The sequence below is a fragment of the Megachile rotundata genome, chromosome 5, assembly GCF_050947335.1.
Source record: "Megachile rotundata isolate GNS110a chromosome 5, iyMegRotu1, whole genome shotgun sequence".
Taxonomy (NCBI): Eukaryota; Metazoa; Arthropoda; class Insecta; order Hymenoptera; family Megachilidae; genus Megachile; species Megachile rotundata.
In genome coordinates this window covers 2,179,642-2,251,730 of record NC_134987.1, presented here as the reverse complement: position 1 = coordinate 2,251,730, position 72,089 = coordinate 2,179,642, and the positions used below count along the sequence as shown (strand labels likewise).

The window sequence follows — 72,089 nt, the reverse complement described above, 5'->3', positions numbered from 1 at the left end:
TATTGCTCTAAACAAGGTATTCCTATAATTCCGTCTTCTATCAAAGGGAAATTATTTGGAACTATGTAAAACTTATGCGGTTTTCCGAAAATGATGATTTTAACATAACGATTTGTCGTATACTTGTCTTGGCCCATGTAGAACGTCCGAATTTCTGTATTAAATATTTCCGTGTCCGCTTTATCTTCTTTCATTAGATTTATCCCTACGCCAGTGTCGATTAAATGTACCCGTTCTCCTGCTGGTGGTCGAAATGCAACTGTGAGTAATCTTCCTATTGTTGTGTTGACTCGTGGTATCCCATCTCCTCGTTGTTTCCCTGTTCTTTGCTGGTCGTATACCGATCGCTGTCTTCCCTTTTCACCTGGTTTATTCGCGGAGGTGGTAGATTCCTTTGGCTTGGTAATTGAAAATTTTGGCATTGCGGAGCCACATGTCCCAATTTACCACATTTAAAACATTTGAGTTGTGCTTGTCCAGATGATCTTTCAAGTCGATTAGGATTATTTAGTCGTCCAGTATTCCGATTACTTTGATAATTATTCACAGCTGGACGTATTGGTCGATTATTATTATTGAAGCGCTTTGGTGGATTATACGCACGATTTACTTGCGGTCTTCTCCATTCACGTTGTTCCTCCAGCAAGTATCGTTCTATGTCAGCTGCTTTCTTCTCTGTTTCCGCTAGAGAAATCGGCTCATTGGCAAGCAAAATTCGCCCGATGTCATGACGTAGTCCCTTGAGGTATATTCTGTTAAACTTTTTCATGGTGGCTTCAAGCATTATTCTCTTGGTAAATGGTGCAGAATTTTCATTACCGACTGCATACGTGAGTTTATTCAAAATTCTTCGGAATCTGATATTAATACTTTGTATAGATTCATCGCGTCCCTGTTTCAAATCACGCAATTATTCACTATATTCGTCAGAAGTAACTTGATCCGCCACGTTGGAACGTAATGCTTCGAATAAGTCACTATAATTTTCTATAGACATATTGCGAATGCTCTGAGCCGCCCTGTCGACTATTTTGTCTACTTTGATCGCTTTCAAAAGTAAATCCCTTCCCAAACACCGAACTCTCTTTTCGCGAACTTCCTTTATAAAATCTTCCACCCCGACGTCATCTTCTCCGTTTAACGATGGAATATATCTTATCAAGTCTTTTGCCGATAACATTGTAAGTTGTTGTGGCGTTTCATCGAAATCTTCCTGATATCCGCGTATATTTTCGTTATCGTCTTCCTCGTCCGACGGAGGTGGTATTTGCGCCCGAGTAGTCTTGTCCTTTCGTTTCGTGTTAGTTTTAGCTTCCGAATGATTAATTGATTCGAAATCTTCCGTAACAAATGTTTCCTGACTCCCGAGTCCTAATTTCATTTCAGCTAACGTTTTTCCTAACATTTCGATTTCTTTCACGCGACGTTTATTTTCTTCATCTGACTGCTTAGTTAATATTTGAATTTGCCGTTGAACTTCAGCTACGTTTTTTGCATGTATTTCATTTTGTCGCTGTAATACGTCAAACACTTGTCTTAAAGTGACTACGTTTCCCATCTTAGATATGGAGGCCTTATCTTTTGACATTTTCCCGAAAATAGCTACTTCTTCAGAATCTTGGCTATCGAAATTTGAACGTTTAGTTCTATATCGAGTGAAAGAATCCAGTTTACCTTAATATCCGTAGAAATGGATGTCCGTAGAATATCCTTTATTAAAGTATCACAAAGATTCATGGATTGTGAGGTTTGTCGCCGAAGATGACCCGTAGTCCAAGGTTGATTCTTCACGTAGGTAGAATATCGCTTGTTTTCTTGACGAGCACTTTCACAATCCTGGCAGGATCGCCAAAATGTCACATAAAATTTACGAAGATAGAAAACTGACTCGTGTGATTTCTATTTGTAAAACTTTTATTATTTTGTAACGTTCAAATGGCTGGTTTCAGAGTCGGGAAAAAAACTGAGCTTCCAAAAATGGTTGAGGAACTTTTATGTCTTTTGGCTTGGTGGATGTGGTGGGATCAGGAATGAGTAATGGTTAACAAAGTATGATTATTGCAGTGTTTACAGGTTCAGGGTGTAAGGGACTTAGGTGACGCATGGATGGATGACGTGTTGTTTGGATGGGACTGTTTGTTACAATCTGTTGAACGACTGCGGCGTCGATTGACAGTCATCGTTTATTGTCGAAAGAAACGTGTCGAAATAAAATGTTGGTTTTAATCGAAAATTCTATTTTCTTGCTTTCAAGACAGTATAGATAAAATTATTTATGAATATTCGTTCACGTGTTTTCATTCGTCCCATTCACGTGTCAGACTCACAGTGAAAATTAGTGAAAATTAGTGAAAAGTGACAGAGAAAAATGATAATGAAAACTAATAATGAAAGATGACAGTGATAGGTGACAGTGAAGTTTCTTGAGAGTTTTTTGAAAGTTTCTGTATGATGATTTATTTATACTAACAGTAAGGATCGGTGAATCGTACCAGTGACAGAGATGCATTTTCATCGTGAGTATTTGCGGTTCAATGGGTGAGTTACATTTAAATTAGTTAATTATTCAACTCAAATTTTTATTTGTTGAATGGATAGGTTATTCAATTTTTTAAAAATGAGAATTTATTCTTTTTCATAATCACAATATCTAACGAGAATAATTTTCCATATTTCATCTATTATTTCTTTGCGATAACAAATAAACGTATCGAATAAATTCGACTTATTCTGATTACGTGAGTAAGGACTACTTTCTTCATTACTTATGCATTAATAAATGATAATTCAATAATAATTCAGACTTTTTCATTCCTTTTTCAATGTAACTTTCATCTAACAGCTTTCTATTACACCGATGCTATACCGACGTGGTATCGATATGCTTGTTCACGATCACGATAGATCGTCATTTTCGTAGCTGTCGCTCTCGCGTCTGAGCGCGCGAAATCCTCGTGCTTTGATTGGTCCATGTTTTTCGTTAATAATTCAAAAACGAAGCTTTAAACCTCATTTTTGTAAAGGAAAATCTTGTTCAGAATGACGGCCTCTACCACCCCTTTCAGAGAGTAACACTAGTTACGAGACACCCTGTATATGCTGTAATTCCAATATAACGATTACTGCCTGATCAAATGAAGTAATTTATAATTAATCGTTTGTGTCGTTTAAGAAAACTTACAACGTACTGTAAATCAGGTAGGATATACAGCAATAATATAGTTTTTAAAAAATTAATTTTATTATTTGCAAAGGATGAATGTTTATGCAACATCTATTACTTATTCCATGTTCTCGAATACTTAATTTGTAAAAACAGAAACTTTTAAGTGTCTAAAAGATGGTATAGAACAATACAAATGTATAACAAAATAAATGGATCTTAAAATCAGAATACAGATGCAGTAGAGGAAACAAAAATTGTGCAAACTATTTCTTACGCAATCCCTAAAGTTTCAGTTTACAGGTTATAATTCTCCAACAATCACGTACCTATCAAATTACTTAATTCTACAACTATCAATAAATTGCAAATTACTTAATTCTTGGCATGGAAGCTACAAAATGAAATTAACCATTTTCAATTTAGTAATTTGTAGAAGGTTTTGAAACATATTTTCTAACAATAGGGAAATTCCTCATTATGTCTGCACTCTGACAAAAATTAAACGTTGATCAAATAAGCAAAAAGGTAAAATGTTAAGCATAAAGGAAACGATAGCTCACTACGCATATTTTGGTATGGAAGAGCTATTATTAAATTTGTTACGATACAAAAGTGCATTTACAGGATTTATAGAAACATTAATGTTAGTTTTTAATATCGATGGCATTCCACCTTCAAAAAGTTCGTAAATATAATTTTAGACCACTTTGGACAAAAGTAGATTAAAAGATTGTGCAGTGAAATAATATTACTACTACTAAAATAATTTTATATATAAATTAAATAATATTTTTAAATTGTTAATCATTTCATAGTAAGACTTATTGTAAGTGTAATTCTTTATTACTGCTAATTAATTTTCAATAGCTATGACTTTTGATCAATTTATTACTCACTTTATTGATAGCCAAAGAATTTTTCTCGACGCAACTTTTCTCGACGCAACTTACAAATAACGTAAAGAAAGATAAAAAGAATAATCTCATTCTGTCAAACTATACCAAGCTGATCCTTCAGCTTTCAATGTTACAGTATCAAATTGAAAAGCTGAAAACGTAACACGGCTCTAGAAATACATTAACAATTCATAGGGGAATGAACGATTTCAAAATATCGAAGTTGGGACAAAGCCAAGTGCTAGGGAGTGGTTCCGAATGAAGGAAGATAAAAAATGTAAAATAATAAAAGGAAAACGGTTGGATCTCTTACGGGGAATGGTGCAAAGTATTTTGCCATTTATGGAGGTTGAAGTTCGTTACCGGCCGCGTCGCGGAAATGGCAAAACCTTGTCAGTCAGCAATCGCAGAAATACATCGTGAAACAAGAAAGATAAAAAGAGGAAGGGCGTCGGGCGGCCGAAACAGAGAGAGAAAGAACGAGCAAGAATGAAGGAAGCAGATTGTACTAACATACAACCCAGGTAGACTGCGTCGTGCGTCTGTGCAAGCGAATTAATTTAAGTCTAGCGAGGCTCTAGTAATTTGCGCAATTTTTCTAGCTTTCCTCAATTTTCTACCTTCTTCTTCTTCAGTTCGTCTCGCAAAAGACGAGATATCGGTTCGTACCTTTATCTATTTCAGCTTTATCTTCCTTGCTTCCTTTCGCCGTCGCCACAAAATTGATAGGATTAGGCGATTTCAACCAAATTAAGTTTGATGCATAATCAATACCTTTCAATTTTACGTTGAATAATAAAGGACGGACGCGCTTCTCAATATAAAAATAGATTATCATACATATTATCATTTGATAATATTTTCATATTTTATAAGCATAAATCATATAGATTGTGCTGAGATTAAAATAAAAGCACAAACAGCAAATCCGCATGTTTGAGGTCTGCGTACATACAAATATTCATAATAGAAAATTGATAAAGCGCATTGTAACTATCAGTGATATATACAGGGTGTCCCACGCAACTGATACAGGACGTTTCTTCTGAACGGCTGAGATAGAAAGAAATGTTATAAATCAAAATTAAATGGTATCAGGCTGTGCAAAATGTAACTTATGTTATGCACTCTTGTGCATCGGGGCGTCAGGAAAATGTAACTGCACTTATTTTCTCAATCGAAACCCATGTTTTTGATCGCACCAATCGATACAGTTTCTTGTGCTCATAAGTATGTTAACACTTATTCTGCAGATTTAAATTTATTAACTTTAAATCAAAGTAACATTTAAACTCTTGAACAGTAGAGTCATCTTAACCGACATGTACACTGAAATACTTGTAAAACCCGAGTTCGACAAGAATATATGTATTGTTCATTTTTGTACTTAATTACTGTCTCAAGTGATTACAACCGAAATCCAAAAACCCACCTGTAGGTGTAATTTAGCCGCTCAAGATATATCGTTAAATCTAGTTGCGATATACTAACATTTCCTGTGGCACCCGGCGTTAGTAATACGTTGGCATATCCCCACGTCTACTTCCTTTTGTCACTCGGGTTAATTAACAAAATCTGAGTTAGCCTAGTTACAACTATTATAATTATATGCAGCTCTCAGCTACGTGGCCGTACCCCTCCGGCCCGTAACATAACCAAACTGTTACAAAGTCTTGTAGCCGATGGACACGGTCACCGATACCGTTACATAATTGTAAGGGCATACGCCGAAGGGGTCCCACTACCTTACTCGAGATTAAAAGCGCAAACGCGCACTGATTTCCTTCTCTACTACTATTTTCACACTGACCGATGTGTGTGTCGAACCAACGATCAACACTATGTCAATAGGTTAATGAAGATGGCCAAAATTGGTTTAAGACCTTCATAAATTAAAAAAGAACACTTTACGATTCTTAGCAGGAATCGGGACCGAGTTCATGCGAGGCTTGGTCGTTCCCACACCCCGCCAACTGATATCTACTAGCTGGGGTGATATTTCAATTATATTTCAACACAAAATATTATCGTTCTGGAAATTAAAAAAAAATAAGATATTTTCAGAGTTATAAACGTGGTTTGTAACGTGAGTTTTTTTACAAACAAAAAATTTAAATTGTCATGAAGATATTCACATAAGTACTTTACACTTTACACAAGTACAATTTACGCGTTTAGATCTTTCGTATATCGAAAACTACTAACAGTATGCGCCCATAACGCGGAACAAACAAGATACAGAAATTAAAAATTCCAATTTATCCGTATTTTTCTTTGAACCCATAGTTTACGTATGTGAAAGGGTATAGCCGGATAAGGTGGTCAAATGTGCTCTTGAGTCAAATAAGAAACCCAATTCGTCAGTCGGTAGCATATCCAAAAAAAACATCTTACACCAAGTTTCAACCCCCTATCTTATCCGTGGGGGTAGTAAAAGGGAAAAAATGGAATTCCGGTTTTTGGCCCATTTTGCCTATTTAATTTCGTAAAAAAATTCTGCAAAAATTCTGAGACATTGAGGTCCTCGTAGCGCATATTACAGAATTTTTTCAGATTTTTCGGTGAGATTCGCCGTACTTAAAACAATAAAAAACTGACATATTCCTTTAAAACAGTACTTTCTGCTTTGAATTTGCGTGCTTTTTTTTGCCAGTATATGTATTAAGTAATTTTCAATAGACTACATTTACATTCATAATTACTACAAATAATACATTAGTTAAAGAAATAAAATTCATTTATTTGTAACACCGGTGGGCTCTCGGTGAGCCTGCGCTCGCCGGAATTCGCACAGTTGGCTGTCCGGGGTCGCACGCAGTACAAGTGTCGCAAGGAGGGCAGGAATGCTAGGAGAGTGGAGTTTCACCACTTTGCCGATTATAGGTCGGGCCGGCTGCAGATAACACACGCCGTCCTCCCCTGGCAGGAGACCGTGAGCCCAAAGACACGCTGCAGACAACACATTCGTGTCTTTTTGGCGGTCAGGAGTCCCCATTTCGAAATGTAGCCACGACGACAGGACAGGGAGATACAGAGGAACTCAGCAGACAGTAGGCTGCACACACACTTGTGGCGACACCTATTTCCGGTTTGAAAGCGCGGCGGAAAGTGCATATCCGCGCGTAGGAGAGTCTCATTCTCTCGTGGAACACATAGGCGAATGAATGCGTTATTAAGGAAATTCAGTGCTATTTAACTCTGCGACTTTTGTCTTAGTGCGCGAACACGTTGTATAGGCTTTTTAACCCGTACTTATTTTGTTATAAGTTATTGTTGTTAAATATATTCGTAAACTCTTGTTGTTGATTTAAACACAGTGCAAGTTATTTATCCCTTCATACGTCGGTAAGGTAGAGATTCTTGTTTCCCTAAGTAGAACTCTACACACTCCGTACTGTTTCCGCCCTCTGTCGGAGGAAAGAGGAATACAACCAAAAATAGTTGGAGAGCGGTTTGCACGGTGACGATTTCGCTCGCTACGATTCGGATACGGATTGGTGCGCTCGCTATAACGGTATCGGACGCTCTCCGCTGGTAGGGCCTCTCGCGCGGTATTATATCGCGACAGGTCGCGCAATTAGCTGCGAGAACCGCGGTTCGCGCCCTCTATCGGCGGCACGAATAGTTCGCGCCTCAGTTATCGCGTTATACAGGGTGTTACCTGTAACGCTACTCACGATTTTTCTCCTACTTGCAGCTACCTTACGAAAAAATGTTTAGGACAATATTTGCAGGGTGTGAAGTGCACAATAGATATTAGTAAAGCAAATTTTTAAAACAGTTTGTTCTCTTGGCAAAGTCGAGGTTACCTTGGGTTTTTTAAATAGGAACATACATTTTTTTTTATTCATAGCTTTAGAGGACATCGAGACGAATTCAAAACATATATTACATGATATTTTTACTAACATATTACTCGATTTACAGAAGTGGAAATGTGAAGTAAAAGACCGGAATATTACGCGATGGAAGACGGCATACATTTTGAACATGTAATTAAAGTGTATTTTTCTTACATTCTAGTCGCGTGTTTACATACAGTAATCTCTTTGGAACCAAATAATGGTTACACTACCAAAGTCAAAAGCTAAGTACTTAACATTTCCACTTCTGTAAATCGAGTAATATGTTAGTAAAAATATCATGTAATATATGTTTTGAATTCGTCTCGATCTCCTCTAAAGCTATGAATAAAAAAAAATGTATGTTCCTATTTAAAAAACCCAAAGTGACCTCGACTTTGCCAAGAGAACAAACTGTTTTAAAAATTTGCTTTACTAATATCTATTGTGCACTTCACACCCTGCAAATATTGTCCTAAACATTTTTTCGTAAGGTGGCTGCAAGTAGGAGAAAAATCGTGAGTAGCGTTACAGGTAACACCCTGTATATTAATTAATTTTACGTCGTAGACGGCCGTATTCCAGAACATAAGACGATCCTTCAACTGTAGATTTGGTTAAGCGATTAAGAGTCCTGCCTCGTAATCTCTGCATACTTTTTTGTCGTCAGTTCAAGTCCGCTGGACTTGGTTTTTTCCATGTTGTTTTTCATTTTCTTTTTCTTTTGCAATAATTTTAATATAGATTCAAAGTGTTCTTAAATAATTGTTAAACATTTCTATATTCACGGGATACAAAACATCTGCAACTAATAGTATACATGTACAATAGTATATAATGCATGTAATTATATATACAGGGTGTCCCGTAACTAGTGTTACTCCCTGAAAGGGGTGGTAGAGGACGTCATTCTGAACAAGATTTTCCTTTGCGAAAATGGGGTTTGAAGCTTCGTTTTTGAATTATTAAGGAAAAACACGGACCAATCAGAGCGCGAGGATTTCGCGCGTCGAGAAGCGGGAGCGACAGCTTAAAGTCCAGCGGCTGAACGCGAACGCGATCAAGAGTCTTTGCCTCGGAACAGTCTAAACATCCAACGCGAAGTCTTTACATCGAAACTCAGTTAAATAACGAACAGAATAATTAAAAGTATTGTTTATTTATTCATTCATCATGAGGGAGGAACGAAATTAATTATGCGTAATTAATGCAAGTTATGCAAATGAAATTTATTGAATATTGCCATTCGTTATCGATGAAGAATGTGAAATTAAATATTGAAAATTTTTTATTTTACTTCTAACAATAATATTAGTCAATGAATTTACTCATTTTAATGAAAAATAATTATTCAGTTCGCAAAAAAAGAGTTTCAATTTAATATCTAATAAATGTATTAACCGGTCTACCTTACATTCACAGGAAATTTATTAAAATAGCACTCACCCATTGTTTGAAAATAATCCTGTTTGAAAATAATCCTTCAATGAAAGCGTTGGGGGTCCTGAGTCGTCCCGCTGATCATGACCTGCCGTAACATCGGCACCGTATACCACAGCTGACAGCACTCAGAGGTCACTGCACTGACTTCAGTTCACAATACGATCATTTTCACTGTCATTTTTCAGCAAATCTTTTCAGCTGCTTTCTTCACGCCGCGGTTCGCGTTTGTAAAGCGAAAATTCACTCACGGTTCCCGAGTCAGTCTATCGAAACAACCCATTTTTTAATAAACGAGAAACATTATCCGCGTTATATCGCGTTTGGTCTCATTTTAATCGGGAAAACGTCACCAATATGTTTAAAAGATTTTAACGCGCTTCTGCCCAAACGGTAAAGCGGCACTACTTTTCGCGACCATTCTCGTACGGAACGCGAAACACAACTGCCGAACAGAATATGCAGCCGTTTTTCTAAAACAGTTGAACGTTCTTGACGCGGCGACGAGCCGTGCTATTGCGAACGTTTCTGGAAAAATACTACACAACTGAATATCTACGACACGATATTACCGATGTATTGTTATGGGTGTAGTATTTTTCCAGAAACGTTCGCAATAGCACGGCTCGTCGCCGCGTCAAGAACGTTCAACTGTTTTAGAAAAACGGCTGCATATTCTGTTCGGCAGTTGTGTTTCGCGTTCCGCACGAGAATGGTCGCGAAAAGTAGTGCCGCTTTACCGTTTGGGCAGAAGCGCGTTAAAATCTTTTAAACATATTGGTGACGTTTTCCCGATTAAAATGAGACCAAACGCGATATAACGCGGATAATGTTTCTCGTTTATTAAAAAATGGGTTGTTTCGATAGACTGACTCGGGAACCGTGAGTGAATTTTCGCTTTACAAACGCGAACCGCGGCGTGAAGAAAGCAGCTGAAAAGATTTGCTGAAAAATGACAGTGAAAATGATCGTATTGTGAACTGAAGTCAGTGCAGTGACCTCTGAGTGCTGTCAGCTGTGGTATACGGTGCCGATGTTACGGCAGGTCATGATCAGCGGGACGACTCAGGACCCCCAACGCTTTCATTGAAGGATTATTTTCAAACAGGATTATTTTCAAACAATGGGTGAGTGCTATTTTAATAAATTTCCTGTGAATGTAAGGTAGACCGGTTAATACATTTATCAGATATTAAATTGAAACTCTTTTTTTGCGAACTGAATAATTATTTTTCATTAAAATGAGTAAATTCATTGACTAATATTATTGTTAGAAGTAAAATAAAAAATTTCCAATATTTAATTTCACATTCTTCATCGATAACGAATGGCAATATTCAATAAATTTCATTTGCATAACTTGCATTAATTATGCATGATTAATTCCGTTCCTCCCTCATGTTGAATGAATAAATAAACAATACTTTTAATTATTCTGTTCGTTATTTAACTGAGTTTCGATGTAAAGACTTCGCGTTGGATGTTTAGACTGTTCCGAGGCAAAGACTCTTGATCGCGTTCGCGTTCAGCCGCTGGACTTTAAGCTGTCGCTCCCGCTTCTCGACGCGCGAAATCCTCGCGCTCTGATTGGTCCGTGTTTTTCCTTAATAATTCAAAAACGAAGCTTCAAACCCCATTTTCGCAAAGGAAAATCTTGTTCAGAATGACGTCCTCTACCACCCCTTTCAGGGAGTAACACTAGTTACGGGACACCCTGTATAAAGGGGTGGTAGAGGACGTCATTCTGAACAAGATTTTCCTTTGCAAAAATGGGGTTTAAAGCTTCGTTTTTGAATTATTAAGCAAAAACACGGACCAATCAGAGCGCGAGGATAACCTTTTTTTCTACGAGGGTAACCGGTATCATGGGTTTTTTCAATAGAGTGGCCGTTACTGAAGGTCTTTTTCCATTAACCGAGCGATTGTCTCTTGTTAACGACTAATTGTGCGTGCAAAATTATAGCGAGGCTATCGTATTTTTGCGCTCCCGCGGGAAACATTGGTGGAAAGCAGTGACACCCGAAGTCTTGTTCTTCTGTGTGTTTTGTGTGTTTATTTCTAAATATATTGTTAATTTTCTGTTAAAACATATCTGTGTTTCCTCCTTCACCCTCCTATTCTACAAAGGGTCTCGGCGCATAAGATACACTTTTTGGTCCCGGAAAAAAAAATTCAAAAAAACCATATGGATCGTGTAGCCTGCTTCGAGTAGACCACGCGTACCCATGTTTGGCGTTCCAAATCACAGGCGTCGCTCCAGAAGAGGAGGAAATGTCTCCCGAGCGGTCGCAGTACATCGGACATACGGCGATTTGAAATGCCCATATCTCACCCGCGTTTAGGGCTACAGAGCTAATCGAGTGTTCTTTGGAAAGCTGGAGAAACGTACTTTCTGATGCGCGTATCAAGTATTAAGAAAGTAGCGATGAAGATGCTACCGTGTGGAGGAACTGAAATTCATTGATTGTACACAAATGCATTCGACGGACCACTCTAGCTACACGCTCAATGTGTGCCCCCCTTCGAGGCGAACAAAATGCGATATCCCAATCGAAAATCCATTGTGGGCCCGATACTTTAATTTCGAAAAAACCGTAGATGGTCGCACCCGATTTTACACATTTCGCACACCTACTTCCATATAAGCATGAGAAAGCCGTTCTGGAAGCACTTAAGCCTCGCTGTCACTCCCTTCTGCTCCCGTTTCTTCTCCGGATGGTACGAAGAGCTCCGTTAACTGCGCAGCCGGGCGCAGGATCTGCGGGAGGTACCGAGCATGGGCCAAGTAGAAGATGGCAGCGGCCACATGTGAGTAGCAGCCTACTGTCCGGTTTCCATTCGGGCACTCACACCAATATCGCCGAATTCCTTCAACCTGGTCCATTTTCGGTTCGTAATGAATGTAGAGCCGGTAAGTTTTTGCGTTCATGTGTCGCGACTTGATTTCTATACGAACGATGTTCGGTGTTTCCTTTATGAACATCATGGAGACGCGCGGTAATGGTATGGGGTAGATCACGCGTGCAACATTGTTAGAGTAGATCACCGATCGATGGCGCGCGCGTTACTTAGAAAAAGACAGCAGATAAACTTCAAAAACCAAGTTATTATAAATTATCATTTAAATATTTATATTATATACAGGGTGTCCGCGCCAAAGTGTTACAGCGTGATATCTCATGAACTATTGATGTCACGAAAAAGTGCTTATACGGAAATTGCAGGGCAAAAGAGGCCCTATGTTTTAGCGGAAGCAAAATTTTTTTATTGTTATTAATGTAAAAGATATGATGGTGAAGTTTCGTTTTTTAAATGGAACTATATATTTTTTTTTCGATCAGGCGATAGTGCTTTTCAAGACGAATTCATCAAGGTTTTATGTACTCACCCGATTTTTATTAGTTTCCGAGATATAACGCTTAGAAATTTACTGATTTTCAGCACTGACGTCTCGGTTTGAGTAGTAAGTCATAAAATCGGTCTTATTGTTGCGGCAAGTGCCGCGGGTTTGACTCTGCCTGCCGAAACTGATAGTCGAGAGTCTACAGTCCCAACGGTAAGTCCGAAGAGTACGAAATGAAAAGAATTGTCCATCATCCTCGATGCGGAAAACTTAGAGCGTAATGGACAATTCTTTCTGTTTCGTACTCTTCGGACTCACCGTTGGGACTGTAGACTCTCAACTATCAGTTTCGGCAGGCAGAGTCAAACCCGCGGCACTTGCCGCAACAATAAGACCGATTTTATGACTTACTACTCAAACCGAGACGTCTTGTAAGTAAGAGCTTACAAGATTCTTAGTTTTGACTGGACAGCGGGTATCAGCCATTTGGATACTCGATCGTTGGGTAGTTCTATTAGCCAGCTAACGCAGGCTCCCCGTTCAAACGGTCTTATCTCTGAAACTCCGAAAGGAGAGTGCTATGCTCAGCCTCAGAAAGAACTAAGGCATCAAACAAGAGCTCTCCAGTCACTCACATATACAGTAAATATTCGATATGTGCACAAATGATCTGTACGATATGTGCACCAAAGTTATCCCCATCACTGGGGGGAGACCCCTTCAGACGCCAAGAAGCTCGATCGCCGAGAAATGTAACATGATCCGGGGTCGGGTATATCCGTGAAGCAATACATATACAAATATAAAACTTTTTTATTTTTGATTTTTCCGAGATCCAACTTTTACCAATAGATTCTTTACATTTTTCTGATTAAAAGAAGACTAAACACGACATAATTTGGGCTATATTTACTGGTTTAATTGACGATAAATGTTTCTCACGTCGAAGAGGATAGCGAGTGAAAAAGAAAGAGACGCTACGATCGTGGCAGTCGGCAAAGATCAAAATTCTGTTCGATTGTTTGCAATACTTGAGCATTGCTAATTTTTTTATTTTTCATCCATTTCTTTATATAACTTTCTCCATCATATTCGCGACATTTTCCTGATTAAAATGAGACCAAACACGACGTAATTTGAGTTATATTTACTTACAATATCTTATTGGAGTAAAGTCATCGATGTACCCGTAACATTTGAAATTACAAGCAAATATGTCCCGAAGTATATCGTGTTTGGTCTCATTTTAATGAGAAAAATATTACAAATATGATGGAAAAAATTAAAAAAAAAAAAAAATAAAAAATAAAAAAGTTTTATTCTTGCATTAGGAGTGTCCTTCTGGTAGGTCACTGTTTGTTTACATTCAGTCTCCTTCGCTCGAAATGTAGGAACTGTACGATATCTGCACCAGTTCGACGTTCGGCAAAACATCAATCAATGTAGGAACTGTACGATATTTGCACCAGTTCAGACCCGAGAATGGTGTATATATCGAATATTTACTGTATTTCTTATTTTTCAGAGTTACTAACTTGCCGTCAGATTCTCGGAGTTCGCTCTGGGTAGTTTAGTAGCCAGCTAACGCAGGCTCCCCATTATTGAGCGGCTTGGTCTCTGAAGCCCGTGTCTTTCGGGTGGCGTTTTAGTAACTTCAATAAATAATTAAAAGTCGAGTCATTTTTATTTGCAACCCTGTTGGTCACACGTCGGTCACTTAATTCTTGCATCGTTGGGTAACACTGTCCAACAGCCAATTGGCGTTTCTATTTTCATTCAGTGTTTCTTATAGCCTTTTTCGCGCTGATTACGAATCTGCAATCCGTTTTTCTCCAGCACGTACAGTTTTTGAGAAATTTGAGTTTGAAAAAAAAACACATTTTTTAAATTTGAACCAATTTTGTGAGGTAACTATGAAAGATACTAAGATTCTGTTCACATCACAAGATTCTATAGATTTTTTCGAATACAACGATACCTGCGTTCTATGCATTCTGAATGTTTAAACATGTTTAAATGGTCATTGAACGCCGGGAGACACGGATTTTGCACCAATTTTTGCGTATATTTTTCAATTTATCTTAAAAAGTAAGGGTCTAGTGGAAAATTGAACTATACCACGCGATAGAGCAGATTTTCACCTTTAAAATGCACCCCTAGAAAGTTGCAACGTCGTCTTTTTACGATGCCAGAAAGCAAAATAGCAACGCGCAACACGAGATGAGGCCAGTGGTGCCCCGCATCAGAGCGGCCGTTCCGTATCGCGTCTACATTAACGCGATTACGCTCTGGCGTGGAGCACCACCGCCCTTGTTTCGTCTCGCGCGTTGCTATTTTGCTTTTTGGCATCGTAAAAAAAACGACGTTGCAACTTTCTAGGGGTGCATTTTAAAGGTGAAAATGTGCTCTATCGCGTAGTATAATTCAATTTTCCACTAGACCCTTACTTTTTAAGATAAATTGAAAAATATACGCAAAAATTGGTGCAAAATTCGAGTCTCTCGGCGTTCAATGGCCATTTAAACATGTTTAAACATTCAGAATGCATAAAACGCAGGTATCGTTGTATTCGGGAAAGTCTATAGAATCTTTTAATGCAAACAGAATCTTAGTGTCTTTTATAGTTACCTCACAAAATTGGTTCAAATTTTAAAAATGTGTTTTTTTTTCAAACTCAAATTTCTCAAAAACTGTACGTGCTGGAGAAAAACGGATTGCAGATTCGTAATCAGCGCGAAAAAGGCTATAAGAATCACTGGACGAAATTAGAAACGTCGAAAAAAAGTCAAAATTTGTTGGACAGTGTAATTCTAGCAGCTAGCTGACGCAGGCTCCCCAATTAAGCGATCAGGTTTTGGGTGTCGATTTGTGCTCTGACAAAAAGGGACCATGAACTAATCAGTTTAGAGTCAAACAAGGAGATTCATCTAGATCCATTGTAAAATTGCGTTATATTTTTGCGTTGCGTATATCATTATAAAATCCGCGTAATTGAAGTAGTTAGCTACCGTTCTACGATTTGCGACAACAACAAGTCTATTATATTCCAATTTGCTTATAGAATTTAGTCATACATACATTTTTATATTCGCTAAAGAAATTGTTAATTATAATTCTCTTTCTCGTCATTACTTGAATAAACCTAATTAATGAAAGGTATTAACCTGCAGATTTCACTCTTTAACCACACGCCACCACGATCCCACATTCTTTTAGAATTAGTTATAGTAAAAACGAGTCGCTTAATAGGCAAAAGCCGCTCTTTGCTTCATAAGTGCTGTAAAATACCTGAGTCTAGTCGCAGGGACGTTACTCAAGCATGGATTGATTTCATTACACCGCTTGGCCAATTGATTCGTATGCAAAGTCAATAACTTTATTTCGTCTTGTAGGTGTCCGTATTCTATTCCGACTATTACTTTCCATGTATCATGATATAATTGTGCTTCTTTTATGTGTCCCAAGTAAATTGAATTTTTCATGCCTATTGGCATTATGGTTATTTCTTCCCTGTCAATCAGTCTCATCGGCGCTTTGTGCATTAATATGCTCAGAATCAGGAGGCTCAATAGCTGATTCGTTCTCATCTTGATCTCGTGTAATTTCTTGGTTCTCCTCTTCCGTTTCTGTAACATAGAAAGGTTTGAGGTCGGACAGGTGATATGTTACATCTCGGTTTCCTTCTCGGATGATAGCTGCTTGATTGTCTATTATTCCAATAATCTCGTACAGGCCTTCCCATGGTGAATCGAGCCTCTTGTCCTGTGGTTGTCTTCTTCTGACCATTACGTGTTGCCCTATTCTGTACTCTCTTTCTATTCTAGCTTCTGGTAGCCTCTGTTGCGTTTTTTCCTGTTGTTTTCTTATTCTTTCTTTTGCAATCTTTTGTGTTCTTCATCTCTTATTGCTTAGAGCTTCGTATGCCATTTTCTTTCCAAATTCCATTTCGCGTGCTTCTATCGGAATGTAAGGCTTCCAACCAAACACGAATTCAGAAGGTGATATTCCAGTGACTTTATTATGAGTGTTATTATATGATATAGTTGCGTCAGGCAGAAGTTTAACTCATTCATTCTTTTCTTCTATAAAATTTCTTAAATAATTGAATATTTCCTTATGAGTTCTTTCGTTCTTTCCGTTAGATTGTGGATGATATACTGCAGTTGTCGTGTGTTTGATTCTGACAATAAGTCACTTACAAGCAAGATCGGGTTAGAGTCCCCTTCGAGCAACATTAACAACCATACAGTACGTATAGTTTACTGTTAGGCATTTTTCTAAAGTACTCTCGGGTCCCCGTTTCGCTTGTTTTTCGTTAAAACTAGGCAGGATTAGATTCTCGCTTTGCTGGAGTCGAAACATTTTAAACTCACGTAAAATCAAATCAAGATCATTCTTGTAAAATCACCTTAACCGACAAATACACAGAAACATTTGTAATACCGGTTTTGGGAAAGAATATATTTTCAAACTTCTATTCTAAACTTAATTTTGCCTTTTGTCAATTATAACCAAAGTCCTAACAGACCCACCAGTCGGTATATCTTAGCCGCTCGAGGTATACTGGCATATCTTTGTTACGAGCACAAAATACTAACATATTCCTCTGACACCCGGCGTTAGCCATACGTCGGTTCGTTCACCATAGCCAACCTTCTGAGGCTCCCGGCGTTAGCCATACGTCGGTTCGTCCTCGCGTCTACTTTCCTTTGGCGCTCAGGTTGACTAACAAACCTGAGTTAGCCTAGTAACACTACCTTTACCAAAATACAGCCCCCAGCCACGCGGCTGCGATCCCTCCGGCTCGTAACAAAAGTTTCGTTGAGGTCTCTGTATATTGAGATTTGTACGATTTTGGACTTTTGCCGGGTTTGGTCTAAATAAATCGTGTCTTTGTTGCATTAACTCTGACATTCGAGCTGCATTTATTGCTTCTTGAATGGTTTGAGTATTAGATGTTTTTACTTCTAACCGCGTTTCTCTTTCTAATTCGTTTATAAAGTCTATTATTCCTTTTCGTTTTTCTTCTTCGAATAATAATTCGCGTTGTTCCGTCGGGAGAGGCCTGCTCAGTGCGGCGTTTAAGGCAGCATCGTGTATTCTCGTGAACCGCGATATCTACGAGTTTACCGGTTCTCTGAATATTCTGTCTACATTGCATTCTTTGTAATTGTAGCAAGGTCGAATCGATTGGAGAGCCATAATTCTGTCTTAATTGGGTTTTTAAATCTTCAAAGGTTCTTATTTCGGCACGTATCACGGTTCTGGCCTTTCCAACTATTTTTTGTGCTAATATGCTCCCTAGTAATAACTGAGATCTCTCTTTCTGTACGTTGTATTTGACTGTCTCTACTTGGCAAATAAATGTTTCGACTGGTAACGTTTCTTCGTCAAATTCAGACACAGTCCCTAATAACTTGTTCAATGTATATGGAGAGGGTTCGAGATCATCGTCATTTGTTAACATCGAATTAGAGGATTTAGCAAGGGGGTCCTCCCTCCGTAGGTTATCACCTCTCGTTTCTAATCTCTCCAGTCGACTCACGATTTCAGAAAGCATTTTAGTGATAGACTCTGTCTCTCTTCTTCCTCGTAGGATCGGAATCTGCTAGCCGCCTCCGCAGCTACCTATGTCGACTCAGCAACGATTTTCCGCGGATCCCACCGCTGCCACCAATTTATGTTACACAGGAGAAGGCTCCGTTTGGGTTTTAAAAAAACTTTATTCCTAGACCGCACTACTTTACAATGTAAATGCTTGTTGTCACAAAAGTACTGATAGAGAGATCTCGATATTCGACTCCGCAGCAACACGATCTGGCTCGTTAGTAATCTGAACTCTGAATTTGGCACGCGCCTGCCTGCTTCTGTTTTTATACTCTGCTTATCTCTGAATTGCGTTATTGTTTCGAGCTTATCTTATTTGCGTCTTCTAGACTGCGCGTTATCTTGTTTACGACTTCTGACCGGTGAGAATATACAGGGTGTCTCACAACTTGCGTAGGTCCGTGAAATGGGGGGTAGCTGACGTGATTCTAAGCAAGATTTCCTTTTGCAAAAATCGGGTTTGAATCGTCGTTTTTGAGTTATTAACGAAAAACACAGACCAATCAGATCGCCGGGATTACGCGCGCCGAGAAGCGGGAGCGAAAGCTTCGAGCCGGTCGCCGGAGTGCGAGCGCGATCAACTGAGTTTTCCTCGGAACTGTCTTAACGTCTAATAAGAAGTCTTTACATCGAAATTCAGTTAAATAACGAACAGAATAATTAAAAGTAATGTTCATTTATTCATTCCTCATGAAGGAGGATCGGAATTAGTTATGTGTAATTGACACAAAGTATGCAAATGGAATTTATTGAATACTGCAATTCGTTAACGACACGGAATGTGACATTAAATATCGAAATTTTTTTGTTTTATTTCCGACAATAATATTGGCCAACGAATTTACGTATTTTAATAGGAAATACTTATTCTGTTTGTGATAAAAAAGAGTTTCAATGTGAGATCTAACAAATGTATTAACGTTTCTACTAATTTACAGGAAATTTATTAAAATAAGACTCACCCACTCTTTGAAAATAATCCTGTTTGTTAATAATCCGAGAGTGAAAGTGATGGGGTAATTGCCACGGGGTCGTCCTGCCGATGTTGACCTGCCGCCGATATTGGCAACTTATAACACAGCTGGTGGCACTCACAGGTCACTGCGCTGTCTTTATTTCAAAACACTTTTGTTTTCACTTTCACTTTCTGGAGAATCCCTGGTAAAAGGTATTGTCCCTCCCGATGCCTCCGAGGGTGTCCGAAAGGGGTCGATTATTTTAATATTGTCCTGGACTGCTCCTGTGATTAAAAATAATCCCTCAAGATCCATGTTGAAAACTGCAGGTGCTGTGAAAAGTCCTCAGAATGTAAATTATGCGGCCATATAAACTTATACGGGTGCATCTCGTTCTCTTGAAGAATTCGATGTACCGCGGAGCGATGCATTTTGAAATAAAATACAGAAATGTATTAATAAATGAAGAAGGATACTTTAATATTAACGTTTAAATACTATTAACATTACTTACCCTAAACGGCGAGCGACGTCTCCTATGCTTAGCGTTCCATCTTCATGGAACTCTTCGACTACCTCGCGTTCCTTTTGCACACGACGTAAATATAAAAAATATAAAATTCTGCGTTAGTCCTTTGCAGAGACATTTCGATGGTTACTGTCCGGCAGCTCTCACGAAAATGCTCACGGGTCAAACATAGTTTTCTTTCCAAAACACACTCAGCCTTTCCCTACCCCATGGCTAGATATTTTAACAAAAGTGTACATATTGTTTGAACGACTTCCCCGAGTCTGATTGCCATTTTTGTACGTCCGCACGTGTTTTTCGAAACAATCAATTATACGACAGCCGATAACTGCGAGCCTCGAATTCACCTGGATTGCCCATTGTCACGTTTAGGCTTGACCGTGCAATAAATTGTACGAAGGCAAACTAACGAAAAGCTAATTACCCTAGATGACCCTTTTTAGCAGACATTAAAGGTATTGCACACGGTTTTCTGTCCACTGGTCACATACCCTTCGTCAATACCTGGCCAGATAGCACGAAAATACAAAGCAGTGGGTACGAGAAATGGACTGTTTTACGACTCCGAACGTTGTTTTGTGAAACGGCTGCTGGTACGTTCTATACCAGAATCTTTAATGTCTGCTAAAAAGGTCTGCTAATGTCTGCTATGGAACTCCATTGAGTGTAGTTTTACAAAATCATTGGTTTATAATATGGAACGTCGGCTAAGAGACATTATAGCAGCTAAAGGTGGTCCAACAAAATATTAATATTAAATAATTTAATAATAAATGTAGCATTCGATGTTGCTGGACAGATTTTGCACATCATATGGCTCTGACAAGAACCTCTTTTTGTGTGTATTTGTGTTTGGGTTTTTCACATACCGGAAATTAAAGATGAAGGTTTGGACTTCTTGCAGCTGTAAACAGTATCACCAAAAAATATGTGGCAAGTCCATGCATTTCGTCAAACTTTGTAATTTTTAATATTGCAAACATGACCTCACATTTACGGTGTTATTGTGGTAGGGATGCATCGAATCTAAAATCAAACTACATTAAAGCAGAGACCTCAAGCGTCAATTTAAAAAAAAGAGCATAACTTTGCGATGATTTTTCACGGAGTTATCATCAGTCAAATTTGGCCAATTTTTGCCTAAAATTTTTCTATGCCATATATATTTTGAGCAGTATACAGTGTTCGGCTACTAAAGCAACATTCGCATAAATGCACACTTTCCATTGTGAAACAGCTGTAAACACCTATATATATAAACAAATAAATGAGTAAATATGCTAATTATTTATTTTAACATACTAAATTTTCATACGAGTGAGAACACGGAAAAGAAATGTGACTCACCTATCGGATTACGAACCAATATACAGGGTGTTCGGCTACCGGTGGGCATAATTTTAGGGTGTGGTAGCTGGGGTGATTTTGAACAACTTTTTCCTTTACCAAAATGCTGGTTAAAGCTTAGTTTTTTAATTATTAATGAAAAACACTGACCAATCAGGGCGCGAGAATAGCGCGCGCTCAGATGCGAGAGCGACAGGTGCAAGCGTGACGCTTGACCCTGGTCGTGAACAAACAAATCGCGCGATATCGGTAACACAGTTACCATCATCGGTAAAATACGTCAGCCTGTAAATAGTTATAAAATTCACAGCTATTTATAAGTATAAATTTCTTAATGGAACTTATTTTATGGATGAAACGAAAATAAAGATGAAGATCAAGCGCAGTTTTTTTTAGATAATTAAAAAAGATGACTGTTTGTTTAACGACATAAAATTAAAGTGTGTGAATCGGTTGCCGGAAAATCATCTATTTTTGGTTAAACCGATGAACGCTATGCAGAGAAGGGTCCGGAGTCGCGAACGATGCACTCGTTGTGCGGTTAAGATGGGAGAAACAGGGTCACACACAAATAATTTGGGTGTTCGTGTTTTATTGACGTCTATGAGCTCGCTATAACAGCTGACAGAATCAAAATACCGCTCATTCCAGGAATTCGGCGCGTATATATGCAAAGCACAATGTTGATAGTTCTCGAAGTCGAAGGTTCTCGACGCATTGTTTACTATCAGTGTAACAGACCGCGAAGGTTCGCGTCGAGCGGGCCTTCGCAATCTTTCGCGTGCTAGCTAGTCTCGCTCTCCGCACCCCTCACCGCGTAGTACGCTTCAAAACAAAAGAGAGACACGCAAGAGGTGGGAGCGAGAGAGCAAGAGCGCGGTTTCGGTAGTTCGATGGTTCGGGATTTTTCCCAAACAAAAAAATACTCAGACGCTTACCTCATGAGTGAATTTGCGATGCGAGAATTCTGCACTAATTTTGAAGTACATCGTCGTATGACAAGAAACCTGTTTACTCGCTAAAATCCACAAGAGCATATCAATACGCGTTCTGTGGGATTGTCAAGTGAAAAGGGTGATTGTCATATTTGATGTTTTCCGTATAATAATGGTACAATTTTCGAAAGCCCCACTAAACAAACACACTATCACACAAGCACCACGATTGTCCACTCCTTAGTATCGAAATGTTAAAAATATCCACCTTTTTTCCACATCAATTCGTTTACGAAAGTTCCTCACCATGTACACACTACACATTATGCGCGATGAGTCATTCAAAGAAAAGAATCAGTTATTGCAAGATCTATTATTGCGATCGCACAACACGTCTTACTGATAAAATTATATAAATTGTTTAGACATAATTGAGCCTGAAAAATCATGGTAGTTTATTGGCTCGAATGATACGAATTAGGGAAAAAAGCCTTGCGGCATAAAAAACCCCTTACAAAAATATCTATTCGTTAACGATTCTACGATGAAAATGTGTACGAGTATGTATACGTTATGTGTATGGTTGAGTTGATTGTGGATTGATTTGAGGAGAACAGGGTCTCGCTCAATGTTGTTCGATTTGAGGAGAACAGGGTCTCGCTCAGTGTTGTTCGATTTGAGGAGAACAGGGTCTCGCTCAGTGTTGTTCGATTTGAGGAGAACAGGGTCTCGCTCAATGTAATTCGATTTGAGGAGAACAGGGTCTCGCTCAATGTTGTTCGGTTTGCGTGATAATTCACGTTGCGTGAGATTATTCACGATGATTGATTCGAGGAGTGTTGGACTCACTCGAATAATGTTGCAATGTACGATTTAACCACCACGTGGCCTGTTCGAGGGTGTAGGACTCACCCGAACAGTGTGCGATGTATGATTTAACTACCTTACCGTGGCCCATTCGAGGAGTGCAGGGTCCCACTCGAATGGTGTTGTGATTGATTTCCGAATCACCCTGCATTGGTTATGCTACGTTGCGTTACGCGGAACTTTCTAACTCACGATTCACTTTCTCGACTCTCGATCCGAACCGTGCAAGCTTCAACGTTCGACTGCCTTTTTCGTTGTACGAAAAATCGCCTAAATACCCTCGCGTTTCCGAAGGCGACAGTTAAGAAAGACTTTATGCTTTCGCCTGTTAAAACTGTTCAAAAAGAGAGGTACAGCTGTTAGCTCATTTATGGCACGCACGTGTTTACAGTAAGACTGCTTCGGACAAGATTTGAGGCACAAAAGCGTCCTCGGTGACCCGTATTTCGAGGTATGAACGGCTCACGGCGATCCGCGCGCCGAACCATTTGAACCCTGTTGTAAATTCCTTAATCGCGACAAAGGCTTCGGTTCGCGGCCGATCATACTTCCCCCGTTGCGAGTGCAACGAGCAATGTTTTTGTGTATGGGTGAGTAGTGCTTTGTATGTTGTACGCATGGATACTTAGTTATAAAACGGTACAATGATTCTAAGTAATTTCGATTAGCGCACATAATTGTAATATTGCGTTTGAAGATGCCGTTGGCGGTTTTAATTGTGACGACTCGGACTTCTCCGACGCCATCAGGATGTAATTCCGTTATTTTGCCCAGTCTCCATCGTATGCCTGGCTGACTTTCATCCAACAGGATGACGATTGCGTCGATCTTGGTCTGTCCGCTGGATTTGTGCCATTTCTGGCGCCTCGCAATTCGTTAAGTATTGATACCACCGGCTCCAGAAATTTTGTCGTGCCTTACTGATAACTTTGCAGGAAGTTAGACGATTTTCTGGAACTACGAAATGATTATATTTCGGCAGCATCGTGAGCGGATGAGCGACTAATATATGCGCAGGTGCTAACTTTTTCAAGTTAGTATGATTGCGATTATATAATTACAATTGTATGATTGCGATTTTTTGATTGCAATGGTATGATTGTGATTGTATGATTGTGATTGTATGATTGTGATTGTGTGATTGTGATAGTATGATTGGGATGGTATGGTTGTGACTGTTGGGTTGTGATTGTACGATTATGATTGCATGATTGTGATTGTATGATTGTGATTGTATGATTGTGATTGTATGATTGTGATTGTATGAATGTGATTGTATGATTATTATTGCATAATTGTGATTGTATGATTATGATTGTGTGATTGCGATTGTATGATAGTCATCTTATGATTGTAATAGTATGGTCTTGATTGTATGATTGTGATTGTGTGATTGTGATTGTATGAATGTGATTTTATGAATGTGATTGTATGATTGTGATTGTATGGTTGTGATTGCATGATTGTGATTTTATGATAGTGATTTTATGATTGTGTTTGTATGATTGTGATCGTGTGATTGTGATTGTATCGTGGTGACTGTAAGTTTTAGATTGAATGATTGTGATTGTATGATTGTGACTGTAAAATTGTGATTGCATGATTCTGATTGTATGATTGTGACCGTGTAACTGCATTGAATGATAGTGATCTTATGATTGTCATAGTATGTTTGTGATTGTACCATTGTGATTGTATTATTGTGATTGTGCAATTTTGACTGTATGGCTGTGATTGTATTGTTGTGATTGTATGTTTGTGATTTTATGATTGTGGTTGTATGATTGTGATTGTGTGATTGTGATTGTATCGTGGCGATTGTAAGATTGTGATTATATGATTGTGATTGTATGATTGTGACTGTAGGATTGTGACTGTAAAATTGTGATTGCATGATTATGATTTATGATTGTGATTGTATGATTGTGATTGTATGATTGTGATTGTATGATTGTGATTGTACGATTGTGATAGTACGATTGTGATTCTAGGATTCTGATTGCACGATTGTGATTGTGTGATTGTGATAGTATGATTGTGATTGAATTGTTATGATTGTATGGCTGTGATTGTATGATTGTGATTGAATGGTTGTGATTGTATGGTTGTGATTGCATGATTCTGATTTTATGATACTGATTTTATGATTGTGTTTGTACGATTGTAATCGTGTGATTGTGATTGTATCGTGGCGATTGTAAGATTGTGATTATATGATTGTGATTGTATGATTGTGACTGTAGGATTGTGACTGTAAAATTGTGATTGCATGATTATGTTTTTGAGTGTGATTGTATGATAGTAATTGTATGATTGTGATTGTATGATTGTGATTGTATGATCATGATAGTATGATTGTGATTGTATGATTGTGATTGTATGATTGGGATTGTATGATTGTGATTGTATTATTGTGATTGTATGATTGTGATTGTGTGATTGTGACTGTATGATTGTGATTGTATGATTGTGATTGTATGGCTGTGATTGTATGATTGTGATTGTATGATTGTGATTGTATGATTGCGATTGTATGGTTGTGATTGTATGATTGTGTTTGGGAGATTGCAATTGTATGATTGCGATTTTATGATTCAGACTGTGTGATTGTGATTGTATGATAGTAATTGTATGATTGTGATCGTATGATTGTGATTCTATGATTGCGATCGTATGATTGTGATCGTATGATTGTGATCGTATGATTGTGATCGTATGATAGTGATTATATGATAGTAATTGTATGATTGTGATCGTATGATTGTGATTGTATGATTGTGATTGCATGATTGTGATTCTATAGTTGTGGTTGTGTGATTGTGATTGTGTGACTGCGATTGTATGATAGTGATCGTATGATTGTTATAGTATGATATTGATTGCATGATTATGATCGTATGATTGTGGTTGTACAATTATCGTTGTATGATTGTGATTGTATGACTGTTCTTGTATGATTATGATCGTATGATTGTAATTGCATGATTGTGATCGTATGATTGTGGTTGTATGATTTTGATTGTATGATTGTGATTGTATGAATGTGATGTTATGATCGTAATAGTGTGATTGTGATTGTACGATTGTGAATGTATGATTGTATTGCCTGATTGTGACTTTATGATTGTGATTGTATGATTATGATTGTATGATCGTGATTGTATGATTGTTATTATACGATTGTGGTTGTATGATTGTGATTGTATGAATGTGATTGCATGATTGTGATTGCATGATTGTGATTGTATGTTTGTGATTGTATGATTATCATTGTACGATGATGATTGCATGAATGTGATTGTATAGTTGTGATTGTATGATTGTGAATGCATGATTGTAATTGTATAGTTGTGATTGTATAATTCTGATTGTATGCTTGTGATTGTATGATTGTGATTGTATGGTTGTGATTGTATGATTGTGATTGTATGATCGTGATTGTACGATTGTGATTGTATGGTTATGATTGTATGATTGTGATTGTATGGTTGTGATTGTATGAATGTGATTGTATGATTGTTTTTGTATGATTGTGATCGTATGATTGTGATCGTATGGTTGTGATCGCATGATTGTGATCGTATGATTGTGATCGTATGATTGTGATCGTATGATTGTGATTGTATGATTGTGATTGTATGATTGTGATCTTATGATTGTTATAGTATGATTGTGATTGTATTGTTGTGATTGTATGGTTGTGATTTTATGAACGTGATTGTATGATTGTGATTGTGTGATTATGACTGTATGATTCTGATTGAATGGCTATGATTTTATGGCTGTGATTGTATGATTGTGATTGTATGATTGTGATTGTATGATTGTGGTTCTATGATTGTGATTTTATGATTGTGATTGTGTGAATATGACAGTACGATTGTGATTAAATGGCTATGATTGTATGATTGTGATCGTATGATTGTGATCGTATGATTCTGATCGTATGATTGTGATCGTATGATTGTGATCGTATGATTGTGATTTTATGATTGTGATTGTATGATTGTGATTGTATGACTGTGATTGTATGATTTGTGATTGTATGATCATGATTGTATGATTGTGATCGTATGATTGTTATAGTATGATATTGATTGCATGATTATGATCGTATGATTGTGGTTGTACAATTATCGTTGTATGATTGTGATTGTATGATTGTGATTGTATGATAGTGATTGTATGATTGTGATTGTATGATTGTGATTGTATGATTGTGACTGTATGATTGTGATTTTATGATTGTGATTTTATGATTGTGATTGTATGATTGTGATTGTATGATTGTGATTGTATGATTGTGATTGTATGATTGTGATTGTATGATTGTGACTGTATGATTGCAATTGTATGATTGCGATTTTATGATTGTGATTTTATGATTGTGATTGTATGATAGTAATTGTATGATTGTGATCGTATGATTGTGATTGTATGATTGTGTTTGGGAGATTGCAATTGTATGATTGCGATTTTATGATTGTGACTGTATGATTGTGATTGTATGATAGTAATTGTATGATTGTGATCGTATGATTGTGATTCTATGATTGCGATCGTATGATTGTGATCGTATGATTGTGATCGTATGATAGTGATTGTATGATAGTAATTGTATGATTGTGATCGTATGATTGTGATTGTATGATTGTGATCGTATGTTTGTGGTTGTACAATTATGGCTGTATGATTGTGATGGTGTGATTGTTCTTGTATAATTATGATCGTATGATTGTAATTGCATGTTTGTGATCGTATGATTGTGATCGTATGGTTGTGATCGCATGATTGTGATCGTATGATTGAGATCGTATGATTGTGATCGTTTGATTGTGATTGTATGATTGTGATTGTATGATTGTGATAGTATGATTGTGATTGTATGATGGCGACTGTATTATTGTGATTGTATGATTGTGATTGTGTGATTGTGATTGTATGTTTGTGATTGTATGATTGTGATTTTATGATTGTGATTGTATGATTGTGATTGTATGATTGTGATTGTATGATTGTGATTGTATGATTGTGACTGTATGATTGTGATTGTATGACTGTGATTGTATGGCTGTGATTGTATGATTGTGATTGTATGATTGTGATTGTATGATTGCGATTGTATGGTTGTGATTGTATGATTGTGTTTGGGAGATTGCAATTGTATGATTGCGATTTTATGATTCTGACTGTGTGATTGTGATTGTATGATAGTAATTGTATGATTGTGATCGTATGATTGTGATTCTATGATTGCGATCGTATGATTGTGATCGTATGATTGTTATAGTATGATATTGATTGCATGATTATGATCGTATGATTGTGGTTGTACAATTATCGTTGTATGATTGTGATTGTATGACTGTTCTTGTATGATTATGATCGTATGATTGTAATTGCATGATTGTGATCGTATGATTGTGGTTGTATGATTTTGATTGTATGATTGTGATTGTATGAATGTGATGTTATGATCGTAATAGTGTGATTGTGATTGTACGATTGTGAATGTATGATTGTATTGCCTGATTGTGACTTCATGATTGTGATTGTATGATTATGATTGTATGATCGTGATTGTATGATTGTTATTATACGATTGTGATTGTATGATTGTGATTGTATGAATGTGATTGCATGATTGTGATTGCATGATTGTGATTGTATGTTTGTGATTGTATGATTATCATTGTACGATGATGATTGCATGAATGTGATTGTATAGTTGTGATTGTATGATTGTGAATGCATGATTGTAATTGTATAGTTGTGATTGTATAATTCTGATTGTATGCTTGTGATTGTATGATTGTGATTGTATGGTTGTGATTGTATGATTGTGATTGTATGATCGTGATTGTACGATTGTGATTGTATGCTTATGATTGTATGATTGTGATTGTATGGTTGTGATTGTATGAATGTGATTGTATGATTGTTTTTGTATGATTGTGATCGTATGATTGTGATCGTATGATTGTGATCGTATGGTTGTGATCGCATGATTGTGATCGTATGATTGTGATCGTATGATTGTGATCGTATGATTGTGATTGTATGATTGTGATTGTATGATTGTGATCTTATGATTGTTATAGTATGATTGTGATTGTATTGTTGTGATTGTATGGTTGTGATTTTATGAACGTGATTGTATGATTGTGATTGTGTGATTATGACTGTATGATTCTGATTGAATGGCTATGATTGTATGGCTGTGATTGTATGATTGTGATTGTATGATTGTGATTGTATGATTGTGATTGTATGATTGTGGTTCTATGATTGTGATTTTATGATTGTGATTGTGTGAATATGACAGTACGATTGTGATTAAATGGCTATGATTGTATGATTGTGATCGTATGATTGTGATCGTATGATTCTGATCGTATGATTGTGATCGTATGATTGTGATCGTATGATTGTGATCGTATGATTGTGATTGTATGATTGTGATTGTATGATTGTGATTGTATGACGGTGATCGTATGATTGTGATTGTTTGATTGCGATTGTATGATTGTGATCGTATGATTGTGATTGTTTGATTGCGATTGTACGATTGTGATTGTATGATAGTAATTGTATGATTGTGATTGTATGATTGTGATTTTATGATTGTGATTGTATGATCATGATAGTATGATTGTGATTGTAGGATTGTGATTGTATGATCATGATTGTACGATTGTGATTGTATGATTGTGAATGTATGATTGTGATTGCATGATAGTGAGTGTGGAGTTGTGATTGTGTGACTGGGATCGTATGATAGTGATCTTATGATTGTTAAAGTATGATCTTGATTGTATGATTGTGATTGTATGATTGTGATTTTATGATTGCGGTTTTATGATAGCGATTGTGTGATTGCGATAGTATGATTGTGATTGAATGGTTATGATTGTATGGCTGTGAATGTTTGATTGTGATTGTACGATTGTGATTGTATGATTGTGATTGTATGATTGTGATTGTATGATTGTGATTGCATGATTGTGATTCTATAGTTGTGGTTGTGTGATTGTGATTGTGTGACTGCGATTGTATGATAGTGATCGTATGATTGTGATAGTATGATATTGATTGCATGATTATGATCGTATGATTATGGTTGTACAATTATCGTTGTATGATTGTGATTGTATGACTGTTCTTGTATGATTATGATCGTATGATTGTAATTGCATGATTGTGATCGTATGATTGTGGTTGTATGATTTTGATTGTATGATTGTGATTGTATGAATGTGATTTTATGATCGTAATAGTGTGATTGTGATTGTACGATTGTGAATGTATGATTGTATTGCCTGATTGTGACTTTATGATTGTGATTGTATGATTATGATTGTATGATCGTGATTGTATGATTGTTATTATACGATTGTGATTGTATGATTGTGATTGTATGAATGTGATTGCATGATTGTGATTACATGATTGTGATTGTATGATTGTGATTGTATGATTGTGATTGTATGACTGTGATTGTATGATTGTGATTGTATGATTGTGACTGTGTGATTGTGATTGTATGATTGTGATTGTATGATTGTGATTGTATGATTGTGATTGTATGATTGCGATTGTATGGTTGTGATTGTATGATTGTGTTTGGGAGATTGCAATTGTATGATTGCGATTTTATGATTGTGATTTTATGATTGTGATTGTATGATAGTAATTGTATGATTGTGATCGTATGATTGCAATTTTATGAGTGTGATTACATGATTCTGATTGTATGATTGTGATTGTATGATTGTGATTGTATGATTGTGATTGTATGATTGTGATTGTATGATTGTGATTGTATGATTGTGATTGTATGATCGTGATTGTACGATTGTGATTGTATGCTTGTGATTGTATGATTGTGATTGTATGAATGTGATTGTATGATTGTTTTTGTATGATTGTGATCGTATGATTGTGATCGTATGATTGTGATCGTATGGTTGTGTTCGCATGATTGTGATCGTATGATTGTGATCGTATGATTGTGATCGTATGATTGTGATCGTATGATAGTGATTGTATGATAGTAATTGTATGATTGTGATCGTGTGATTGTGATTGTATGATTGTGATCGTATGTTTGTGGTTGTACAATTATGGCTGTATGATTGTGATGGTATGATTGTTCTTGTATAATTATGATCGTATGATTGTAATTGCATGATTGTGATCGTATGATTGTGATTGTATGATTGTGATTGTAAGATTGTGATTGTATGATTGCGATTGTATGATTATGATTCTATGATTGTGATTATATGATTGTGATTGTATGATTGTGATTGTATGATTGTGATTGTATGATTGTGATTGTATGATTATTTTTGTATGATTGTGATCGTATGATTGTGATCGTATGATTGTGATCGTATGGTTGTGATCGCATGATTGTGATCGTATGATTGTGATCGTATGATTGTGATCGTATGATTGTGGTCGTATGATTGTGATTGTATGATTGTGATTGTATGATTGTGATAGTATGATTGTGATTGTATGATGGCGACTGTATTATTGTGATTGTGTGGGTGTGATTGTATGTTTGTGATTGTATGATTGTGATTTTATGATTGTGATTGTATGATTGTGATTGTATGATTGTGATTGTATGATTGTGATTGTATGATTGTGATTGTATGATTGTGACTGTATGATTGTGATTGTATGATTGTGATTGTATGATTGTGATTGTATGATTATGATTGTATGATTGTGATTGTATGATTGCGATTGTATGGTTGTGATTGTATGATTGTGTTTGGGAGATTGCAATTGTATGATTGCGATTTTATGATTGTGACTGTATGATTGTGATTATATGATAGTAATTGTATGATTGTGATCGTATGATTGTGTTTGTATGATTGTGATCGTATGTTTGTGGTTGTACAATTATGGCTGTATGATTGTGATGCTATGATTGTTCTTGTATGATTATGATCGTATGATTGTAATTGCATGATTGTGATCGTATGATTGTGATTGTATGATTGTGATTGTAAGATTGTGATTGTATGATTGCGATTGTATGATTATGATTCTCTGATTGTGATTATATGATTGTGATTGTATGATTGTGATTGTATGATTGTGATCGTATGATTGTGATTGTATGAATGTGATTGTATAATTGTTTTTGTATGATTGTGATTGTGTGATAGTAATTGTATGATTGTGATTGTATGATTGTGAATGTATGATTGTGATTGCACGATTGTGATTCTATAGTTGTGGTTGTGTGATTGTGATTGTGTGACTGCGATTGTATGATAGTGATCGTATGATTGTTATAGTATGATATTGATTGCATGATTATGATCGTATGATTGTGGTTGTACAATTATCGTTGTATGATTGTGATTGTATGACTGTTCTTGTATGATTATGATCGTATGATTGTAATTGCATGATTGTGATCGTATGATTGTGGTTGTATGATTTTGATTGTATGATTGTGATTGTATGAATGTGATGTTATGATCGTAATAGTGTGATTGTGATTGTACGATTGTGAATGTATGATTGTGATTGTATGAATGTGATTGCATGATTGTGATTGCATGATTGTGATTGTATGTTTGTGATTGTATGATTATCAATGTACGATGATGATTGCATGAATGTGATTGTATAGTTGTGATTGTATGATTGTGAATGCGTGATAGTAATTGTATAGTTGTGATTGTATGATTCTGGTTGTATGCTTGTGCTTGTATGATTGTGATTGTATGGTTGTGATTGTATGATTGTGATTGTATGATCGTGATTGTATGATTGTGACTGTATGATTGTGATTGTATGATTGTGATTGTATGATTGTGATTGTATGATTGTGATTGTATGATTGCGATTGTACGATTGCGATTGTATGTTTGCAATTTTATGAGTGTGATTATATGATTGTGATTGTATGATTGTGATTGTATGATAGTAATTGTATGATTGTGATCGTATGATTGTGATTCTATGATTGCGATCGTATGATTGTGATCGTATGGTTGTGATCGCATGATTGCGATCGTATGATTGTGATCGTATGGTTGTGATCGCATGATTGTGATCGTATGATTGTGATCGTATGATAGTGATTGTATGATAGTAATTGTATGATTGTGATTGTATGATTGCGATTGTATGGTTGCAATTTTATGAGTGTGATTACGTGATTGTGCTTGTATGGTTGTGATCGCATGATTGTAATTGTATAGTTGTGATCGTATGATTGCGATCGTATGATTGTGATCGTATGATTGTGATCGTATGATTGTGATTGTATGATTGTGATTGCATGATTGTGATAGTATGATTGTGATTGTATGATGGCGACTGTATTATTGTGATTGAATGATTGTGATTGTGTGATTGTGATTGTATGTTTGTGATTGTATGATTGTGATTTTATGATTGTGATTGTATGATTGTGATTGTATGATTGTGATTGTATGATTGTGATTGTATGATTGTGACTGTATGAATGTGATTGTATGATTGTGATTGTATTATTGTGATTGTGTGATTGTGATTGTATGTTTGTGATTGTATGATTGTGATTTTATGATTGTGATTGTATGATTGTGATTGTATGATTGTGATTGTATGATTGTGATTGTATGATTGTGACTGTATGATTGTGATTTTATGATTGTGAATCTATGATTGTGATTGCATGATAGTGAGTGTGTAGTTGTGATTGTGTGACTGGGATCGTATGTTAGTGATCTTATGATTGTTAAAGTATGATCTTGATTGTATGATTGTGATTGTATGATTGTGATTTTATGATTGCGGTTTTATGATAGTGATTGTGTGATTGCGATAGTATGATTGTGATTGAATGGTTATGATTGTATGGCTGTGAATGTATGATTGTGATTGTACGATTGTGATTGTATGATTGTGATTGTATGATTGTGACCATATGATTGTTATAGTATGTCTGCGATTGTATGATTGCGATTGTATGATTGTGACTGTATGATTGTTGTAGTATGTTTGTGATTGTATGATTGTGTTTGTATTATTGTGATTTTGCGATATTGACTGTAGGGTCGTGATTGTATTGTTGTGGTTGTATGTTTGTGATTTTATGATTGTGATTTCATGATTGTGATTTTATGATTGTGATTGTATGATTGTGATTGTATGATTGTGATTGTATGATTGTGATTGTATGATTGTGACTGTATGATTGCAATTGTATGATTGCGATTTTATGATTGTGATTTTATGATTGTGATTTTATGATTGTGATTGTATGATAGTAATTGTATGATTGTGATCGTATGATTGTGATTGTATGATTGTGTTTGGGAGATTGCAATTGTATGATTGCGATTTTATGATTGGGACTGTATGATTGTGATTGTATGATAGTAATTGTATGATTGTGATCGTATGATTGTGTTTGTATGATTGTGATCGTATGTTTGTGGTTGTACAATTATGGCTGTATGATTGTGATGCTATGATTGTTCTTGTATGATTATGATCGTATGATTGTAATTGCATGATTGTGATCGTATGATTGTGATTGTATGATTGTGATTGTAAGATTGTGATTGTATGATTGCGATTGTATGATTATGATTCTCTGATTGTGATTATATGATTGTGATTGTATGATTGTGATTGTATGATTGTGATCGTATGATTGTGATTGTATGAATGTGATTGTATAATTGTTTTTGTATGATTGTGATTGTGTGATAGTAATTGTATGATTGTGATTGTATGATTGTGAATGTATGATTGTGATTGCACGATTGTGATTCTATAGTTGTGGTTGTGTGATTGTGATTGTGTGACTGCGATTGTATGATAGTGATCGTATGATTGTTATAGTATGATATTGATTGCATGATTATGATCGTATGATTGTGGTTGTACAATTATCGTTGTATGATTGTGATTGTATGACTGTTCTTGTATGATTATGATCGTATGATTGTAATTGCATGATTGTGATCGTATGATTGTGGTTGTATGATTTTGATTGTATGATTGTGATTGTATGAATGTGATGTTATGATCGTAATAGTGTGATTGTGATTGTACGATTGTGAATGTATGATTGTGATTGTATGAATGTGATTGCATGATTGTGATTGCATGATTGTGATTGTATGTTTGTGATTGTATGATTATCATTGTACGATGATGATTGCATGAATGTGATTGTATAGTTGTGATTGTATGATTGTGAATGCGTGATAGTAATTGTATAGTTGTGATTGTATGATTCTGGTTGTATGCTTGTGCTTGTATGATTGTGATTGTATGGTTGTGATTGTATGATTGTGATTGTATGATCGTGATTGTATGATTGTGATTGTATGATTGTGATTGTATGATTGTGATTGTATGATTGTGATTGTATGATTGTGATTGTATGATTGCGATTGTACGATTGCGATTGTATGTTTGCAATTTTATGAGTGTGATTATATGATTGTGATTGTATGATTGTGATTGTATGATAGTAATTGTATGATTGTGATCGTATGATTGTGATTCTATGATTGCGATCGTATGATTGTGATCGTATGGTTGTGATCGCATGATTGCGATCGTATGATTGTGATCGTATGGTTGTGATCGCATGATTGTGATCGTATGATTGTGATCGTATGATAGTGATTGTATGATAGTAATTGTATGATTGTGATTGTATGATTGCGATTGTATGGTTGCAATTTTATGAGTGTGATTACGTGATTGTGCTTGTATGGTTGTGATCGCATGATTGTAATTGTATAGTTGTGATCGTATGATTGCGATCGTATGATTGTGATCGTATGATTGTGATCGTATGATTGTGATTGTATGATTGTGATTGCATGATTGTGATAGTATGATTGTGATTGTATGATGGCGACTGTATTATTGTGATTGAATGATTGTGATTGTGTGATTGTGATTGTATGTCTGTGATTGTATGATTGTGATTTTATGATTGTGATTGTATGATTGTGATTGTATGATTGTGATTGTATGATTGTGATTGTATGATTGTGACTGTATGAATGTGATTGTATGATTGTGATTGTATTATTGTGATTGTGTGATTGTGATTGTATGTTTGTGATTGTATGATTGTGATTTTATGATTGTGATTGTATGATTGTGATTGTATGATTGTGATTGTATGATTGTGATTGTATGATTGTGACTGTATGATTGTGATTTTATGATTGTGAATGTATGATTGTGATTGCATGATAGTGAGTGTGTAGTTGTGATTGTGTGACTGGGATCGTATGTTAGTGATCTTATGATTGTTAAAGTATGATCTTGATTGTATGATTGTGATTGTATGATTGTGATTTTATGATTGCGGTTTTATGATAGTGATTGTGTGATTGCGATAGTATGATTGTGATTGAATGGTTATGATTGTATGGCTGTGAATGTATGATTGTGATTGTACGATTGTGATTGTATGATTGTGATTGTATGATTGTGACCATATGATTGTTATAGTATGTCTGCGATTGTATGATTGCGATTGTATGATTGTGACTGTATGATTGTTGTAGTATGTTTGTGATTGTATGATTGTGTTTGTATTATTGTGATTTTGCGATATTGACTGTAGGGTCGTGATTGTATTGTTGTGGTTGTATGTTTGTGATTTTATGATTGTGATTTCATGATTGTGATTTTATGATTGTGATTGTATGATTGTGATTGTATGATTGTGATTGTATGATTGTGATTGTATGATTGTGACTGTATGATTGCAATTGTATGATTGCGATTTTATGATTGTGATTTTATGATTGTGATTTTATGATTGTGATTGTATGATAGTAATTGTATGATTGTGATCGTATGATTGTGATTGTATGATTGTGTTTGGGAGATTGCAATTGTATGATTGCGATTTTATGATTGGGACTGTATGATTGTGATTGTATGATAGTAATTGTATGATTGTGATCGTATGATTGTGATTCTATGATTGCGATCGTATGATTGTGATCGTATGATTGTGATCGTATGATAGTGATTGTATGATAGTAATTGTATGATTGTGATCGTATGATTGTGATTGTATGATTGTGATCGTATGTTTGTGGTTGTACAATTATGGCTGTATGATTGTGATGGTGTGATTGTTCTTGTATAATTATGATCGTATGATTGTAATTGCATGTTTGTGATCGTATGATTGTGATCGTATGGTTGTGATCGCATGATTGTGATCGTATGATTGTGATCGTATGATTATGATCGTATGATTGTGATCGTATGATTGTGATAGTATGATTGTGATTGTATGATGGCGACTGTATTATTGTGATTGTGTGATTGTGATTGTATGTTTGTGATTGTATGATTGTGATTTTATGATTGTGATTGTATGATTGCGATTGTATGATTATGATTCTCTGATTGTGATTATATGACTGTGATTGTATGATCGTGATTGTATGATTGTGATTGTATGATTGTGATTGTATGATTGTGATTGTATGATTGTGATTGTATGATTGTGATTGTATGATTGCGATTGTACGATTGCGATTGTATGTTTGCAATTTTATGAGTGTGATTATATGATTGTGATTGTATGATTGTGATTGTATGATAGTAATTGTATGATTGTGATCGTATGATTGTGATTCTATGATTGCGATCGTATGATTGTGATCGTATGGTTGTGATCGCATGATTGCGATCGTATGATTGTGATCGTATGGTTGTGATCGCATGATTGTGATCGTATGATTGTGATCGTATGATAGTGATTGTATGATAGTAATTGTATGATTGTGATTGTATGATTGCGATTGTATGGTTGCAATTTTATGAGTGTGATTACGTGATTGTGCTTGTATGGTTGTGATCGCATGATTGTAATTGTATAGTTGTGATCGTATGATTGCGATCGTATGATTGTGATTGTATGATTGTGATCGTATGATTGTGATCGTATGATTGTGATCGTATGATTGTGATTATATGATTGTAATTGTATGATTGTGATCGTATGATTGTGATTGAATGATTGTGATAGTATGATTGTGATCGTATGATTGTGATCGTATGATTGTGATTGTATGATTGTGATTGTATGATTGTGATAGTATGATTGTGATTGTATGATGGCGACTGTATTATTGTGATTGTATGATTGTGATTGTGTGATTGTGATTGTATGATTGTGACTGTATGATTGCAATTGTATGATTGCGATTTTATGATTGTGATTTTATGATTGTGATTTTATGATTGTGATTGTATGATAGTAATTGTATGATTGTGATCGTATGATTGTGATTGTATGATTGTGTTTGGGAGATTGCAATTGTATGATTGCGATTTTATGATTGTGACTGTATGATTGTGATTGTATGATAGTAATTGTATGATTGTGATCGTATGATTGTGATTCTATGATTGCGATCGTATGATTGTGATCGTATGATTGTGATCGTATGATAGTGATTGTATGATAGTAATTGTATGATTGTGATCGTATGATTGTGATTGTATGATTGTGATCGTATGTTTGTGGTTGTACAATTATGGCTGTATGATTGTGATGGTGTGATTGTTCTTGTATAATTATGATCGTATGATTGTAATTGCATGTTTGTGATCGTATGATTGTGATCGTATGGTTGTGATCGCATGATTGTGATCGTATGATTGTGATTGTATGATTATGATCGTATGATTGTGATCGTATGATTGTGATTGTATGATTGTGATTGTATGATTGTGATTGTATGATTGTGATTGTATGATTGCGATTGTATGGTTGTGATTGTATGATTGTGTTTGGGAGATTGCAATTGTATGATTGCGATTTTATGATTCTGACTGTGTGATTGTGATTGTATGATAGTAATTGTATGATTGTGATCGTATGATTGTGATTCTATGATTGCGATCGTATGATTGTGATCGTATGATTGTGATCGTATGATAGTGATTATATGATAGTAATTGTATGATTGTGATCGTATGATTGTGATTGTATGATTGTGATTGCATGATTGTGATTCTATAGTTGTGGTTGTGTGATTCTGATTGTGTGACTGCTGTTGCATCGCCTTAGAATGCGATGCAGCTATCTTTTGTATTTTTACCAGGCAATAGACCGAGGATCTCGAACTGACCGTTCAGGCAATAAGTTTATGAAGCCATTGACCATTTTTCGTTAGCAAAAAATACCTTCGCGTCGGTACCCAAGTTTACTGCTTGGGACCAGCATGTTTAATTTCCTATTCCGTTACTTTCAATCATCGTCGTCAGGGTCAGAGTGCTTTTTCACCTTATTACTTGCTACGGGTTTTTCCCAAATCGCGGTATCCCTCGTGCGTCACCCCTTGGTCGCGGCTACTTCCAGGGGTGACCATTTCTTGTGCGAGGGAGGTGACCATTTCTTACGAGGGCGGTCACCTCTCAAAAATCAACAACCAATAAGAAAACACACCCCTTCCAAATTACCGATTCCGAGGTAACATCGACAGCTACTTTGGCGAAAGAACACAGAACACGAATATATCTTCAACAACACGTATCTAAAACACGAAAAGAACACGAATATATCTCGTACAACACATAGCTAATTCAAGAGAAGAACACGATAATATTTCAACTATCACAATCAACACGCGTCTAAGTCGCGAACAGTAATCTTTGAACATCTCAAATATTACATTTAAATCACGAACGAACTCACTTGTATCTCGAGTAATAAAGACCGAAACCACGAACGAATCGACTAATATCTCGAATAACGAACTTTCAATCGAATCGTAACATCACGAATTATCACTTAAAACCAGGCCCAGAGCTCGTTAAATCCTGACTGGGTCAGAACAGTGTCGGGTGCCCGAATCCGCGCTGTTTACGCAGCATTTTTTGGTCCTTCGAGCCGGATATCGGTGTGTATTGGTGCTATCGAAGAAGAATTCTGAGCTACTGCATCACTGGGTCCAACAACACGAGGCAGCAGCCAAGGACAACAGGGTTGCTCCAGATCATCGTCAGGCCACGATATTCAGCGAGCACGAGAGGACTAGCACGAGGTAACGGCGTTTTTGGACAATTCAGCAAGGAGTTTCATCCACCGGCTGCGAACGAGTCCACAACGTGTTCAGCAACGTAATTCGTGAGTCAGACATATTCAATTAACTCGTCAATTTCCATATTTTTCCATCCTTCTTCCGACGTCATAATGGCCCAAGAATCGAATACGCAAAATCTTCGCGAACTCATTCGAAAACGCGCAACCATTAAATCTAAATTAACAGCCTTCGCGAAGTTCTTAGACACATGTCGCGAACCAGAAATCATACCTCTTAGCGAATTAAAGCTCCGTACTGCGCGTCTCGAGAAAGAATTCGACGTTTTTGATACGGTTCAAAGTGCATTAGAATCGGCAGCATCTGACAACGAATACGAAATTAGGTTAAATGAACGTACCGATTTCGAAGATCACTACTACGGGATCACAGCCGTCGCGAAAGATATAATAGAAAAACACGAGAAAAGCAGTAATCAAATAGACGGTTCGCCACACGCCCTACAACCTTCTGGTTCGGCTGAGGCAAATAACTTTCAATCTCTGCTGACAATTCTATCAGAATCGCAAGTCAAGCTACCTACAATGCATTTACCAAAATTCAGCGGAACTTATGAAGCATGGCCCGGATTCGCGGACGCGTTTAAATCAGCTGTCCACGAAAATCCAAGCTTCCGCGACGCGCAAAAACTTATTTATTTAAAATCTTGTTTAACGGGAAAAGCGGCGGAAAAGGTCGAATCGTTGGAGACCACCGCAGCAAATTATTCAGTAGCGTGGGATATCTTAGATAAATATTACAACGATCCAAGCGTAGTCATTAACAACCGCGTCCAAGCATTTTTTGATTTGCCGTCATGTTCGCGATATAATCCCACTGCTTTGGGTGAATTAACTGACACGGCCATGAAGCACTATAACGCGCTGAAAGCACTTAAAAAACCATTCTTAGAAGCGTTTCCTATTTATGCGATAATAAGCAAATTAGACGATCAAACGCGATTACGGTGGAAGGAAAAAACACAAGGAACCGATCTTCCGACGATGGAAGAATTACTAGAATTCCTGCATAACAGGCGTAGGGTTTTAGAAACTACTAGGGTAGAACCCGCGAAACAACCAACAACACGAATTAATAACACGACTCCAACAACACGAACTAATAACACGAACTCAATAACACATACACGATCAGGTCCCTTTACACAACATCGCGGATCACCAAACGTTAATAGACCAACTCACACACCAACTTACATACCAACTCACGCACAAACTCACGTACAACCTCACGTACAACCTCACATACAAACTCACGTACAAACTCACATACCAGCTCACGCATCAGCTCACGCATCAGCTCACGCGTACCCCGTACAGCAAGCACGTTGCTACATGTGTAAGGCAAATCACTTTACACAATATTGTCAACAGTTAACATCCGCGAATGTTGACGAACGAACCGAAATGATTCAAAAAGCTGGCTTATGCATCAATTGCTTAAGGCCAAATCACGAACTCAAAGATTGTCTTGCTGGATGCTGCAAGCAGTGCAATGGAAAACACCATACACTGTTGCACAAAGAGCAGAAACCGGTACAAGCGACGGTATCGGCATTAAGTGCGAATTGCCTAAACGAAACAATTTTATCGACCGCGATAGTTTATATCCGCGACAAACATAATCGACCGCAGCCCTGTCGAGTCCTCCTGGACTCAGGGTCACAATCGCATTTTTTAACTGAACGCTTCGCTAATAAACTCTCTCTACCGTTAACTAACGTAAACATTCCGGTAACAGGAATAAATCACGGAACCTCACAAATTCGAAATTCACTACACACTTCTGTCCAATCAAGAATCAACAATTTCACAACAGATCTAACGTTCCTTATACTACCACGCATTACCGAAATCCTACCATTACGTCCAATATCAAAAACACAGCTCAATATCCCAGCCAACATCCCATTAGCCGATCCTAATTTTAACACTCCGTCCGAAATCGACGGTTTGATTGGTGCAGAAGTATTTTTCAAACTGCTTTGTATCGGTCAAATTTCAATCGCGAACAATTCAATTACCTTGCAAAAAACGAAATTAGGCTGGATCCTCGCCGGTAAATTACCGTCGAAGCCATCATTAGGTGCCACGCATTGTAATGTCGCATGCAATGTGCTGGAGACCGGCATAACGAAATCCGGGAAATTAAAGGAATCCCTCCCCAAATCAGTCTCATCTACTGAGGAACGCGCATACAAAAATCATTTCGCAAATTCGACAACACACGAATCGAACTCCGGCAGATATATGCCATTTATATCACGACCGCCGACATTAGGCAATTCTTACGCGTCTCGACAATTCCGCGCGTTAGAGCGAACATCGGATAAAAACACAAACTTACAACACGAACACTCAAAACACTTAAACGACTATCACACTTCAGGGTACATGGAGGTACTAAAGAATCGAAATACACAAAATGCGTACTAATTTCCACACCACGTAATACAGAAACACGACAATTTAATTATAAAATCATGTAAATCAGCCAGCATCACTGACCCCATTCGCAGTTTCGGACAGGACTTTTCGAGTAGGTAGACAGTTAGCAAACGCGGATCTTCCTGATAATGAGAAGTATCCCATGCTACTGTATAAAAATCGTCATTCAACAAAGTCAATCATTCGTAAGGCTCATTTTAGAAAATTTCTATGCACGTTCGTTTTTCCATATTTTTTCTGTTTTTCAACTCGAATGGTGTCTATCGAAATCATATCAGATTTAACAGCTACTGCTTGTGTGTCAGTATTGCAACGATTCTTCTCGAGGCGTTGCAATCAAGCGATATTCACTTGGACAACGCGACGAAGTTCGTAAGCGCGAAACGCGAATTGTTCGAGCTTCATATATATTACCGACATAAACAGTAACATCAAATAATCGAATCCTTTAGCTAATCGAAAAATTAATTTACATTTTATTCTCTTCCGATCATCTTATTTTGGTTTTATCTGAAAATTTGCAATAGAATTCACAGAACACTTATAACTCGTAAGAAAATGCGCTATCGTTCGAATGGCCTCTATTCTTATAAATGTAGTAGAAGTCATCCTACGTTCCTCATCTGTGATTTCAGTATCCTCTGATCCAATAACCTAACTCCTATCATGCCTACCTATTTCCTAATTGGCGAGTGTAATAAGTGTGCCTGACCACGATTACACGAACCTATCGAACGGACAACTTTCATCCTGACAACACGTTTAACGAACCCGCCAACACTTCTGGAAGCCCTGGCGATCTAAGTACGAGGGTCATTCAATAAGTAAAGAGACAAATGGCTATAACTCAAAAACGGTTTATTTCAATCTTTCAAAATTAAGGCTATTTTTCAACATAATCTCCCCGCACAGTTATGCACTTGTCCCATCTTCCTTGCAGCTTCCCAATTCCCTTGGCGAAGAATTCTTTCGATTTACCCCGAAGCCACTTTTGCACCGCTTCCTTAACTTCATTGTTAGCAAATCTTTTTTCACGTAGGGCGTCTTTGAGTGGTTCAAACAGGTAAAAATCAAATGGGGCGAGGTTGGGACTGTAGGCAGGATGAGGTAAGACCTCCCAACCCAATTCTTGAAGCTTATCAGGGGTCAGCTGGACTAAAAATCTAATGACTGAGCGCTGCTCTTCTAAGGTGCAATCTTCTAGTGGACTTGCCATGGTGAATTGAAAATTTTGAGGTTATGTTGACATAAAATGATGAAACAGCTGATCAGAGCATATCCCAAGGTTGCCAACTAACACTCCTGAAAAGATTGTACACATTCATTGAATAGTTTTAAAATTATAGAATTTGTCTCTTTACTTATTGAATGACCCTCGTATTTACAGGAGCTGATCTCCTATAAAAAACACCGGCGGAACTCAGCAGCCTGCAGTCGGAACCATGGGTGTGGTCCAAGAAGACACTCTCATTCTATGCAGCGGCCATTAGGCCGAATTACGTCAATCCACCCTGGCGCAGCTGAAATCATCTGTGTGGTGACAGTGCGAATCAGCCGTGGTGATTTATAACGAACAATTACAAACAATTACAAACAGTCAAACGAACAATTAAACGTGTCAATCCGCTACCGATTGGACAATGAAATCGGATGTAGATAGTTAGCATTATCGTTGTATATATTTTCCAATAATGTGAGTGTGTAATGTGTGTATGTATGATTGTAAGAAGGGTATGAATGAGAGTGTGTAATTATTTAGAATAACTAGTTAAATAAGTATCGTAACGCGTTAGTGTGTATATACATTACTACACTCGCGCTAAACTATCGTACATCAAACATAACACGAACTATTGTAACATCCATAAGCGTACACGAACATTAATTTATCATTGAACGAAGCCGTTCAAGGGGGGCGGTATGTTGCATCGCCTTAGAATGCGATGCAGCTATCTTTTGTATTTTTACCAGGCAATAGACCGAGGATCTCGAACTGACCGTACAGGCAATAAGTTTATGAAGCCATTGACCATTTTTCGTTAGCAAAAAATACCTTCGCGTCGGTACCCAAGTTTACTGCTTGGGACCAGCATGTTTAATTTCCTATTCCGTTACTTTCAATCATCGTCGTCAGGGTCAGAGTGCTTTTTCACCTTATTACTTGCTACGGGTTTTTCCCAAATCGCGGTATCCCTCGTGCGTCACCCCTTGGTCGCGGCTACTTCCAGGGGTGACCATTTCTTGTGCGAGGGAGGTGACCATTTCTTACGAGGGCGGTCACCTCTCAAAAATCAACAACCAATAAGAAAACACACCCCTTCCAAATTACCGATTCCGAGGTAACATCGACAGCTACTTTGGCGAAAGAACACAGAACACGAATATATCTTCAACAACACGTATCTAAAACACGAAAAGAACACGAATATATCTCGTACAACACATAGCTAATTCAAGAGAAGAACACGATAATATTTCAACTATCACAATCAACACGCGTCTAAGTCGCGAGCAGTAATCTTTGAACATCTCAAATATTACATTTAAATCACGAACGAACTCATTTGTATCTCGAGTAATAAAGACCGAAACCACGAACGAATCGACTAATATCTCGAATAACGAACTTTCAATCGAATCGTAACATCACGAATTATCACTTAAAACCAGGCCCAGAGCTCGTTAAATCCTGACTGGGTCAGAACAGTGTCGGGTGCCCGAATCCGCGCTGTTTACGCAACAACTGCGATTGTATGATAGTGATCGTATGATTGTTATAGTATGATATTGATTGCATGATTATGATCGTATGATTGTGGTTGTACAATTATCGTTGTATGATTGTGATTGTATGACTGTTCTTGTATGATTATGATCGTATGATTGTAATTGCATGATTGTGATCGTATGATTGTGGTTGTATGATTTTGATTGTATGATTGTGATTGTATGAATGTGATTTTATGATCGTAATAGTGTGATTGTGATTGTACGATTGTGAATGTATGATTGTATTGCCTGATTGTGACTTTATGATTGTGATTGTATGATTATGATTGTATGATCGTGATTGTATGATTGTTATTATACGATTGTGATTGTATGATTGTGATTGTATGATTGTGATTGTATGATTGTGATTGTATGATGGCGACTGTATTATTGTGATTGTATGATTGTGATTGTATGATCGTGATTGTATGATTGTTATTATACGATTGTGATTGTATGATTGTGATTGTATGATTGTGATTGTATGTTTGTGATTGTATGATTGTGATTGTATGATTGTGATTGTATGATTGTGATTGTATGATTGTGATTGTATGATTGTGATTGTATGATCGTGATTTTACGATTGTGATTGTATGCTTGTGATTGTATGATTGTGACTGTGTGATTGTGATTGTATGATTGTGATTGTATGATTGTGATTGTATGATTGTGATTGTATGATTGCGATTGTATGGTTGTGATTGTATGATTGTGTTTGGGAGATTGCAATTGTATGATTGCGCTTTTATGATTGTGATTTTATGATTGTGATTGTATGATAGTAATTGTATGATTGTGATCGTATGATTGTGATTCTATGATTGCGATCGTATGATTGTGATCGTATGATTGTGATCGTATGATAGTGATTGTATGATAGTAATTGTATGATTGTGATCGTATGATTGTGATTGTATGATTGTGATCGTATGTTTGTGGTTGTACAATTATGGCTGTATGATTGTGATGGTATGATTGTTCTTGTATAATTATGATCGTCTGATTGTGATCGTATGATTGTGATCGTATGATTGTGATCGTATGATTGTGATCGTATGATTGTGGTTGTATGATTTTGATTGTATGATTGTGATTGTATGAATGTGATGTTATGATCGTAATAGTGTGATTGTGATTGTACGATTGTGAATGTATGATTGTATTGCCTGATTGTGACTTTATGATTGTGATTGTATGATTATGATTGTATGATCGTGATTGTATGATTGTTATTGTACGATTGTGATTGTATGATTGTGATTGTATGAATGTGATTGCATGATTGTGATTGCATGATTGTGATTGTATGTTTGTGATTGTATGATTATCATTGTACGATGATGATTGCATGAATGTGATTGTATAGTTGTGATTGTATGATTGTGAATGCATGATTGTAATTGTATAGTTGTGATTGTATGATTCTGATTGTATGCTTGTGATTGTATGATTGTGATTGTATGGTTGTGATTGTATGAATGTGATTGTATGATTGTTTTTGTATGATTGTGATCGTATGATTGTGATCGTATGATTGTGATCGTATGGTTGTGATCGCATGATTGTGATCGTATGAATGTGATCGTATGATTGTGATCATATGATTGTGATTGTATGATTGTGATTGTATGATTGTGATAGTATGATTGTGATTGTATGATTGTGATTGTATGATTGTGATTGTATGATCATGATAGTATGATTTTGATTGTATGATTGTGATTGCATGATTGTGATTGTATGATTGTGATTGTATGATTGTGACTGAATGATTGTGATTGCATAACTGTGATTGTATGATTGTGATTGTATGATTGTGATTGTATGATTGCGATTGTATGATTGTGATTGTATGATTGTGATAGTATGATTGTGATTGTATGATGGCGACTGTATTATTGTGATTGTATGATTGTGATTGTATGTTTGTGATTGTATGATTGTGATTGTATGATTGTGATTGTATGATTGTGATTGTATGATTGTGATTGTATGATTGTGACTGTATGATTGTGATTGTATGATTGTGATTGTATGATTGTGAATGTATGATTGTGATTGCATGATTGTGATTGTATAGTTGTGATTGTGTGACTTCGATCGCATGATAGTGATCTTATGATTGTTATAGTATGATCTTGATTGTATGATTGTGATTGTATGATTGTGATCGTATGATTGTGATTGTATGATAGTAATTGTATGATTGTGATCGTATGATTGTGATTGTATGATTGTGATCGTATGTTTGTGGTTGTACAGTTATGGCTGTATGATTGTGATGGTATGATTGTTCTTGTATGATTATGATCGTATGATTGTAATTGCATGATTGTGATCGTATGATTGTGATTGTATGATTGTGATTGTATGATTGTGATTGTATGATTGTGATTGTATGATCATGATAGTATGATTGCGATTGTATGATTGTGATTGCATGATTGTGATTGTATGATGGCGACTGTATTATTGTGATTGTATGATTGTGATTGTATGATTGTGATTGTATGTTTATGATTGTATGATTGTGATTGTATGATTGTGATTGTATGATTGTGATTGTATGATTGTGATTGTATGATTGTGATTGTATGATTGTGACTGAATGATTGTGATTGCATAATTGTGATTGTATGATTGTGATTGTATGATTGTGATTGTATGATTGTGATTGTATGATTGCGATTGTATGGTTGTGATTGTATGATTGTGTTTGGGAGATTGCAATTGTATGATTGCGATTTTATGATTGTGATTGTATGATTGTGATTGTATGATAGTAATTGTATGATTGTGATCGTATGATTGTGATTCTATGATTGCGATCGTATGATTGTGATCGTATGATTGTGATCGTATGATAGTGATTGTATGATAGTAATTGTATGATTGTGATCGTATGATTGTGATTGTTTGATCGTGATTGTATGATCATGATAGTATGATTGTGATTGTATGATTGTTTTTGTATGATTGTGATCGTATGATTGTGATCGTATGATTGTGATCGTATGGTTGTGATCGCATGATTGTGATCGTATGATTGTGATCGTATGATTGTGATTGTATGATTGTGATTGTATGATTGTGATTGTATGATGGCGACTGTATTACTGTGATTGTATGATTGTGATTGTATGATTGTGATTGTATGATTGTGATTGTATGATTGTGATTGTATGATTTTTATTGTACGATTGTGATTGTATGATTGTGATTGTATGAATGTGATTGCATGATTGTGATTGCATGATTGTGATGGTATGTTTGTGATTATATGATTATCATTGTATGATGATGATTGCATGAATGTGATTGTATAGTTGTGATTGTATGATTGTGAATGCATGATTGTAATTGTATAGTTGTGATTGTATGATTCTGATTGTATGCTTGTGATTGTATGATTGTGATTGTATCGTTGTGATTGTATGGTTGTGATTGTATGATCGTGATTGTACGATTGTGATTGTATGCTTGTGATTGTATGATTGTGATTGTATGGTTGTGATTGTATGAATGTGATTGTATGATTGTTTTTGTATGATTGTGATCGTATGATTGTGATCGTATGGTTGTCATCGCATGATTGTGATCGTATGATTGTGATCGTATGATTGTGATCGCGTGATTGTGATTGTATGATTGTGATTGTATGATTGTGATTGTATGATTGTGATTTTATGGTTGTGATTGTATGATTGTGTTTTGGAGATTGTAATTGTATGATTGCGATTTTATGATTGTGATTGTATGATTGTGATTGTATGATAGTAATTGTATGATTGTGATCGTATGATTGTGATTCTATGATTGCGATCGTATGATTGTGATCGTATGATTGTGATTGTATGATTGTGATTGTATGATAGTAATTGTGTGATTGTGATCGTATGATTGTGATTGTATGATTGTTCTTTTATGATTATGATCGTATGATTGTAATTGCATGATTGTGATGGTATGATTGTTCTTGTATGATTATGATCGTATGATTGTAATTGCATGATTGTGATCGTATGATTGTGATTGTATGATTGTGATTGTATGATTGTGATTGTATGATTGTGATTGTATGATCATGATAGTATGATTGCGATTGTATGATTGTGATTGCATGATTGTGATTGTATGATGGCGACTGTATTATTGTGATTGTATGTTTGTGATTGTATGATTGTGATTGTATGTTTATGATTGTATGATTGTGATTGTATGATTGTGATTGTATGATTGTGATTGTATGATTGTGATTGTATGATTGTGATTGTATGATTGTGATTGTATGATTGTGACTGAATGATTGTGATTGCATAATTGTGATTGTATGATTGTGATTGTATGATTGTGATTGTATGATTGTGATTGTATGATTGCGATTGTATGGTTGTGATTGTATGATTGTGTTTGGGAGATTGCAATTGTATGATTGCGATTTTATGATTGTGATTGTATGATTGTGATTGTATGATAGTAATTGTATGATTGTGATCGTATGATTGTGATTCTATGATTGCGATCGTATGATTGTGATCGTATGATTGTGATCGTATGATAGTGATTGTATGATACTAATTGTATGATTGTGATCGTATGATTGTGATTGTATGATTGTGATCGTATGTTTGTGGTTGTACAGTTATGGCTGTATGATTGTGATGGTATGATTGTTCTTGTATGATTATGATCGTATGATTGTAATTGCATGATTGTGATCGTATGATTGTGATTTTATGATTGTGATTGTATGATTGCAATTTTATGAGTGTGATTACATGATTGTGATTGTATGATTGTGATTGCATGATTGTAATTGTATAGTTGTGATTGTATGATTCTGATTGTATGCTTGTGATTGTATGATTGTGATTGCATGATTGTGATTATATGATTGCTATTGTATGATTGCAATTTTATGAGTGTGATTATATGATTGTGCTTGTATGGTTGTGATTATATGATTGGGATCGTATGATTGTGATTGTTTGATCGTGATTGTATGATCATGATAGTATGATTGTGATTGTATGATTGTTTTTGTATGATTGTGATCGTATGATTGTGATCGTATGATTGTGATCGTATGGTTGTGATCGCATGATTGTGATCGTATGATTGTGATCGTATGATTGTGATCGTATGATTGTGATTGTATGATTGTGATTGTATGATTGTGATTGTATGATGGCGACTGTATTACTGTGATTGTATGATTGTGAATGTATGATTGTGATTGTATGATTGTGATTGTATGATTGTGATTGTATGATTTTTATTGTACGATTGTGATTGTATGATTGTGATTGTATGAATGTGATTGCATGATTGTGATTGCATGATTGTGATTGTATGTTTGTGATTATATGATTATCATTGTATGATGATGATTGCATGAATGTGATTGTATAGTTGTGATTGTATGATTGTGAATGCATGATTGTAATTGTATAGTTGTGATTGTATGATTCTGATTGTATGCTTGTGATTGTATGATTGTGATTGTATCGTTGTGATTGTATGGTTGTGATTGTATGATCGTGATTGTACGATTGTGATTGTATGCTTGTGATTGTATGATTGTGATTGTATGGTTGTGATTGTATGAATGTGATTGTATGATTGTTTTTGTATGATTGTGATCGTATGATTGTGATCGTATGGTTGTCATCGCATGATTGTGATCGTATGATTGTGATCGTATGATTGTGATCGCGTGATTGTGATTGTATGATTGTGATTGTATGATTGTGATTGTATGATTGTGATTTTATGGTTGTGATTGTATGATTGTGTTTTGGAGATTGTAATTGTATGATTGCGATTTTATGATTGTGATTGTATGATTGTGATTGTATGATAGTAATTGTATGATTGTGATCGTATGATTGTGATTCTATGATTGCGATCGTATGATTGTGATCGTATGATTGTGATTGTATGATTGTGATTGTATGATAGTAATTGTGTGATTGTGATCGTATGATTGTGATTGTATGATTGTTCTTTTATGATTATGATCGTATGATTGTAATTGCATGATTGTGATCGTATGATTGTGATTGTATGATTGTGATTCTATGATTGTGATCGTATGGTTGTGATCGTATGATTGTGATCGTATGATTGTGATCGTATGATTGTGACTGTATGATTGTGATCGTATGATTGTGATCGTATGATTGTGATCGTATGATTGTGATTGTATGGTTGTGACTGTATTGTTGTGATCGTATGATTGTTATCGTATGTTTGTGATCGTATGACTGTGATTGTATGATTGTGATTGTATGATTGTGATTGTATGATGATGATAGTATGATTGTGATTGTATGATTGTGATTGCATGATTGTGATTGTATGATAGTAATTGTATGATTGTGATTGTATGATTCTGATTGTATGATTGTGATTGTTTGATTGTGATTGTATGCTTGTGATTGTATGATTGTGATTGTATGGTTGTGATTGTATGAATGTGATTGTATGATTGTTTTTGTATGATTGTGATCGTAAGATTGTGATCGTATGGTTGTGATCGCATGATTGTGATCGTATGATTGTGATCGTATGATAGTGATCGTATGATTGTGATTGTATGATTGTGATTGTATGATTGTGATAGTATGATTGTGATTGTATGATTGTGAATGTATGATTGTGATTGCATGATTGTGATTGTATAGTTGTGATTGTGTAACTTCGATCGTATGATAGCGATCTTATGATTGTTATAGTATGATCTTGATTGTATGATTGTGATTGTATGATTGTGATTTTATGATTGTGATCGTATGATTGTGATTGTTTGATTGCGATTGTATGATTGTGATTGTATGATTGCGATTGCATGATTGTGATTATATGATTGCGATTGTATGATTGCAATTTTATGAGTGTGATTATATGATTGTGCTTGTATGGTTGTGATTATATGATTGTGATCGTATGACTGTGATTGTTTGATTGCGATTGTATGATTGTGATTGTATGATTGTGATTGTATGATTGTGATTGTATGCTTGTGATTGTATGATTGTGATTGTATGATTGTGATTGTATGATTGTGATTGTATGATTGTGATTGTATGATTTTTATTTTACGATTGTGATTGTATGATTGTGATTGTATGAATGTGATTGCATGATTGTGATTGTATGCTTGTGATTGTATGAATGTGATTGTATGATTGTTTTTGTATGATTGTGATCGTATGATTGTGATCGTATGGTTGTGATCGCATGATTGTGATCGTATGATTGTGATCGTATGATTGTGATCGTATGATTGTGATTGTATGATTGTGATTGTATGATTGTGATAGTATGATTGTGATTGTATGATGGCGACTGTATTATTGTGATTGTATGATTGTGATTGTATGTTTGTGATTGTATGATTGTGATTGTATGATTGTGATTGTATGATTGTGATTGTATGATTGTGATTGTATGATTGTGACTGTATGATTGTGATTGTATGATTGTGATTGTATGATTGTGATTGTATGATTGTGATTGTATGATGGCGACTGTATTATTGTGATTGTATGCTTGTGATTGTATGATTGTGATTGTATGATAGTAATTGTATGATTGTGATCGTATGATTGTGATTCTATGATTGCGATCGTATGATTGTGATCGTATGATTGTGATCGTATGATAGTGATTGTATGATAGTAATTGTATGATTGTGATCGTATGATTGTGATTGTATGATTGTGATCGTATGTTTGTGGTTGTACAGTTATGGCTGTATGATTGTGATGGTATGATTGTTCTTGTATGATTATGATCGTATGATTGTAATTGCATGATTGTGATCGTATGATTGTGATTGTATGATTGTGATTGTATGATTGTGATTGTATGATCATGATAGCATGATTGTGATTGTATGATTGTGATTGCATGATTGTGATTGTATGATGGCGACTGTATTATTGTGATTGTATGATTGTGATTGTATGATTGTGATTGTATGTTTGTGATTGTATGATTGTGGTTGTATGATTGTGATTGTATGATTGTGATTGTATGATTGTGATTGTATGATTGTGACTGAATGATTGTGATTGCATAATTGTGATTGTATCATTGTGATTGTATGATTGTGATTGTATGATTGTGATTGTATGATTGCGATTGTATGGTTGTGATTGTATGATTGTGTTTGGGAGATTGCAATTGTATGATTGCGATTTTATGATTGTGATTGTATGATTGTGATTGTATGATAGTAATTGTATGATTGTGATCGTATGATTGTGATTCTATGATTGCGATCGTATAATTGTGATCGTATGATTGTGATCGTATGATAGTGATTGTATGATAGTAATTGTATGATTGTGATCGTATGACTGTGATTGTATGATTGTGATCGTATGTTTGTGGTTGTACAGTTATGGCTGTATGATTGTGATGGTATGATTGTTCTTGTATGATTGTGATCGTATGATTGTAATTGCATGATTGTGATCGTATGATTGTGATTGTATGATTGTGATTGTATGATTGCAATTTTATGAGTGTGATTACATGATTGTGATTGTATGATTGTGATTGCATGATTGTAATTGTATAGTTGTGATTGTATGATTCTGATTGTATGCTTGTGATTGTATGATTGTGATTGCATGATTGTGATTATATGATTGCTATTGTATGATTGCAATTTTATGAGTGTGATTATATGATTGTGCTTGTATGGTTGTGATTATATGATTGTGATCGTATGATTGTGATTGTTTGATCGTGATTGTATGATCATGATAGTATGATTCTGATTGTATGATTGTTTTTGTATGATTGTGATCGTATGATTGTGATCGTATGATTGTGATCGTATGGTTGTGATCGCATGATTGTGATCGTATGATTGTGATCGTATGATTGTGATCGTATGATTGTGATTGTATGATTGTGATTGTATGATTGTGATAGTATGATTGTGATTGTATGATGGCGACTGTATTACTGTGATTGTATGATTGTGATTGTATGTTTGTGATTGTATGACTGTGATTGTATGATTGTGATTGTATGATTGTGATTGTATGATTGTGATTGTATGATTGTGATTGTATGATTTTTATTGTACGATTGTGATTGTATGATTGTGATTGTATGAATGTGATTGCATGATTGTGATTGCATGATTGTGATTGTATGTTTGTGATTATATGATTATCATTGTATGATGATGATTGCATGAATGTGATTGTATAGTTGTGATTGTATGATTGTGAATGCATGATTGTAATTGTATAGTTGTGATTGTATGATTCTGATTGTATGCTTGTGATTGTATGATTGTGATTGTATCGTTGTGATTGTATGATTGTGATTGTATGATCGTGATTGTACGATTGTGATTGTATGCTTGTGATTGTATGATTGTGATTGTATGGTTGTGATTGTATGAATGTGATTGTATGATTGTTTTTGTATGATTGTGATCGTATGATTGTGATCGTATGATTGTGATCGTATGGTTGTGATCGCATGATTGTGATCGTATGATTGTGATCGTATGATTGTGATCGCGTGATTGTGATTGTATGATTGTGATTGTATGATTGTGATTGTATGATTGCGATTTTATGGTTGTGATTGTATGATTGTGTTTTGGAGATTGTAATTGTATGATTGCGATTTTATGATTGTGATTGTATGATTGTGATTGTATGATAGTAATTGTATGATTGTGATCGTATGATTGTGATTCTATGATTGCGATCGTATGATTGTGATTGTATGATTGCGATTGTATGATAGTAATTGTGTGATTGTGATCGTATGATTGTGATTGTATGATTGTTCTTTTATGATTATGATCGTATGATTGTAATTGCATGATTGTGATCGTATGATTGTGATTGTATGATTGTGATTCTATGATTGTGATCGTATGGTTGTGATCGTATGATTGTGATCGTATGATTGTGATCGTATGATTGTGACTGTATGATTGTGATCGTATGATTGTGATCGTATGATTGTGATCGTATGATTGTGATTGTATGGTTGTGACTGTATTGTTGTGATCGTATGATTGTGATCGTATGTTTGTGATCCTATGACTGTGATTGTATGATTGTGATTGTATGATTGTGATTGTATGATGATGATAGTATGATTGTGATTGTATGATTGTGATTGCATGATTGTGATTGTATGATAGTAATTGTATGATTGTGATTGTATGATTCTGATTGTATGATTGTGATTGTATGATTGTGATTGTATGCTTGTGATTGTATGATTGTGATTGTATGGTTGTGATTGTATGAATGTGATTGTATGATTGTTTTTGTATGATTGTGATCGTAAGATTGTGATCGTATGGTTGTGATCGCATGATTGTGATCGTATGATTGTGATCGTATGATAGTGATCGTATGATTGTGATTGTATGATTGTGATTGTATGATTGTGATAGTTTGATTGTGATTGTATGATTGTGATTGTATGATTGTGATTGTGTGACTGCGATTGTATGATAGTGATCTTATGATTGTTATAGTATGATATTGATTGCATGATTATGATCGTATGATTGTGGTTGTACAATTATCGTTGTATGATTGTGATTGTATGATCATGATAGTATGATTGTGATTGTATGATTGTGATTGCATGATTGTGATTGTATGGTAGTAATTGTATGATTGTGATTGTATGATTCTGATTGTATGATTGTGATTGTATGATTGTGATTGTATGCTTGTGATTGTATGATTGTGATTGTATGATTGTGATTGTATGATTGTGATTGTATGATTGTGATTGTATGATTGTGATTGTATGATTGTGATTGTATGATTTTTATTGTACGATTGTGATTGTATGATTGTGATTGTATGAATGTGATTGCATGATTGTGATTGCATGATTGTGATTGTATGTTTGTGATTATATGATTATCATTGTATGATGATGATTGCATGAATGTGATTGTATAGTTGTGATTGTATGATTGTGAATGCATGATTGTAATTGTATAGTTGTGATTGTATGATTCTGATTGTATGCTTGTGATTGTATGATTGTGATTGTATGGTTGTGATTGTATGATTGTGATTGTATGATCGTGATTGTACGATTGTGATTGTATGCTTGTGATTGTATGATTGTGATTGTATGCTTGTGATTGTATGAATGTGATTGTATGATTGTTTTTGTATGATTGTGATCGTATGATTGTGATCGTGTGATTGTGATCGTATGGTTGTGATCGCATGATTGTGATCGTATGATTGTGATCGTATGATTGTGATCGTATGATTGTGATTGTATGATTGTGATTGTATGATTGTGATAGTATGATTGTGATTGTATGATGGCGACTGTATTATTGTGATTGTATGATTGTGACTGTATGTTTGTGATTATATGATTATCATTGTATGATGATGATTGCATGAATGTGATTGTATAGTTGTGATTGTATGATTGTGAATGCATGATTGTAATTGTATAGTTGTGATTGTATGATTCTGATAGTATGCTTGTGATTGTATGATTGTGATTGTATGGTTGTGATTGTATGATTGTGATTGTATGATCGTGATTGTACGATTGTGATTGTATGCTTGTGATTGTATGATTGTGATTGTATGCTTGTGATTGTATGAATGTGATTGTATGATTGTTTTTGTATGATTGTAATCGTATGATTGTGATCGTGTGATTCTGATCGTATGGTTGTGGTCGCATGATTGTGATTGTATGATTGTGATCGTATGATTGTGATCGTATGATTGTGATTGTATGATTGTGATTGTATGATTGTGATAGTATGATTGTGATTGTATGATGGCGACTGTATTACTGTGATTGTATGATTGTGATTGTATGATAGTAATTGTATGATTGTGATTGTATGATTGTGATTGTATGACTGTGATTTTATGATTGTGATTGAATGATCGTGATTGTATGATTGTGATTGTATGATTGTGATTGTGTGACTGCGATTGTATGATAGTGATCTTATGATTGTTATAGTATGATATTGATTGCATGATTATGATCGTATGATTGTGGTTGTACAATTATCGTTGTATGATTGTGATTGTATGATCATGATAGTATGATTGTGATTGTATGATTGTGATTGCATGATTGTGATTGTATGGTAGTAATTGTATGATTGTGATTGTATGATTCTGATTGTATGATTGTGATTGTATGATTGTGATTGTATGCTTGTGATTGTATGATTGTGATTGTATGATTGTGATTGTATGATTGTGATTGTATGATTGTGATTGTATGATTGTGATTGTATGATTTTTATTGTACGATTGTGATTGTATGATTGTGATTGTATGAATGTGATTGCATGATTGTGATTGCATGATTGTGATTGTATGTTTGTGATTATATGATTATCATTGTATGATGATGATTGCATGAATGTGATTGTATAGTTGTGATTGTATGATTGTGAATGCATGATTGTAATTGTATAGTTGTGATTGTATGATTCTGATTGTATGCTTGTGATTGTATGATTGTGATTGTATGGTTGTGATTGTATGATTGTGATTGTATGATCGTGATTGTACGATTGTGATTGTATGCTTGTGATTGTATGATTGTGATTGTATGCTTGTGATTGTATGAATGTGATTGTATGATTGTTTTTGTATGATTGTGATCGTATGATTGTGATCGTGTGATTGTGATCGTATGGTTGTGATCGCATGATTGTGATCGTATGATTGTGATCGTATGATTGTGATCGTATGATTGTGATCGCGTGATTGTGATTGTATGATTGTGATTGTATGATTGCGATTTTATGGTTGTGATTGTATGATTGTGTTTTGGAGATTGTAATTATATGATTGCGATTTTATGATTGTGATTGTATGATTGTGATTGTATGATAGTAATTGTATGATTGTGATCGTATGATTGTGATTCTATGATTGCGATCGTATGATTGTGATCGTATGATTGTGATTGTATGATGGCGACTGTATTATTGTGATTGTGTGATTGTGATTGTATGTTTGTGATTGTATGATTGTGATTTTATGATTGTGATTGTATGATTGTGATTGTATGATTGTGATTGTATGATTGTGATTGTATGATTGTGATTGTATGATTGTGATTGTATGATTGTGACTGTATGATTGTGATTGTATCATTGTGATTGTATGATTGTGATTGTATGATTATGATTGTATGATTGTGATTGTATGATTGCGGTTGTATGGTTGTGATTGTATGATTGTGTTTGGGAGATTGCAATTGTATGATTGCGATTTTATGATTGTGACTGTATGATTGTGATTATATGATAGTAATTGTATGATTGTGATCGTATGATTGTGTTTGTATGATTGTGATCGTATGTTTGTGGTTCTACAATTATGGCTGTATGATTGTGATGCTATGATTGTTCTTGTATGATTATGATCGTATGATTGTAATTGCATGATTGTGATCGTATGATTGTGATTGTATGATTGTGATTGTAAGATTGTGATTGTATGATTGCGATTGTATGATTATGATTCTCTGATTGTAATTATATGATTGTGATTGTATGATTGTGATTGTATGATTGTGATTGTATGATTGTGATTGTATGATTGTAATTGCATGATTGTGATCGTATGATTGTGGTTGTATGATTTTGATTGTATGATTGTGATTGTATGAAGGTGATGTTATGATCGTAATAGTGTGATTGTGATTGTACGATTGTGAATGTATGATTGTATTGCCTGATTGTGACTTTATGATTGTGATTGTATGATTATGATTGTATGATCGTGATTGTATGATTGTTATTGTACGATTGTGATTGTATGATTGTGATTGTATGAATGTGATTGCATGATTGTGATTGCATGATTGTGATTGTATGTTTGTGATTGTATGATTATCATTGTACGATGATGATTGCATGAATGTGATTGTATAGTTGTGATTGTATGATTGTGAATGCATGATTGTAATTGTATAGTTGTGATTGTATGATTCTGATTGTATGCTTGTGATTGTATGATTGTGATTGTATGGTTGTGATTGTATGATTGTGATTGTATGATCGTGATTGTACGATTGTGATTGTATGCTTATGATTGTATGATTGTGATTGTATGGTTGTGATTGTATGAATGTGATTGTATGATTGTTTTTGTATGATTGTGATCGTATGATTGTGATCGTATGATTGTGATCGTATGGTTGTGATCGCATGATTGTGATCGTATGATTGTGATCGTATGATTGTGATCTTATGATTGTGATTGTATGATTGTGATTGTATGATTGTGATAGTATGATTGTGATTGTATGATTGTGATTGTATGATTGTGATTGTATGATCATGATAGTATGATTGTGATTGTATGATTGTGATTGCATGATTGTGATTGTATGATTGTGATTGTATGATTGTGACTGAATGATTGTGATTGCATAACTGTGATTGTATGATTGTGATTGTATGATTGTGATTGTATGATTGCGATTGTATGGTTGTGATTGTATGATTGTGTTTGGGAGATTGCAATTGTATGATTGCGATTTTATGATTGTGATTGTATGATTGTGATTGTATGATAGTAATTGTATAATTTTAATCGTATGATTGTGATTCTATGATTGCGATCGTATGATTGTGATCGTATGATTGTGATCGTATGATAGTGATTGTATGATAGTAATTGTATGATTGTGATCGTATGATTGTGATTGTATGATTGTGATCGTATGTTTGCGGTTGTACAGTTATGGCTGTATGATTGTGATGGTATGATTGTTCTTGTATGATTATGATCGTATGATTGTAATTGCATGATTGTGATCGTATGATTGTGATTGTATGATTGTGATTGTATGATTGTGATTGTATGATAGTAATTGTATGATTGTGATCGTATGATTGTGATTGTATGATTGTGATCGTATGTTTGTGGTTGTACAGTTATGGCTGTATGATTGTGATGGTATGATTGTTCTTGTATGATTATGATCGTATGATTGTAATTGCATGATTGTGATCGTATGATTGTGATTGTATGGTTGTGATTGTATGATTGTGATTGTATGATTGTGATTGTATGATCATGACAGTATGATTGTGATTGCATGATTGTGATTGCATGATTGTGATTGTATGATGGCGACTGTATTATTGTGATTGTATGATTGTGATTGTATGATTGTGATTGTATGTTTGTGATTGTAAGATTGTGATTGTATGATTGTGATTGTATGATTGTGATTGTATGATTGTATTGCCTGATTGTGACTTTATGATTGTGATCGTATGTTTGTGATTGTATGATTGTGATTGTATGATTGTGATAGTATGATTGTGATTGTATGATTGTGAATGTATGATTGTGATTGCATGATTGTGATTGTATAGTTGTGATTGTGTAACTTCGATCGTATGATAGTGATCTTATCATTGTTATAGTATGATCTTGATTGTATGATTGCGATTGTATGATTGTGATTGTAGGAATGTGATGATATGATTGTAATAGTGTGATTGTGATTGTACGATTGTGAATGTATGATTGTGATTGTATGATTGTATTGCCTGATTGTGACTTTATGATTGTCATCGTATGATTGTGATTGTATGATTGTGATTGTATGATTGTGATAGTATGATTGTGATTGTATGATGGCGACTGTATTATTGTGATTGTATGATTGTGATTGTATGTTTGTGATTGTATGATTGGGATTGTATGATTGTGATTGTATGATTGTGATTCTATGATTGTGATTGTATGATTGTGATTGTATGATTTTTATTGTACGATTGTGATTGTATGATTGTGATTGTATGAATGTGATTGCATGATTGTGATTGTATGTTTGTGATTATATGATTATCATTGTATGTTTGTGATTATATGATTATCATTGTGTGATGATGATTGCATGAATGTGATTGTATAGTTGTGATTGTATGATTGTGAATGCATGATTGTAATTGTATAGTTGTGATTGTATGATTCTGATTGTATGCTTGTGATTGTATGATTGTGATTGTATGGTTGTGATTTTATGATTGTGATTGTATGATCGTGATTGTACGACTGTGATTGTATGCTTGTGATTGTATGATTGTGATTGTATGATTGTGATTGTATGATTGTGATTGTATGACTGTGATTGCATGACTGTGATTGTATGATTGTGATTGTATGATTTTTATTGTACGATTGTGATTGTATGATTGTGATTGTATGAATGTGATTGCATGATTGATATTGCATGATTGTGATTGTATGTTTGTGATTATATGATTATCATTGTATGACGATGATTGCATGAATGTGATTGTATAGTTGTGATTGTATGATTGTGAATGCATGATTGTAATTGTATAGTTGTGATTGTATGATTCTGATTGTATGCTTGTGATTGTATGATTGTGATTGCATGGTTGTGATTGTATGATTGTGATTGTATGATCGTGATTGTATGCTTGTGATTGTATGATTGTGATTGTATGATTGTGATTGTATGATTGTGATTGTATGATTGTGATTGTATGCTTGTGACTGTATTGTTGTGATCGTATGATTGTGATCGTATGATTGTGATCGTATGACTGTGATTGTATGATTGTGATTGTATGATTTTGATTGTATGATTGTGATTGTATGATGATGATAGTATGATTGTGATTGTATGATTGTGGTTGCATGATTGTGATTGTATGATAGTAATTGTATGATTGTGATTGTATGATTCTGATTGTTTGATTGTGATTGTATGATTGTGATTGTATGCTTGTGATTGTATGATTGTGATTGTATGATTGTGATTGTATGATTGTGATAGTATGATTGTGATTGTATGATGGCGACTGTATTACTGTGATTGTATGATTGTGATTGTATGTTTGTGATTGTATGACTGTGATTGTATGATTGTGATTGTATGATTGTGATTGTATGATTGTGATTGTATGATTTTTATTGTACGATTGTGATTGTATGATTGTGATTGTATGAATGTGATTGCATGATTGTGATTGCATGATTGTGATTGTATGTTTGTGATTATATGATTATCATTGTATGATGATGATTGCATGAATGTGATTGTATAGTTGTGATTGTATGATTGTGAATGCATGATTGTAATTGTATAGTTGTGATTGTATGATTCTGATTGTATGCTTGTGATTGTATGATTGTGATTGTATGGTTGTGATTGTATGATTGTGATTGTATGATCGTGATTGTACGATTGTGATTGTATGCTTGTGATTGTATGATTGTGATTGTATGCTTGTGATTGTATGAATGTGATTGTATGATTGTTTTTGTATGATTGTGATCGTATGATTGTGATCGTGTGATTGTGATCGTATGGTTGTGATCGCATGATTGTGATCGTATGATTGTGATCGTATGATTGTGATCGTATGATTGTGATTGTATGATTGTGATTGTATGATTGTGATAGTATGATTGTGATTGTATGATGGCGACTGTATTATTGTGATTGTATGATTGTGACTGTATGTTTGTGATTATATGATTATCATTGTATGATGATGATTGCATGAATGTGATTGTATAGTTGTGATTGTATGATTGTGAATGCATGATTGTAATTGTATAGTTGTGATTGTATGATTCTGATAGTATGCTTGTGATTGTATGATTGTGATTGTATGGTTGTGATTGTATGATTGTGATTGTATGATCGTGATTGTACGATTGTGATTGTATGCTTGTGATTGTATGATTGTGATTGTATGCTTGTGATTGTATGAATGTGATTGTATGATTGTTTTTGTATGATTGTAATCGTATGATTGTGATCGTGTGATTCTGATCGTATGGTTGTGGTCGCATGATTGTGATTGTATGATTGTGATCGTATGATTGTGATCGTATGATTGTGATTGTATGATTGTGATTGTATGATTGTGATAGTATGATTGTGATTGTATGATGGCGACTGTATTACTGTGATTGTATGATTGTGATTGTATGATAGTAATTGTATGATTGTGATTGTATGATTGTGATTGTATGACTGTGATTTTATGATTGTGATTGAATGATCGTGATTGTATGATTGTGATTGTATGATTGTGATTGTGTGACTGCGATTGTATGATAGTGATCTTATGATTGTTATAGTATGATATTGATTGCATGATTATGATCGTATGATTGTGGTTGTACAATTATCGTTGTATGATTGTGATTGTATGATCATGATAGTATGATTGTGATTGTATGATTGTGATTGCATGATTGTGATTGTATGGTAGTAATTGTATGATTGTGATTGTATGATTCTGATTGTATGATTGTGATTGTATGATTGTGATTGTATGCTTGTGATTGTATGATTGTGATTGTATGATTGTGATTGTATGATTGTGATTGTATGATTGTGATTGTATGATTGTGATTGTATGATTTTTATTGTACGATTGTGATTGTATGATTGTGATTGTATGAATGTGATTGCATGATTGTGATTGTATGATTGTGATTGTATGATTTTTATTGTACGATTGTGATTGTATGATTGTGATTGTATGAATGTGATTGCATGATTGTGATTGCATGATTGTGAGTGTATGTTTGTGATTATATGATTATCATTGTATGATGATGATTGCATGAATGTGATTGTATAGTTGTGATTGTATGATTGTGAATGCATGATTGTAATTGTATAGTTGTGATTGTATGATTCTGATTGTATGCTTGTGATTGTATGATTGTGATTGTATGGTTGTGATTGTATGATTGTGATTGTATGATCGTGATTGTACGATTGTGATTGTATGCTTGTGATTGTATGATTGTGATTGTATGCTTGTGATTGTATGAATGTGATTGTATGATTGTTTTTGTATGATTGTGATCGTATGATTGTGATCGTGTGATTGTGATCGTATGGTTGTGATCGCATGATTGTGATCGTATGATTGTGATCGTATGATTGTGATCGTATGATTGTGATCGCGTGATTGTGATTGTATGATTGTGATTGTATGATTGCGATTTTATGGTTGTGATTGTATGATTGTGTTTTGGAGATTGTAATTATATGATTGCGATTTTATGATTGTGATTGTATGATTGTGATTGTATGATAGTAATTGTATGATTGTGATCGTATGATTGTGATTCTATGATTGCGATCGTATGATTGTGATCGTATGATTGTGATTGTATGATGGCGACTGTATTATTGTGATTGTGTGATTGTGATTGTATGTTTGTGATTGTATGATTGTGATTTTATGATTGTGATTGTATGATTGTGATTGTATGATTGTGATTGTATGATTGTGATTGTATGATTGTGATTGTATGATTGTGATTGTATGATTGTGACTGTATGATTGTGATTGTATCATTGTGATTGTATGATTGTGATTGTATGATTATGATTGTATGATTGTGATTGTATGATTGCGGTTGTATGGTTGTGATTGTATGATTGTGTTTGGGAGATTGCAATTGTATGATTGCGATTTTATGATTGTGACTGTATGATTGTGATTATATGATAGTAATTGTATGATTGTGATCGTATGATTGTGTTTGTATGATTGTGATCGTATGTTTGTGGTTCTACAATTATGGCTGTATGATTGTGATGCTATGATTGTTCTTGTATGATTATGATCGTATGATTGTAATTGCATGATTGTGATCGTATGATTGTGATTGTATGATTGTGATTGTAAGATTGTGATTGTATGATTGCGATTGTATGATTATGATTCTCTGATTGTAATTATATGATTGTGATTGTATGATTGTGATTGTATGATTGTGATTGTATGATTGTGATTGTATGATTGTGATTGTATGATTGTAATTGCATGATTGTGATCGTATGATTGTGGTTGTATGATTTTGATTGTATGATTGTGATTGTATGAAGGTGATGTTATGATCGTAATAGTGTGATTGTGATTGTACGATTGTGAATGTATGATTGTATTGCCTGATTGTGACTTTATGATTGTGATTGTATGATTATGATTGTATGATCGTGATTGTATGATTGTTATTGTACGATTGTGATTGTATGATTGTGATTGTATGAATGTGATTGCATGATTGTGATTGCATGATTGTGATTGTATGTTTGTGATTGTATGATTATCATTGTACGATGATGATTGCATGAATGTGATTGTATAGTTGTGATTGTATGATTGTGAATGCATGATTGTAATTGTATAGTTGTGATTGTATGATTCTGATTGTATGCTTGTGATTGTATGATTGTGATTGTATGGTTGTGATTGTATGATTGTGATTGTATGATCGTGATTGTACGATTGTGATTGTATGCTTATGATTGTATGATTGTGATTGTATGGTTGTGATTGTATGAATGTGATTGTATGATTGTTTTTGTATGATTGTGATCGTATGATTGTGATCGTATGATTGTGATCGTATGGTTGTGATCGCATGATTGTGATCGTATGATTGTGATCGTATGATTGTGATCTTATGATTGTGATTGTATGATTGTGATTGTATGATTGTGATAGTATGATTGTGATTGTATGATTGTGATTGTATGATTGTGATTGTATGATCATGATAGTATGATTGTGATTGTATGATTGTGATTGCATGATTGTGATTGTATGATTGTGATTGTATGATTGTGACTGAATGATTGTGATTGCATAACTGTGATTGTATGATTGTGATTGTATGATTGTGATTGTATGATTGCGATTGTATGGTTGTGATTGTATGATTGTGTTTGGGAGATTGCAATTGTATGATTGCGATTTTATGATTGTGATTGTATGATTGTGATTGTATGATAGTAATTGTATAATTTTAATCGTATGATTGTGATTCTATGATTGCGATCGTATGATTGTGATCGTATGATTGTGATCGTATGATAGTGATTGTATGATAGTAATTGTATGATTGTGATCGTATGATTGTGATTGTATGATTGTGATCGTATGTTTGCGGTTGTACAGTTATGGCTGTATGATTGTGATGGTATGATTGTTCTTGTATGATTATGATCGTATGATTGTAATTGCATGATTGTGATCGTATGATTGTGATTGTATGATTGTGATTGTATGATTGTGATTGTATGATAGTAATTGTATGATTGTGATCGTATGATTGTGATTGTATGATTGTGATCGTATGTTTGTGGTTGTACAGTTATGGCTGTATGATTGTGATGGTATGATTGTTCTTGTATGATTATGATCGTATGATTGTAATTGCATGATTGTGATCGTATGATTGTGATTGTATGATTGTGATTGTATGATTGTGATTGTATGATTGTGATTGTATGATCATGACAGTATGATTGTGATTGCATGATTGTGATTGCATGATTGTGATTGTATGATGGCGACTGTATTATTGTGATTGTATGATTGTGATTGTATGATTGTGATTGTATGTTTGTGATTGTAAGATTGTGATTGTATGATTGTGATTGTATGATTGTGATTGTATGATTGTATTGCCTGATTGTGACTTTATGATTGTGATCGTATGATTGTGATTGTATGATTGTGATTGTATGATTGTGATAGTATGATTGTGATTGTATGATTGTGAATGTATGATTGTGATTGCATGATTGTGATTGTATAGTTGTGATTGTGTAACTTCGATCGTATGATAGTGATCTTATCATTGTTATAGTATGATCTTGATTGTATGATTGCGATTGTATGATTGTGATTGTAGGAATGTGATGATATGATTGTAATAGTGTGATTGTGATTGTACGATTGTGAATGTATGATTGTGATTGTATGATTGTATTGCCTGATTGTGACTTTATGATTGTGATCGTATGATTGTGATTGTATGATTGTGATTGTATGATTGTGATAGTATGATTGTGATTGTATGATGGCGACTGTATTATTGTGATTGTATGATTGTGATTGTATGTTTGTGATTGTATGATTGGGATTGTATGATTGTGATTGTATGATTGTGATTCTATGATTGTGATTGTATGATTGTGATTGTATGATTTTTATTGTACGATTGTGATTGTATGATTGTGATTGTATGAATGTGATTGCATGATTGTGATTGTATGTTTGTGATTATATGATTATCATTGTATGTTTGTGATTATATGATTATCATTGTGTGATGATGATTGCATGAATGTGATTGTATAGTTGTGATTGTATGATTGTGAATGCATGATTGTAATTGTATAGTTGTGATTGTATGATTCTGATTGTATGCTTGTGATTGTATGATTGTGATTGTATGGTTGTGATTTTATGATTGTGATTGTATGATCGTGATTGTACGACTGTGATTGTATGCTTGTGATTGTATGATTGTGATTGTATGATTGTGATTGTATGATTGTGATTGTATGACTGTGATTGCATGACTGTGATTGTATGATTGTGATTGTATGATTTTTATTGTACGATTGTGATTGTATGATTGTGATTGTATGAATGTGATTGCATGATTGATATTGCATGATTGTGATTGTATGTTTGTGATTATATGATTATCATTGTATGACGATGATTGCATGAATGTGATTGTATAGTTGTGATTGTATGATTGTGAATGCATGATTGTAATTGTATAGTTGTGATTGTATGATTCTGATTGTATGCTTGTGATTGTATGATTGTGATTGCATGGTTGTGATTGTATGATTGTGATTGTATGATCGTGATTGTATGCTTGTGATTGTATGATTGTGATTGTATGATTGTGATTGTATGATTGTGATTGTATGATTGTGATTGTATGCTTGTGACTGTATTGTTGTGATCGTATGATTGTGATCGTATGATTGTGATCGTATGACTGTGATTGTATGATTGTGATTGTATGATTTTGATTGTATGATTGTGATTGTATGATGATGATAGTATGATTGTGATTGTATGATTGTGGTTGCATGATTGTGATTGTATGATAGTAATTGTATGATTGTGATTGTATGATTCTGATTGTTTGATTGTGATTGTATGATTGTGATTGTATGCTTGTGATTGTATGATTGTGATTGTATGATTGTGATTGTATGATTGTGATAGTATGATTGTGATTGTATGATGGCGACTGTATTACTGTGATTGTATGATTGTGATTGTATGTTTGTGATTGTTTGACTGTGATTGTATGATTGTGATTGTATGATTGTGATTGTATGATTGTGATTGTATGATTGTGATTGTATGATTTTTATTGTACGATTGTGATTGTATGATTGTGATTGTATGAATGTGATTGCATGATTGTGATTGCATGATTGTGAGTGTATGTTTGTGATTATATGATTATCATTGTATGATGATGATTGCATGAATGTGATTGTATAGTTGTGATTGTATGATTGTGAATGCATGATTGTAATTGTATAGTTGTGATTGTATGATTCTGATTGTATGCTTGTGATTGTATGATTGTGATTGTATCGTTGTGATTGTATGATTGTGATTGTATGATCGTGATTGTACGATTGTGATTGTATGCTTGTGATTGTATGATTGTGATTGTATGGTTGTGATTGTACGAATGTGATTGTATGATAGTTTTTGTATGATTGTGATCGTATGATTGTGATCGTATGATTGTGATCGTATGGTTGTGATCGCATGATTGTGATCGTATGATTGTGATCGTATGATTGTGATCGCGTGATTGTGATTGTATGATTGTGATTGTATGATTGTGATTGTATGATTGCGATTTTAATGTTGTGATTGTATGATTGTGTTTTGGAGATTGTAATTGTATGATTGCGATTTTATGATTGTGATTGTATGATTGTGATTGTATGATAGTAATTGTATGATTGTGATCGTATGATTGTGATTCTATGATTGCGATCGTATGATTGTGATCGTATGATTGTGATTGTATGATTGTGATTGTATGATAGTAATTGTGTGATTGTGATCGTATGATTGTGATTGTATGATTGTTCTTTTATGATTATGATCGTATGATTGTAATTGCATGATTGTGATCGTATGATTGTGATTGTATGATTGTGATTCTATGATTGTGATCGTATGGTTGTGATCGTATGATTGTGATCGTATGATTGTGACTGTATGATTGTGATCGTATGATTGTGATCGTATGATTGTGATTGTATGGTTGTGACTGTATTGTTGTGATCGTATGATTGTGATCGTATGTTTGTGATCGTATGACTGTGATTGTATGATTGTGATTGTATGATTGTGATTGTATGATGATGATAGTATGATTGTGATTGTATGATTGTGATTGCATGATTGTGATTGTATGATAGTAATTGTATGATTGTGATTGTATGATTCTGATTGCATGATTCTGATTGTATGATTGTGATTGTATGCTTGTGATTGTATGATTGTGATTGTATGGTTGTGATTGTATGAATGTGATTGTATGATTGTTTTTGTATGATTGTGATCGTAAGATTGTGATCGTATGGTTGTGATCGCATGATTGTGATCGTATGATTGTGATCGTATGATAGTGATCGTATGATTGTGATTGTATGATTGTGATTGTATGATTGTGATAGTATGATTGTGATTGTATGATTGTGAATGTATGATTGTGATTGCATGATTGTGATTGTATAGTTGTGATTGTGTAACTTCGATCGTATGATAGCGATCTTATGATTGTTATAGTATGATCTTGATTGTATGATTGTGATTGTATGATTGTGATTTTATGATTGTGATCGTATGATTGTGATTGTTTGATTGCGATTGTATGATTGTGATTGTATGATTGCGATTGCATGATTGTGATTATATGATTGCGATTGTATGATTGCAATTTTATGAGTGTGATTATATGATTGTGCTTGTATGGTTGTGATTATATGATTGTGATCGTATGACTGTGATTGTTTGATTGCGATTGTATGATTGTGATTGTATGATTGTGATTGTATGATTGTGATTGTATGATTGTGATAGTATGATTGTGATTGCATGATTGTGGTTGTATGATAGTAATTGTATGATTGTGTTTGTATGATTGTGATTTTGTGACTGCGATTGTATGATAGTGATCTTATGATTGTTATAGTATGATATGGATTGCATGATTATGATCGTATGATTGTGGTTGTACAATTATCGTTGTATGATTGTGATTGTATGACCGTTCTTGTATGATTATGATCGTATGATTGTAATTGCATGATTGTGATCGTATGATTGTGATTGTATGACTTTCATTGTATGATTGTGATTGTATGATTTTGATTGTATGATTGTGATTGTATGATGATGATAGTATGATTGTGATTGTATGATTGTGGTTGCATGATTGTGATTGTATGATTGTGATTGTATGATTGTGATTGTATGATTGTGATTGTATGCTTGTGACTGTATTGTTGTGATCGTATGATTGTGATCGTATGATTGTGATCGTATGACTGTGTTTGTATGATTGTGATTGTATGATTTTGATTGTATGATTGTGATTGTATGATGGTGATAGTATGATTGTGATTGTATGATTGTGGTTGCATGATTGTGATTGTATGATAGTAATTGTATGATTGTGATTGTATGATTCTGATTGTTTGATTGTGATTGTATGATTGTGATTGTATGCTTGTGATTGTATGATTGTGATTGTATGGTTGTGATTGTATGAATGTGATTGTATGATTGTTTTTGTATGATTGTGATCGTAAGATTGTGATCGTATGGTTGTGATCACATGATTGTGATCGTATGATTGTGATCGTATGATTGTGATTGTATGATTGTGATTGTATGATTGTGATAGTATGATTGTGATTGTATGATTGTGAATGTATGATTGTGATTGCATGATTGTGATTGTATAGTTGTGATTGTGTAACTTCGATCGTATGATAGTGATCTTATCATTGTTATAGTATGATCTTGATTGTATGATTGCGATTGTATGATTGTGATTGTAGGAATGTGATGATATGATTGTAATAGTGTGATTGTGATTGTACGATTGTGAATGTATGATTGTGATTGTATGATTGTATTGCCTGATTGTGACTTTATGATTGTGATCGTATGATTGTGATTGTATGATTGTGATTGTATGATTGTGATAGTATGATTGTGATTGTATGATGGCGACTGTATTATTGTGATTGTATGATTGTGATTGTATGTTTGTGATTGTATGATTGGGATTGTATGATTGTGATTGTATGATTGTGATTCTATGATTGTGATTGTATGATTGTGATTGTATGATTTTTATTGTACGATTGTGATTGTATGATTGTGATTGTATGAATGTGATTGCATGATTGTGATTGTATGTTTGTGATTATATGATTATCATTGTATGTTTGTGATTATATGATTATCATTGTGTGATGATGATTGCATGAATGTGATTGTATAGTTGCGATTGTATGATTGTGAATGCATGATTGTAATTGTATAGTTGTGATTGTATGATTCTGATTGTATGCTTGTGATTGTATGATTGTGATTGTATGATTGTGATTGTATGTTTGTGATTATATGATTATCATTGTATGACGATGATTGCATGAATGTGATTGTATAGTTGTGATTGTATGATTGTGAATGCATGATTGTAATTGTATAGTTGTGATTGTATGATTCTCATTGTATGCTTGTGATTGTATGATTGTGATTGCATGGTTGTGATTGTATGATTGTGATTGTATGATCGTGATTGTATGCTTGTGATTGTATGATTGTGATCGTATGATTGTGATTGTATGATTGTGATTGTATGATTGTGATAGTATGATTGTGATTGTATGAAGGCGACTGTATTATT

General features: G+C 34.8%; 2 protein-coding genes across 2 annotated transcripts; one reads left to right on the top strand and one right to left on the bottom strand.

Annotated features, from left to right (window-relative positions):
- Positions 1-120: 120 nt before the first annotated feature.
- LOC143264543 (uncharacterized) lies at positions 121-2,016 on the bottom strand. Its single transcript, XM_076532132.1, has one exon. The coding sequence runs from the start codon at positions 1,586-1,588 to the stop codon at positions 911-913; it is 678 nt and encodes a 225-aa protein (XP_076388247.1). The 5' UTR covers positions 1,589-2,016; the 3' UTR covers positions 121-910.
- Positions 2,017-40,146: 38,130 nt separating this feature from the next.
- Positions 40,147-42,489, top strand: LOC143264498 (uncharacterized). The gene has a single exon (XM_076531971.1). It carries the CDS (start codon positions 40,147-40,149, stop codon positions 42,487-42,489), a length of 2,343 nt encoding a protein of 780 aa, XP_076388086.1.
- Positions 42,490-72,089: the final 29,600 nt, after the last annotated feature.

Bases quoted from the DNA above. Each gene is read 5' to 3' on its own strand.
- LOC143264498 (XM_076531971.1), top strand. From the start codon at position 40,147: ATGGCCCAAGAATCGAATACGCAAAATCTTCGCGAACTCATTCGAAAA.
- LOC143264543 (XM_076532132.1), bottom strand. From the start codon at position 1,588: ATGTCAAAAGATAAGGCCTCCATATCTAAGATGGGAAACGTAGTCACT.